This window comes from Ovis canadensis, chromosome 3, assembly GCF_042477335.2.
Source record: "Ovis canadensis isolate MfBH-ARS-UI-01 breed Bighorn chromosome 3, ARS-UI_OviCan_v2, whole genome shotgun sequence".
Taxonomy (NCBI): domain Eukaryota; kingdom Metazoa; phylum Chordata; class Mammalia; order Artiodactyla; family Bovidae; genus Ovis; species Ovis canadensis.
Window position 1 is genome coordinate 175,752,421 of NC_091247.1, and position 72,089 is coordinate 175,824,509.

General features: G+C 40.0%; 1 protein-coding gene across 2 annotated transcripts; it reads left to right on the forward strand.

Moving 5' to 3' along the window:
* The first annotated feature begins 319 nt into the window (after positions 1 to 319).
* GAS2L3 (growth arrest specific 2 like 3) lies at positions 320 to 35,015 on the forward strand. 2 transcript variants are annotated; one of them, XM_069581059.1, is made up of 9 exons: positions 320 to 922; positions 12,778 to 12,825; positions 18,581 to 18,749; positions 20,586 to 20,701; positions 24,991 to 25,132; positions 25,930 to 25,993; positions 26,655 to 26,793; positions 29,292 to 29,399; positions 31,064 to 35,015. In XM_069581059.1, exons 2-9 carry the CDS (start codon positions 12,802 to 12,804, stop codon positions 32,378 to 32,380), a joined length of 2,079 nt encoding a protein of 692 aa, XP_069437160.1. In that variant the 5' UTR covers positions 320 to 922; positions 12,778 to 12,801; the 3' UTR covers positions 32,381 to 35,015. The 2 variants fall into 2 exon arrangements, with proteins under 2 accessions (XP_069437160.1, XP_069437161.1); XM_069581060.1 differs by having other exon boundaries at positions 794 to 922; positions 12,783 to 12,825.
* The last annotated feature ends 37,074 nt before the right edge of the window (positions 35,016 to 72,089 follow it).

Genomic DNA, 72,089 nt, shown 5'->3' on the forward strand with positions numbered 1-72,089 from the left:
GGGGGTTGCCATTTCCTTCTCCAGCTAAAGAGCATCATTCCTGGTCAATTCCACTCTTTACAGATGGGAAACTGAGACCCAGAAAGGCGACATAAGCTGAGAGAAAGGGCCTGGCCTTCCAGGCTTTCGGCTCTGACTTTATCCCCATATTAACAAGCCACGTTTAGTGATCAGAGACCTATCTTTTATTATATTCAAGACCAGTCTCCACTTTACCTCAACCCTCCTATCTCTCATTGTGTTGCGGTCAAATCCTTCTCCCACCCCTCCCCCACGCCCTACTCCGGTGTTTCCCGAAGGAACAGCCAACATCCTCTTTCTGCTTTCAGTTGTGGTCTGGAACTGCAGGGTTTCTCTCCCTCTCCCCAAGCCCTTCAAAAGGATGACAGTTTGTATCCGGAAACGACATCGCCCTCAATACAGTGAAATCTCGGTTGGATTTAGGATTGGGAGGGGCTCTTAACAGATCAGGATAAAACTCAGGGCAACTCTGAGCAACACTCCAGGATGCTTCGAGAAGAGACTGATTCACCTCTCCTGCTAATCTGGACAAATAGGGTTTATTGTTGTCGCTGAGGGGCCAGATGAAAGGACGTGCCCTGTGACCAAGCCATTTTCTGTGAGAAGAGCGACTTTGCCGCCAGAGTTGTGTGACGGCAGAGGAAGGAGACTAGCTCCCTGACCAGGACGCACGCAGGTCTCGTGCTCCCTAGAGGCCTGGAGGCGGGGCGGGGCCTCCAGCCACGCCCCCTCTCCGCCTCCTTCGAAACAGGCCGCGGCGATTGGTTCCTTCGAAACAGGCCGCGGCGAACCCTGAGCCTGAGGCAGCCGCGGCGGCGGTTGGGTAGGGGCGTGCCGGCCAGGCACAGATTGAGCGAGATGTTGCCCAGCAGGGAGAAGTGACCCTCCTGCGCCTGTGCGGGTGAGTACTTTGTATGCCGTTCTCTTTTCCTCGCGAACTCTTACTCGCCTTCTTGGGGCTGCGGTGCCTCAACTGGCACTGGAAGAGGCCTCGCGCTCAGCCCACTCAAAGGGTTGGTTCGGTAGGGGCTGGGAGCTGCGGGATTCAAGTTGATGTGCGATTGGTCCGCTGCGGGAGTCGCCTGCGCTGATTGGTCCTTGGGGCCGTCAAGATGAAGCAAGTCCCTGCCTTCTCCTGTCCATCCAGGTTTGGTGCAGGGGCCACAGGTGTGCTCGGGCGGCAGGTGTGCTAGGCGGGGGATGAGGTGATCACTCCCTGCCGCCCTGCTTTAGAATCCAGGAAGAGATCAGAGTCTGAAATTTAGCCTCTCCAGAGGCACCTTTGTTTCCAAGCACCTAGCTCATATAGGGTCACTAAATTCCTCGGTGTCGCCCCTGGGAAGAACTTCCAAGTCACTGACCTTGGAAGGGAAATTGCAGATAGTTATATTGCCATCTGGCAGAGGGAAAAGTTTGTTCTCTGTTCCCTCCGGCCCACCCAAGGGTCATGTCGCCGAGATGAACGGAAAGAGGGGACGTACCTCAAGGCTGTGAGCGCTGCTTTTCCCACCCGCACGTTTCGGTTTGAAGGGCTGCGTTGCGGGGAGGTTTGTAGATTGCCTTGGAAGTCGAGGGAAAATTTTGGAGCCTGTGCTTGCCATTCAGTCGTTCCTGGTTCCTAACTAATCTCTTCGAACCGCAGGATTGAGTCTTACTGATTTAGAGTGCTTCGTGGAACGTCTGTTAGAGAAGCTGGTCAGTTCTTATTAAGTGAAGAGATGTTTCTTTGCCGGCCCAGTCTAGGTCAGAGTTTGGGTTTAGCTTCGTTTGTGTGAAGAGTTTTAATACCTACTCTCTCAGAAGATAAGCATGTTGTGAACTGCTGTCTGATCTCAGTTGGCACTTAAATAATTAGGAATTGGCATTCTTGCCACCTCAGATTCCATTTAGGAGGAGATTGGAATAGATTTGAATGAAGAAGTGGAAACTGGTGCTAGTCGTCTGGTGTAGATCCTGATACGTGTCTGTGTGACTCATCTGTTTCAAAACCTCATTAAAAACCAACGGACTTTGCGTGTAGGTTTGTCTGCTATTTCCACATTAATGAATTATAAGTAATGTTTCTTTTTATGTGTTTCTTAGTGTGGGGGCTCTGAAGTCACACTTTACTATGTGGCCTTAGGCAAGTTTCTAAGTCTGTATTTCCTACTGTGTAAACAAAGGTTAACATTAAATAGTTGCTGCCTTATTGCTCTGACATTGTGAAGTTCAAATGAAATAATCCATGTAACTAGTTTAGTACATTGCTTGACACATAACTAGCATTATTTCTGTGCTGCTGGGCAGAGAGGAGCAAAAGGTGAAGGCAGTACCAGAGGTAGTGGTATTAATATTCATCATTTATTAATTAAGTTTATACATGTAAAGTACTCATTACTGTTTATCAGTATGATATGGTCGGATGGCATCATTGACTCACTGGACATGAGTCTGAGCAAACTTAGGGAGACAGTGAAGGACAGGGAAGCCTGGCTGGCTCAGTCCATGGGGTCGCAAAGAGAGGGACATGACTGAGAGACGGAACAATAACGACAACAACTGTTTATCAAATGCATTATTACCTAGCATGTATCAGGTCCAGTTCTAGATGCTTTACTTATATATTGTTAAACCTGTTAGTAATCCTGCAGTGTCATTGGTATTTTCTCCATTTTATAGATGAGGAAACTGAAGCTCAGAGAAAGAAATTAAGCTACTGGGTTCACCCAGAATTCAGTCTAGACTGTCTCACTCCAATGTCCAGCCTCTTTTTTTAATCACACTACTCTTGCATTTATATACCCAGAATTAAGCTTCTTTGCACAAAGTTGTTTGTATGGCCCAGGTTCATTTTTTCCATGGGTTTCGGTTTATTTTGACTACTGCATTAAAAAATAGTGGTAAGTAATTTGTGATGGTAAATCAAAGTGTGTGATAAAGGAATAATGTCAACAGTGTACTGCTATTACTAAAAAACTAAATGAGTGCATTGATGTTTGGGGACTTGGTCAGTTCAAAAGTAATGTTTCCTAATTTATATTTTCCCATTCAGTTTTTGCGTATTTACTGTACTTTTTACTAAGCAGCACTCTTTTTTTTTTTTTGCCTGTCAATTTCAATTTAAGTTTGGAGATCATGAAAGTTCAGTTATTTCAGTAATTGTTTTTCAAGCTGACTGTTGTGAGGAAAGTAAGGGGTTAAGGTTAATGCATACATACTGTAAACTGGCTGTGTATGTTTCTGTGTGTGTGTGTGTGTGTGTTACTTTCTTCCTATTATTTGTTTCTCCCTCTACTTTGTTATTTTAAAATCCTTAATGAAGCTTGCAGTGTACATAGTACTTGAGAGAATAGGAAAATTGAGTCTGTCAGTCAGTTGTCTCACTTTGAATTTCCCTATTTTAATTGAAATGTAACTACCATAGAGAAATGCCTCAGAGGTAATGTTTACAAGATGCAGGCAATAATTATAATTGTTATCTCTTCAGTGTTTCTCCTTCTAAAAACTCAAAAATTTTTCTCATATTATTACATTGTTACAAAATAGGGGTTTTAACAGAAAGTTGCTATGTATGTCGTCAATGAATTGCCAATTTTCAAAGAACTAGAATGTGATGAATTAAGTCCATAGGGTCGCAACTTAGTCAAGCACTGTACAGAAATAATGAAGAAATAGTATAAAGCAGTGAATAAATAAGGAATTGGGAGAAATGCTAGGTGAATTCAAGAGCTACAGATACAAGCAGAATTAATTTAGGCCAGTCAGGAAGGGCTCCTGGGAGAAGGTAAATCAGAAGAGTTGTAAACCTGGAATAATCTAGATGAAGACTGTCCCTCTCGATGACTCTTTTTCTCCGTCTAGATGTTGGATTTTCTCAGGACTTGTTCTAGGCCCTAATCACTGCTTTCTCCAGAAAGGTCTCATTCTTTCTAGCGGCTTTATCTCCCAAGGATTGCTGACAATTTCTGTCTGCTTCCAGACTTTCTTCTTAGCTCTAGATGTCCAACTGCCAAAATGACATTTTGGCTTGAATGTCTTTAAAGGCTTCTCAAATTAAACATGACCAAATCACAGCACTTTTGCCATCTCTGCTGGGTTCCCTGCTTCAGTCTGTTCAGATGCCCATCATCCTCATCTCACTAAACACTGCCATCATCTATTTGCTTAGTTGCTTAAACCAGAAAACCTGGAGTCATTCCTGACAATTCACTCTGCGCTGACATCCTTTGCCTTCACCCTCCATCTCTAACCATTATCAAGTCTTGATTCTTAACTTTAAAATAGATGTCAGATCCATCCACTTCTCTCTGGTTGAGACATTATCAGCATCCCTGCTCAGTCACCATCATTTGTCGCTGAACTGTTGCAGTGGGTCCACTCCTCTTGCCCTTCCAGACTGCTCTCCATCTCATCTATGTGCTCAATTTCCTTTGCTCTCCCTGTTTCCACTCCTCTCTGCTTCTCCTTCTCTCACTGAAGCCACTGATTCTTTTCCCCACGTCTCTACCCACCTGTCCTTCTGTTTCCTTCCCCCTTTTCTCTGTTAAACCCATCACTATCTTGCTCCCATGTCTCCTGCCCCGCTGCAGGAGATCTGTTAAAACTATGAATTACATTATGTCTTTCCTTTGGTTAAAACTCTTCCATGGCTTCCTACTGCACTTAGAATAAAATCTAATTTCCTCAACTTGGCTTTGTGTGGTGGGGCTACTGCCTAACTTTGCAGCCCTATCCTAAGGCACACATGCTTCACGCTTCAGTCATACTGGCTTCTTTCAGTCCTCAGAATGCACCAAATGCTCTCTGTTCAGAGTCTTTGTAAAAAGTATTCTCTATGGATAGAACTTTTCCTCTTCTCTCTCCCTGGCTGATTCCCACCATTCTTCAAGTTCATGTTTTTCCTCTGGCAAAACCATTCCTATATCACTCAGTCTGAGTCTTTAAAGTAGGCCCTTGCTGTTCTCTCTCTGTTCTTTCCTCCAAAGCAATTATCATGATTTAACATTGTATATTCATCTGTGTATTCACTAATGTACACAAACAAATGTAGTGGCTCCATGAGAGCATCACGTCTGTTATGCTCATCACTGCGTCTCTTGCCTGGGGTGCCTAGTTTAATAAAGGGTGTAAGTAAATACTTGGATAAATGAAGGAATGGCCATGTTTGAATGAACATGTCGTCTGAACAGTGATAGAGCCACAGAAATGAGCAAAACTGGTAGAGAGGATGCTGAGGGGACAGCTTGAGTGGAGCAAAGAGCCTCTTTGTGACACACCTGAAGACTTATTCTAGCAATAGACTTGTAGGTCACAAATCCATATTTGAGTATACTCCCAATTAGGCTGTTGGTATTTTAGAGTTTTTAGTATTCATTTATGGGCTTCCCTTGTGGCTCAGCTGGGAAAGAATCTGCCTGCAATGCGAGAGACCTGGGTTCGATCCCTGGGTTGGAATGATCCCCTGGAGAAGGGAAAGACTACCCACTCCAGTATTCTGGCCTGGAGAGTTCCACAGACTGTATATAGTCCATGGGCTCACAAAGAGTTGTTCATTTCTAACTGTATTACAATATGTTGTCAATTTTTTATGTTAGAAAAAAGAAGCTTTCCAAATTACATTTAATGATTTCTCAGTATTAGTTTTGTTATCTCTTTTTAATTTGATGAATTATGTTAAGTACACTATAATTATGTTTCATCATGGTATCATCACAATTCACTTGTTAAGTGCTAAGTATGTGTCAGGTACTTTATTTGTATCACCTCATTTAATCTTTACATGAAGCAGACAAGGGAGGTGGTGGTATCCCATTTACAAATGAGAACATGGATTTAGAGAAGTTAACTACCCCAAAGTGAAAAAGGAAGTGAAGTTACTTGGTCGTGTCTGACTCTTTGCGACCCCATGGACAGTAGCCTACCTGGCGCCTCCATCCATGGGATTTTGCGGACAAGAGTACTGGAGTGTATTACCATTTTCTTCTCCAGGGGATCTGCCCAACCCAGGGACTGAACCCAGGTCTCCTGCATTGCAGGCAGACCCTTTACTGTCTGAGCCACCAGGGAAGCTTACTATCCCAAGATCATCTGAAATTCAAACCAGATGGGTCTGCTACTTTCTACTACCCCAATGGTGCCTTTATGGTGACTTATTTTATACATTAAAAAACATGAACTGTGTTCTGTACAGATTTGTTGTTCAGTCGCTAAGTCCTGTCTGACTCATTGCGACCCCATGGACTGCAGAACACAAGGCTCTGCTGTCCTCTACTGTCTTGGACTTTGCTCAGATTGATGTCCATTCAGTTAGTGGTGCTATCTAACCATCTCATCCTCTACCTTCTCCAAAAGGATCCCTTTTCCTTTTGCCTTCAGTCTTCCACAGCATCAGGGTCTTTTCCAATGTGTTGGCTCTCCTCATCAGATGGTCAAAGTATTGGAGCTTCAGCTTCAGCATTAGTCCTTCCAATGAATATTCAGGGTTGATTTCCTTTAGGATTGACTGGTTTGATCTCCTTGCTGTCCAAGGGACTCAAAATCTTCTCCAGCGCTACAATTCGAAAGCATCAGTTCTTTGGCGCTCAGCCTTCTTTTTGGTCCAGCTCTCACATCCATACATGACTACTGGAAAAACTGTGTAGCTTTGACTGTATGGACCTTTGTCGGCAAAGTGATGTCTCTGCTTTTTAATACACTGTCTAGGTTTGTCATAGTTTTCCTTCCAAGGAGCAAGAGTCTTTTAATTTCATGGCTGCAGTCTCCATCTACTTTTCCCCCTATTTGCCATGAAGCAATGCGACCAGATGCCATGACCTTAGTTTTTTAGTGTTGTGTTTCAAGTCAACTTTTTCACCCTCTTCCTTTACCCTCATCAAGAGGTTCTTTAGTTCCTCCTCACTTTCTGCTTTTAGAGTAGTATTATCTGTATATCTGAGGTTGTTGTTATTCCACCCAGCAATCTTGATTCCAGCTTGTGGTTTATCCAGCCTGGCATTTCACATGATGTACTCTGCATATAGATTAAATAAGCAGGGTGACAATATGCAGCTTTGTTGTACTCCTTTTCCAGTTTTGAGCTAGTCAGCTGTTCCATGTCCAATTCTAACTGTTGCTTCTTGACCCACATACAGATTTCTCAGGAGACAGGTAAGGTAGTCTGGTACTCCCATCTCTTGTTGTGCATGGTCAAAGTCAAAGGCTTTAGTGTAGTTAAAGAAGCAGAAGTAGATGTTTTTCTGGAATTCCTTTGCTTTTCCCATGATTAAAAAAAAATATTGGCAATGTGATCTCTGGTTCCTCTGCCTTTTTGGAACCTAGCTTGTACATCTCCAAGTTCTCAGTTCACATACTGCTGAAGCCTCTAGCATGAGGGATTTTGAGCATAACCTTGCTAGCATGTGAAATGAGCACAATTGTAGTTGGAACATTCTGTGGCATTGCCCTTCTTTGGGATTGGAATGAAAATTGACCTTTTCCAATCCTGTGACCACTGCTGAGTTTTCAAAATTTGGTGGCATACTGAGTATAGCACTTTAACAGCATTATCTTTTAGGATTTGAAATAGCTCAGCTGGAATTGTCACCTCCACTAACTTTGTTCATAGTAATGCTTCCTAAGGCCCACTTGACTTCACATCCAGGATATCTGGCTCTAGGTGAGTGACCCACCATCGTGGTTATTTGGGCATTAAGACCTTTTTTGTATAGTTCTACTGTGTATTCTTGCCACCTCTTCTTAATCTCTTTTGCTTCTGTTAGGTCCTTACTGTTTCTGCCCTTTATGGTGGCCATCAAATGTTCCCTTGATATCTCCAGTTTTCTTGAAGAAATTTCTAGTCTTTCCCATTCTATTGTTTTCCTCTGTTTCTTTGCATTGTTGATTTATGTAGGTGCTTTTTTTTTTTTTTTTTAATGTTTCCTTGTTGTTCTCTGGAACTTTGCATTCAGCTGGATTTATCTTTCCCCTTTTCCCTTGCCTTTAGTTTCTTTTCTTTCCTCATCTATTTGTAAAGCCGCCTCAGACAACCACTTTGCTTCCTTGCATTTCTTTTTTCTTGGGGATAGTTTTGGTCACTGCCTTCTGTACAATGTAATGAACCTCTGTCCATAGTTCTTTAGGCACTCTGTCTACCAGATCTAATCCCTTGAATCTATTTGTCACTTTCCCTGTATAATCATAAGGGATTTAATTTAAGTCATACTTGAATGGTCTAGTGGTTTTCCCTACTTTGTTCAGTTTAAGCCTGAATTTTGCAATAAGAAGCTCATGTTCTGAGCCACAGTCCACTCCAGGTCTTTTTTTTTTTTTTTTCTGACTGTATAGAACTTCTCCATCTTCAGCTGCAAAAAATACAATCAATGTGATTTTGGTATTGACCATCTGGTGATGTCCATGTATAGAGTCTTCTCTTGTGCTGTTGGAAAAGGGTGTTTGCAGTGACCAGTGTGTTCTCTTGACAAAACTGTTATCCTTTGTCTTGCTTCATTTTGTACTCCAGAAAACCAAAATTTGCCTATTATTCTCTGTATCTCTTGACTTCCTACTTTTGCATTCCAATCCCCTATGATGAAAAGGACATCTTTTTTTTTGGTGTTAGCTCTAGAAGGTTTTATAGTCTTCATGCTGCTGCTGCTGCTGCTAAGTCGCTTCAGTCGTGTCCGACTCTGTGCAACCCCATAGACGGCAGCCCACCAGGCTCCCCTGTCCCTGGAATTCTCCAGGCAAGAACACTGGAGTGGGTTGCCATTTCCTTCTCCAATGCATGAAAGTGAAAAGGGAAAGTGAAGTCGCTCAGTCGTGTCCGACTCTTTGCAACCCCATGGACTGCAGCCTACCAGGCTCCTCCGTCCATGGGATTCTCCAGGCAAGAGTCCTGGAGTGGGGTGCCATCGCCTTCTCCAATAGTCTTCATAGAACCAATCACCTTTAGCTTCTTCAGCATCAGTGGCTGAAGCATAGATTTGGATTACTATGATGTTGAATGATTTGCCTTGGAAATGAACTGAGATCATTCTGTTATTTTTGAGGTTGCACCCAAGTACTGCATTTTGGACTCTTATTGACTATGAGGGCTAATCCATTTCTTCTAAGGGATTCTTGCCTACAATAGTAGATATAATGGTCATCTGAATTAAATTTGCCCATTCCTATTTTAGTTCACTCATTCCTGAGATATAAATCTTTAGTCTTGCCATCTCGCATTTAACCACATCCAATTTACCTTGATTCATGGACCTAATTTACCATGTTCCTGTGCAGTATTGTTCTTTACCATATCAGACTTTACTTTTACCACCAGGTATATCCACTGAGCATATAATGAGCATATAATGCATATAAACTGAGCATTGCTTCCACGTTGGCCCAACCACTTCATTCTTTCTGGAGCTATTAGTAATTGCCCCCTGGTCTTTCCCAGTAGTATATTGGACACCGTCCAAGCTGGGGGGCCTCATCTTCTGGTGTCATATCCTTTTGTCCTTTTATACTGTTTGTGAGGTTCTCACGGCAAGAATACTGAAGTGGGTTACCATTTCCTCCTTCAGAGAACCACAGTTTGTCAGAACTCTGCACTATGACCCGTCTGTCTTGGGTGGCCTTGCATGGCATGGCTCATAGTTTCGTTGAGTTACACAAGCCCCTTCACCACGACAAGGCTGTGATCCATGAAGGGGATGGTATGAATACAGCATTTCTATTTTCTCTTCTAGGCAACTAAGAAATATTTGACTCAGAATTTTAAAACTGAGAAGATAGTTTTTTTTATTCCCCTGAACAAATCAGGATATTTTCTTCCAACTGTTTTTCTAAATGAAGCATTAAAAATGATGAAATGTTTTTTGACACACAGAAAGGAGTATGCAGTAATGTAAGAACACTTGTGTTCTCACCACTTCTCTTGGATGAGAATCTTGTTGGTACAGATGCCTCTGTGGGTTTCCATCCTAATCTCACCTTCGTTCCCTGCTCAGCAGTGACCACTGTGCCAACCTGGGCATTTATCGTATCCCTGCAGCTTATGTGTCTTGGCAGTTATCTGTCAGCTGGGTGCTATCGGTGTGTTGCAGTGGCAATTAATGTTATTTTTCTGAGGAGTCTTACTTTATTTCTTTGCTTTTTGGCCATTATTTTACAAATCAGCCCTTGATTTGTTCCAGGACTGAGCCCTGCCGCTTGTGCTCTCCCCACCATATTTTATTAATATAATGTGAGTGAGGAATTAAAATGTACTTGGTTTCAGAGCCTACAGCTGTGGAACAAAGGAGCAGCTCCACAGGCTGGCATTTTTTTTTTTTTTAATTCCCATCATGATCTGAAGTCAAATTGGTATAAAGAGCCTTACGATAAATAATCTTAAGGATTTCATGGCTGAAACTATTTCTGAATGTTGTTGTTCAGTCAGTAAGTCATGTCCAACTCTTTTGTGACCCCATGGGCAAAGTGGACTAGGCCCAAATTCAGTTCAAGTTTCAGGTAGATGAGCTTATTATGTGCTTCTAACATTTTCTCCAGATTTAAAAAATTGAGCGTGGTATTCCTCACTTGTGGTTTGTCTTGTTGAAGACTCCCATTAGCAAGTAGTCTGGCCTTGGTCACATGAGAGCTTCCCCCTGCCACCCCCCTGACCCCCTCTAGATCTAAAGGAAAAGACTTCCTCAAGATGGCACAGAATTAAAGTAGTCTTCTCCAAAAAGACAGACAAAAAACAGAAACCAAAAAGGCCAGTAAGTTGCTAATTAAGATGCAGCTTCAAAGTGAAGAGTTGCTGATTCAGTGTAATTAGTTTATGTGGGAAAAAAAATGTAGAGACTGAGACTTTTAGGGAAAGATAGATAAGAGGAAAGTAGGTAATAAGCTGAGTAAGAGGCAAGAATTGCAGTTGTGATGCGGGTTAGGGACTGGGCTAGCAGTAGACAAGAAACTGCTTTTGGGATTATATGCTTGAGACAGAAATGGCTTAGAAAGAGAATGGCTCGAAAATATCAAATCACTGGCTCTTAGTATCTGGAACACAGTGAATACTCTGGAGTTAATTGATGATTCACTGATAGAGTCTCATCAACTAATAAAAGCTTTCCAGTAAGAGCATATATTTGTGTACATGATAGTTTTCCACATATGAAGATATGTTATAACTTATCTGAGTAACATTTATTAAATAACTACTTTTAAAAGGTAATCAAGATGGTTGTCCTTTTGTCATCTTTAAAATAGTTCTATGAGATAAGAATGATGTGGGAAAATATATATATGTATGTGTATATTATATTTAAATAGACTGCTAAAGTTCAGTGACTGAAGGTTGTGCACAAATTCTTCATTTCTTTCATAAAACTAATTTTGTTGAATTTTCCATAATAAATGCAACTGCTAAACATTCTTGTGATAGCTGCTTTGTGACTGTGTCACTGTTCTTGATTTGCACACGCCTTATAATTTAAGCCTTCTTTTGTTTGGGGTTGGCAGTTCCAACTGTTCAAGCTCTTGTCTGATTATGTGGGACTCCTTATTTTAATGGGAGCAGCTTCTCTGCTGCATTTTTAAAAAATGGTCTCGGAAGCTTCTTACTGTGGATCTCTGTTAGGGACAAAGGATTATTTATGCTAAAGGAAAATGTATTCCCTACTGAATTAGCTCGTGGGAAGCATAACAAGCTCATTTGTAATGCTCAATTGTACTTTGGCCTTTTGCTAGGGTAGAGAGAAGGAAAAATGATATCAGCAACATTCTGCTGTTCTTTGACTTCTTAACAAAACCAACGTGATGTGTAACATCAGACTTTTCAGATAGGTTTAGCTCCATTTCAGCTTCGGTACCAGAAGTGTTCCTGAGAGGAAAGTGGGATGTGTAGTGGTCACTGTGCCTGAGGTATGTTTGGTATGACTTAGGGGAAGAAAGTCACTTTTCCTGGGAAATGGAGAACATTATAGCCTTATAAGCCATTTCCTATTTTTTCTTAGAATGTTTTAATGGTGGTTTACAATTAAAAAATAGACCAGCATATTACACTGCTCTCAGCAATCTAAAAATTCTAGGTTTTATATAGTCTGTATTATTCTGAATGTTTTCAAACTCTTTTTTTTCTCTGAAAATATATTAAAGAGTTGTATTAATCTAAATTAAAGTTGTATTTTTTTTCTTGAAGGTTTCAAGAGTAGTACTTTAGAGTTTGAATTCCTATTTCTTTTGGGTTTTTGGCTTTAACACGTCATGGAGAAAATAACTTATGAAAAATTATTATAGAAAGGCATTGAGGATTGTTTCATAGTTAAAATTGATATTTTTTCTTTTTCACCTTATTGTCTGGTAGAAGAGGTTTATGGTTTAGCTTGTGAATTTATATGGAGTTAAGATAAACTTATATGATCTCTTTGTAAAGATCAGATGAAAGATACTTTCAGTATCAGTCATTGTGATGTTTGTATTACATTATACTTACAGTGTCTTCACAGGGAGAAATTCTGGGGCATTTTTCATTTAAAACTAAGTTTTATTGTTAATTTTATTTTACTAGTCAGATGCTTCAAGAGTTTCTTTGATATTAGTGCCGGAAACTACATATTAAAGTGTTTCAGGTTTTCCTTTTTCAAATGAGGAGTACTTTTATGAATAAGCTAGGAGTATGATTGAATTCTCCTATCATCAAATAACTCCAAATAGAAGAAAAAGTATTAGGTTTTCCGTCAAATAGAATAAAGCAGATTTCCTATAAGTTGAAGGTTTGGGGAATGGAAAAGCTACCATTGTGTGAATATTAATGTTTTGTTTTATTTTCAGAACAGAAGTGTCATTTCAGTATAGATGACCATGCTGCCTGCAATTCAAGTAAGTGGTTTTCTTGGGAAAATATATATTTAAATTAATGAGATCAATGTAACAAGATTGCAATAGTTAGTAGAGTTATCACAAATTTTTTTTATTGTACTAGTTTTTTAAACATCAAATTTAATAACAGAAATACTCTATTTTTACTTTCTAGTTCTAAAAAGACTTTAATTTTAAGCATTCATTTATACTGCATATTTGTAAGAATCAAAAATACCTTAGGATTGGTGAGTTCATCTTAATTACACTACCCCAGGAAAAAGAATATTTTGTGATTTTCTTCTCATTAGAATTTAGGATGTGTTTGTAGTTAAAAGAGCTTTCAATGAAAACAAATGAAAAACTTTAATTTTAGATAATTGTACATGTGTCCTTTAATGCCTGTAAATAACATGGTATTAAAACTTAAAATTTAAAGTGTGGATTTTTTTGGTTAGTTTTTTGGTGAGGAGAAGCAAGATGGAAATAATGAGACAAACCAGAATAATCCTACCTTTGAATTTGAATGATTTCCAGAGTTAGTACTTATATCCTTTAAAGTTTTCTTTGTTTCGATGTACATAGAACATGACTGAATTTTAACTTAAAAACTGCCTGGAAGGTCTACTTAGAAAGATGCAAGCAACTGATAATAAAGTTTGCCTTGGAAAGGGAGAACTGTAGAGTCAATCAGATTTCATGTCTGATTTTAGTTCTGCCACTGCGTGAGGTCCTGACAAGTTATTTTACCTCTCTGAGTTCCCACTTCCTTGCCTCTAAGGTAAGGATAATAGCACTTATTTTTTAGGGAATATTTAGGAATGTTAGGAATATTCCTATTATTAGGAATATTAGGAATTTAGGAATCAGTGAGATAACATGAGCAAGATGTGTCCTGGAATGTGTTACATAGTAGGCACTTAGGAAGTTTGGTTGTATCATTGGTACAACAAAATTACCCAACTGTAAAACTGGAGATTATACCTGGGTCATGAGAGCCTTTTATTTTTTTTTTAATTAAGAAAGAAGACATCAAGATAACAGTGGGTGATAGCCTAGAGAAGATAATTTATCAAATGGTTAAGAACAACTCAGGCTGTGATGTTGCTTTCTCTCCTCCTGTGCTGTGCAGCTCTGTCTTCCAACTCTGCTAGTAAATGCTTTCATAGTGTTTTCCTTTTGGACTTCCCTGATAACTCAGTTGGTAAAGAATCCACCTGCAATGCAGGAGACCCTAGTTCGATTCCTGGGTCAGGAAGATACCCTGGTGAAGGGAAAGGCTACCCACCGCAGTATTCTTGGGCTTCCCTTGTGGCTCAGGGAGATGTGTGCAATGTGGGAGATTCTTGGGTTGGGAAGATCCCCTGGAGAAGGGAAAGGCTACCTTCTCCAGTATTCTGGCCTGGAGAATTCCATGGAATGTATAGTCCATAGGGTCACAGAGTCAGACACGAATGAGTGACTTTCATTTCACTTTGGGACTTGACATTTCATGGCAGCCTCCCAAAAGGTCTTATTTTTCCTATTTGGGTCCTCTCTAATCCACATTGAGTATGCTCAGAACTTATTTCTAAAATCCATTTTTATCTGAGTATTTACATGTCTCTTTTTATCCAGGTCTCTGCATGTCATCAATTTCATGTTGATTATGTTTTCTTCCTTATTGAGTGCTTTTTATCATTGCATATTGACCATATTTTTCTCATTTCCAGCCTACTGGCCATTAATACTTTCTTGATGAATTTTTTTTTTCACAGTGTTTTCTTGTAGTTCCATGAACCTTTCTCTCATCTAGATTACACAGATCCACCTCTAGTGATTCTTTTTCAAGAGTACTCTTGGCATCCCTCGTGGAAGTTTTTGCTTCTTTCCCTGGTGAATGTGAGAACTTCCTAGGATTTTCATTCACCTCTTTGCTAATTAGATTTCATTATTCCTAAATGCCTTGCAGAGAGGAGGCACCCAGTAGACAGCTGTTTTCAATTTGTTTCTTATTCACTTAATTCATGAAGGCCTTCCTTGCCCCTTTTTATGTCCATGGTTCTGATTAGTAAATAAACTTACAGTCTAAAAATCAGTGAACTATAGCTCCTAATCTCTTTTGGGTCCTAGTCCCTTTTAAAAACCTGACAAAAACTATGAACTCTCTCTCTCTCAGAAAAGGACTGTTTGTACATAGGCCTAAATTTTTGCCTAAATGTCAGTTAGATCAGTAAGTTGTGTACTGATTCAAGTTCTTCTGTAGACTGCCTATGGTTAGGAATCTTTGCAATATGACAGTTTTCAGTATGTTTGAGAACAGTCTTTATACATGCAGACTTTGTTGTTAACATCTAACTTTTAACAACATTGATATGCTAATTGCTTTACAATGTTGTGTTGGTTTTTGCTGTACAACAATGTGAATCAGTCATAATTATATATGTCCCCTCCCCACCAATCCCGCCGCTCTCGGTCCTCACAGAGCGCCAGGCTGGGCTCCCTGCCTTATACAGCAGCTCCCACCGTCTGCTTTACACGCGATAGTGCAGACATCAGTGCTGCTGTCTCAGCTTAGCCCACCCTCACCTTCCCTGCTGTGTCCACAGGTCTGCTCTCTACTAGGCCCATCAGCACTATCTTTTCCCCCTAGATTCCGTATATATCCATTAACATATGACACTTGTTTTTCTCTGACTTACTTCGTCTGTGTAAGAGGCTCTAGGTTTACCCACCTCACTGCAACTGACTCAAGTTCCTTCCTTTTTATCAACCCAGGTTTTTATGGTTTTCTGTTTGCAATAATAGGAATATCCAAGTACTTGTCTCCCTAACATGGCAAGAAATTTAGAATGACTTTTGTTAATTTTACCTCTCCATTTTCACACACAGTTTTTTCAAGACCACCTTCCTAGCTAATACCCATTTTTCTTTGGCAAACATTCACATCTTCTCTGACTTGTCAGCTCAAATAAAAGACAAATAACATTGTATTGACTATAAAATACCATTGATTGTAAGGTGCATCTTGATTTTGATGGTGCAAAAAGTCATTTACTAGTATCTATTCCTCAATTTTTCAGCTAATATTTTTGGTTGCATATCATGTGCTAGGTCTTATACAGAGTCCTGGGATTACAAACAGAAACAAGATGTGCTTATGAAGGGAAGATTTAGATATTAAATTGCTGCTATACTCCCTTTGAAATAATTCTAAGAGAATTTGGGGAAATAAACAAAATCTTTTTCCTAAAACTTTATAGGATCCTCATGTATTTTCCTGAACCACTGCCCCTCAAATAGTTTTGTTTCTCTTTGTCTTTGGGTACTTTTAAGTTTTGCTACTCCTGCTTGCGTCTGGTGGTACATATTCCTTGTCTTTCTTTGCCTTTGGGATTTTTAAAAAATGTGTTTATTTCTTACCACAGGAGATTGAAATGGGCTCTTTTTTTCCCTCCAAGTTTGTCTAGACTAACAATGGTGTTGATATGGCTTTTAATTTGATATAGTTAAGACTTGCCTCAAATAAACTTCAGTGAATTTAATATATTTTAGGGAGGAAATTATCCACTTTTAAAAATCAAGAAAGAACTAGATTCACTTGATATTGCCTATATTTATGCCTTTTTTTTTTTAGAAAACTTAAAAATTTTTTTACTTAAAAGCAATCACAAACCTACAACTAATTGTTAAGTGTAGAACAGAAGTTATTTGTTTGCTGAACCATTTGAAAATAGGTTGCAGATCTTGTGCCCCCTTACTTCCAAACTTCAGTAGTGTATTTCTCATGTGCAAGGACTTCCTGCTATAAAACTACCATGAAATCATCAGAGTCAGGATATTGACTCTGCAGTACTGCCAGCTAATATTCAGACCACTTTCAAATATTGCCAGTTGTCCCAATAGTGTCCATTTCAGAATCACATGTTGCATTTAGTTGTCGTGTCCCTTATTCTCTATCAGTCCAGAGCAGTCTCTCAGTCTTTGCTTTCTTTAATGACCTTCACACTTTTGAATATTATAGACCAATTATTTTGTAGAATGTCCCTCAATTTAGATTTACCTGATATTTCTCGTGATTAGATTGAGGTTATGCATCTTGGCAGGAATATCACAGAGGGATGCTGTTTCATCTCACTACATCCCATCAAGTGGCATATGATTTTGATTTGTCCTATTATTGATCATATTCACTTGTGTCACTCAGTTAAGTTGCTGCCTGATAAGTTTCTCAACTGTGAAATTACTCTTTCTTTCTAATAAGTATTTCTGTGGAAGTTCTTTGAAACTGTATGAAAATCTCATCCCTCATCAGAATTCCAGTGTATTCATTTATTTGTATCTGCGTGAACTCAGAGTTGTCCATTTTATTGTGTGTTATAATTCCCTTACATCATTATTTTGATGCTCAAATTGTTCTTAATGTAGCCGGCAGAAGTCCCTTCAAGTTGACTTCTGGATCCTTTTGCATGTCTCCATCATTCTTTAAGTACTTCTTTGCTTTCTGGTAAAAGATACTGCATTCCTACACCATAGAGTTCATTCTAATTTTCTCTCAGTCCATAGTTACACGTCTCTTCTTTGGCAGGAAGAAACCTGGCTTCAACTTGATAAATCCTCATGTCTCCCATTGTTACTGCCACCTCCCCCTAAGTTGATGCCCTTCTCAGCTCAGCTGGGTTCTGACACCCTGCACTGGGACGTCCCCCCATTGTCCCCAGTGGACACCCTCCTTGCCTTGCCTAGGGTCTGCCACTGTGCTTGGGGCTGTACCCATGTGTAGTAGATACCTTGTCACCTCACTCAAGCTCTGGTCCTCTGTTTCTCCCCTCCTGTGAGAACCCCTTCACCACTTGGGCTTGGGTACTCTTTCCTCAATTGAAATTTAGCACAGTCTTTTCTCAATAAGTCTATATTAAAAGTACATCTAATTGTATTTCAAAATTTGCAAGTGTTGGTTTGATAGCGTGTTTATGTCAGTTTTTGTTTTAAACCAGGGGTTGACCAGTTAGTAAATAGTTTTGACTTTGTGAGTTGGTAGGCAAAATTGAAGCTATTATGTAGGTGCTTATATAACTACCATTTTTAAATGTAAAAATCATTTTTAGCTTGTGGGCCTTGCAATAGCAGGTGATGGACCAGATTATATAGGTTTTTATTATTAGATAACACTGTTGTTAGGATTTAAAGTTTATAAAATGCCATCTGTGCACTCATTCATTTATTTGTCCATTATTCAACAAATATTAGGCCCAGTGCTATATTCTACAAGGGTATTAGTCACTCAGTCATGTCTAGTTCTTTACAACCCCATGGACTATAGCCTGCCAGGTTCCTCTGTCCATAGAATTCTCCAGGCAAGACTACTGGAATGGGTAGCCCTTCCCTTCTCCAGGGGATCTTCCCAAACCAGGGATCAAACTGAGGTCTTCTACATTCTACAAAGATGTATTATTAACTGATTTTACAACCAAGATGCTGAGACTCTGGTCAGGTAACTTGTTAAACTTACTCAGCTAACAAGTGAAAGAAAAATAATTATGTGTTAACTTTTATCCCCTTGATTTGACAGTAGAATCCATTAGTTAGAGATTCACTTACATTTGTCACAGAATTAAATCTGGAAAGTAAGTCAAGTATCTAGACTTAATAGTTTGCTTCTAGTTTGTTAACTTTCTGTGAGCTGCTGCAGCTCTATATACGTGTATATTAAATATAGCCTATGATTCATTATTTAAATAAACATTGGAATCCTGACTCTGAACAAGTTGCTCCCATTGGTTGATGTTTTCTCTAGGTGTGGTTTGGAGAAGACCTGCCTCTAAGTCCACGGAGTCCTCTGACCCCCAGACATGGGCCAGGTTTGGCTGATGTTTGTCAGTATGATGAGTGGATAGCTGTGAGGCATGAGGCCACCCTGTTGCCCATGCAAGAAGACCTGTCAATCTGGTTAAATGGTTTATTAGGTAAGGCTCGCAAAAATACTCAAAATTATGTTCTCTTACCCAGTAATGTTTACTGAGAATCTTACTCTTTGTCAAGGAATCATTGTTCCAGAGGTTGGGGATCCTCTAGAGAAGGAAATATTTGATATCCTTATTGTCACCAAACTTACATTCTATCTTACAGAAGATATTCTGGTTCACTCTGACCCCCAGGGTTTGAATAGTAAGCAAGTTTGAGGCTTAATGGTAGAGGTCAAGTAGTGGTCAAGTAGTTAAAAGCTGTGAATAATCAATGTTTTCATTGTTAACATTAAAAAAAAAATTAAGTGTATTGGTCTAATTTGGGAGTCTATATTTCATTGATTTTTTCCCCCCACTTCGGTTCAGTTCAGTTCAGTCACTCAGTCGTGTCCGACTCTTTGCGACCGCATGAATTGCAGCACGCCAGGCCTCCCTGCCCATCACCAACTCCCGGAGTCCACTCAAACTCATGTCCATCGAGTCGGTGATGCCATCCAGCCATCTCATCCTCTGTCGTCCCCTTCTCCTCCTGCCCCCAATCCCTCCCAGCATCAGAGTCTTTTCCAATGAGTCAACTCTTCACATGAGGTGGCCAAAGTACTGGAGTTTCAGCTTTAGCATCATTCCTTCCAAAGAACACCCAGGACTGATCTCCTCTAGAATGGACTGGTTGGATCTCCTTGTAGTCCAAGGGACTCTCAAGAGTCTTCTGCAACACCACAGTTCAAAAGCATCAATTCTTCTGTGCTCAGCTTTCTTCACAGTCCAACTCTCACATCCCCCCCTCCTTAAACCTGTGTAAAGCATGAGATTCTGGGTGGAATATATGCTGTAATTAAAATGATTTCTGTTTCCCTGGTGGCTCAGCTGGTGAAGAATCCAGCTGCAATGTGGGAGACCTGAGTTTGATCCCTGGGTTGGGAAGATCTCCTGAAGAAGGGAATGGCTACCCACTCTAGTATTCTGGCCTGGAGAATTCCGTGGACTGTACCATCCATGGGGTTGCAAAGAGTTGGACACAACTGAGCAACTTTCACTTCACTTCTGTTTCTGAAGCTCTGAGGGGCACAGGCATATGAAACCTAGGAGGAAGTGTTGGGATGGGTAATACATGGCATCTTACTTCTTTACTCAGAGGGTGTGAGTGCTCTGAACTTTACCCCTGGGGGCAGGGGGTGGGGGAAATCTCTTTTAAATAACAGAATTTTGTGTAGTCTTCCAAAGTTTTCATGAAAAAGTATACATACATCTCATCTATGGTCTTTCAAGATAATTAAACACACACTAAACACTCACTCTAAAGATCTCATATCAGTTTGAAGATTTGGATAATTTTTTGAATATTATTATGAATAATTATTATGAATTATTATTATTTTGAATATTATGTAATAATGCTTCCAAAAAGAGGATTTTAGAGGTGAAAAGCTGATATTTCCTGAATGCTTGTTATATTGTTCTTTCATTTTTAAATTGCAACAAAATCCATCTTACAGAGAATCTTTCTTGTGCATGCAGCTGTAATGTGCAGTGAATCAAAACTGAATAGTGAATATTGAAATATAAAACACTTCGGTGTTTTTAAATGAAATAAAGTAAATGTCATTTTATTTTTTCTGTGCTTCTATACCACAGATGTTTTTGTTTCATTTGACTTTCACTTAATTTGACATTATCTGCTGTTTTAACTATAATATCTAAGAGTGAATACCTGGGATCTGATCTAGTGTTTGTCTTGTGTTTCAGCTATAATCTGATTACATTTAATTAAATTTTAGCCATATTGTTTGGATTTACCATTTCTGGAAGAATCTTAGCTTTGAAATATGTTCTTAGGTATTGAAGTTAAGGCCGAAAGGCTATTGGAAGAACTTGATAATGGAGTGCTCTTATGCCAACTGATTGATGTTCTTCAAAACATGGTGAAAACATGCAACTCTGAAGAACCTGTGGTAAGAAAATGTTTGACAGTAGTGATATTGTACTTCGGTACATATTGATTTGTTTATGGACACTTTTCTACAAGGTTATAAACTTTTACCTCAACTATATGTAAATCTTGGATAATTTACTTAATCTTTTTGAGCATCTTAAAAAAAATTCTCACTTGTAAAATGGAGATATTAACATTTACCTTATAGAATATAGTTTCGAACAGTCAACAAAATTAAATGAGATAATATAGAGATAGTGGTTAGCTTAGTGCCTGGTGTATAATAAATATGTAATAGCTAGCTCTGCCTGAGAATAATAGTACCTTCCTTATAGGATTACTGTAAGAGTTAAATGAAAAAAGAGGTTATGATGGTTCCTGGCACACAGTTAAGAGCTATCTTCATCATCATCTTATTATTCCTTATATACTATGTTGATGGTAAATTCTATAAGTATTGGTTGAATGAATAATACTTTTCTTAGACAGTTTTCCTCAATTGGCTGTGAGGTTGCGATTTGAAGTAGATAAGGTTTTCTCTCTTTTTATCAAATATGGATGTTTTCATTCATGGGATCTGAGGTTTGCGAGTGGGTTCTAAGCATGAGCCTAGTGCTGGTAGAAATATAAACTAGTATCATCTTTCTGGGAGAAAATAAGTAATACATATCACATTGAAAATAAAGCATATTGTTTGATGTATAACATAATTCTAATTCCAGGAATTTATTCTAAAAAACCACAAATTCACAAGAACTATTGTGCAAAAAAAATTTAAGAACCTAAATGCTCGTCAGTAAAGAAGTTGTTTAAAATTAATTATGGTACCTAAATAGTAGAATATTATCTGTTCATTAGAAATGACTATTTTATTTACCCTAAAGGATGCCTGCAACCTGTCATTAAGTATGCATATGCACTTACGCAAATCAGACTACAGAATAGTGTGTTTATGCAGCAGTATGTAGGGACACATATGCTTGTGTATGTCTTACTGAAATGTGAATGAGATTTCAGTTGCTACTAACCATCATTGCATTTGGCAGTGTTGTTTGATTTTATATATATATATATATATATATATATACACACACACACACATACATACAATTAAAAAACTCAGAAACCTATTTTAACTCTGGAAAATAATAGCAACAGGAAGGAAATATAAGGAACTGGTAATAGTGGTTATCTCCAGGGAGTGGAAGGAACGGAGGGGTAGAGGTGGCAGAAAGACATACCCTACTATGCCTGCTGCATTTTAAAAAACCTTATACATGAGTTTCTTATTTCAAGTAAAAATTTAAGACAAAACTGAAAAACTGTGCAGCCTCAGCAGGATTATTTGGTCCAGATAGTAAAAATAAAAACATAGGATTCTGTAAAACTTAGATCATCGATTTTTGAAGATCTTGAATTAAGAATGGGCTACTATTTCATTGGTGAAGTTCTCCTCAAGAAACTCAGAACCGTGTTTGTAAATCTGCAAATAAGGAAGTAAGCAAAAATTAGTCTGTCTATAAACTTTTAACAGCAATAATTTTGTGTTTGTATTTATGTTTGGAGAGATGTACTGTAAAGATGTGCTTTGGAATTCTGTTATTCTTAAAACCTTCTAGAATTAACACCCCAAAAGATATCCTTTTCATTATAAGAGACTGGAATGAAAAGGAGGAAATAAAAAAACACCTGGAGTAACAGGCAAATTTGGCCTTGGAGCTCAGAATGAAGCAGGGCAAAGGCTCATAGAGTTTTGCCAAGAGAATGCACTGATCATGGCAAACACCCTCTTCCAACAACACAAGAGAAGACTCTACACATGGACATCACCAGATGGTCAACACCAAAATCAGATTGATTATGTTCTTTGCAGCCAAAGATGGAGAAGCTCTATAGTCAGAAAAAATAAGACTGGTAGCTGACTGTGGCTCATATCATGAACTCCTTATTGCCAAATTCAAACTTAAATTGAAGACAGTAGGGAAAACCACTAGACCCATTCAGGTATGACCTGAATCAAATCCCTTACGATTATACAGTGGAAGTGACAAATAGATTCAGCTGATTAGATCTGATAGATAGAGTGCCTGAAGAACTATGGACGGAGGTTCATGGCATTGTTCAAGAGGCAGTGATCAAGACCATCCCTAAGAAAAAGAAATGCAGAAAGGCAAAATGGTTGTCTGAGGAGGCCTTACAAACAGCTATGAAAAGAAGAGAAGCGAAAGACGAGAGAAAAGGAAAGATATACCCATTTGAATGCAGAGCTCCAAAAAATAGTATGGAGAGATAAGAAAGTCTTCCTCAGTGATCAATGCAAAGAAATAGAGGAAAACAATAGAATGGGAAAGACTAGAGATCACTTCAAGAAAGTTAGTGATACTGAGGGAACTTTTCATGCAAAGATGGGTACAATAAAGGACAGAAATGGTATGGACCTAACAGAAGCAGAAGAGATTAAGAAGAGGTGGCAAGAATACACAGAAGAACTATACAAAAGAGATCTTCATGACCCAGATAATCACCATGGATGATCACTCACCTAGAGCCAGACATCCTGAAATGTGAAGTCAAGTGGTCCTTAGGAAGCATCACAATGAACAAAGCTAGTGGAGGTGATGGAATTCCAGTTGAGCTCTTTCAAATCCTAGATGATAATGCTGTGAAAGTGCTGCACTCAATATGCCAGCAAATTTGGAAATTTCAGCAGTGGCCACAGGACAGAAAGGGTCAGTTTTCATTCCAATTCCAAAGAAAGGAAATGCCAAAGAATGCTCAAACTACTGCACAATTGCACTCATCTCACACACTAGCAAAGTAGTGCTGAAAATTCTGCAAGCCAGGCTTCAACAGTATGTGAACTGTGAACTTCCAGATGTTCAAGCTGGATTTAGAAAAGGCAGAGGAACCAGAGATCAAATTGCCAAAATCCACTGGATCATTGAAAAAGCAAGAGAGTTCCAGAAAAACATCTATGTCTGCTTTATTGACTATGCCAAAGCCATTGACTGTGTGGAACACAACAAACTGTGGAAAATTCTGAAAGAGATGGGAATACCAGACCACCTAACCTGCCTCCTGAGAAATCTGTATGCAGGCCAGGAAGCAACAGTTAGAACTAGACATGGAACAACAGACTGGTTCCAAATCGGGAAAGGAGTACATCTAGGCTGTTACTGTCACCCCGCTTATTTAACTTATATGCAGAGTACATCATGAGAAATGCTGGACTGGGATGAAGCACAAGCTGGAATGAAGATTGCTGGGAGAAATATCAATAATCTCAGATATGCAGATGACACAATGCTTATGGTAGAAACTGAAGAACAACTAAAGAGCCTCTTGATGAAAGAGGAGAGTGAAAAATTGGCTTAAAACTCAACATTCCAAAAACTACGATCATGGCATCTGGTCCCATCACTTCATGGCAAATAGATGGGGAAACAGTGGCAGACTATTTTAGGGGGCTCCAAAATCACTGTAGATGGTGACTGCAGTCATGAAATTAAAAAGCAGAGACATTACTTTACCAACAAAGGTCCATCTAGTCAAAGCTATGATTCTTCTAGTAGTCATGTATGGATGTGAGAGTTGGAATATAAAGAAAGCTGAGTGCCGAAGCATTGATACTTTTGAACTGTGGTGCTGGAGAAGACTCTTGAGAGTCCCTTGGACTGCCAGGAGGTCCAACCAGTCCATCCTAAAGGAAATCAGTTCTGAATATTCATTGGAAGGACTGCTGCTGAAGCTGAAACTCCAATACTTTGGCCACCTGATTTGAAGAACTGACTCATTGGAAAAGACCCTGATGCTGGGAAAGATTGAAGCAGGAGGAGAAGGGGACGACAGAGGATGAGATGGTTGGATGGCATCACCAACTCAATGGAGATGAGTTTGAGTAAACTCTGGGAGTTGGTGATGGATAGGGGTGCCTGGTGTGCTACAGTCCATGGGGTCACAATGAGTCAGACATGACTGAGTAACTGAACTGAACTGAACTGCTAATTTTGACCAGATTGTTTTCCTAAAAATGACTTTATGGAATATATTGGGTTGGCCAAAAAGTTCATTCGAGTTTTTCTGTACAATCTTATGGAAAAACCCAAACAAACCTTTAGGCCAACCCAATACTTATTAAATAAAGCAAAATAATTTTTGAAGATGCATTTCTCCCTAGTGCTGTAAATCTTTAGCTACCTTCAAGGGACTAAACATTTATTAATGCCCATTTTAATGCCCATATTAAAATGAATATCTAATGAAAATATTCTTGATACCTGTTTGAAATTATTCTTTTGTCTTTTCCAGAATTTTCCAATGAGAAAAGTGCCCTGTAAGAAAGATGCTGCATCTGGTTCATTCTTTGCTAGAGACAATACTGCGAACTTCCTTCACTGGTGCAGGCATATTGGGGTTGATGAGACTTACCTCTTTGAATCTGAAGGTTTAGGTAAATGTTGTAGTCATATTTAATGTTTATTAGGATAGTTTTGGAGAAGGAAATGGCAACCCACTCCAGTGTTCTTGCCTGGAGAATCCCAGGGACGGCAGAGCCTGGTGGGCTGCCGTCTATGGGGTCGCACAGAGTCGGACACGACTGAAGCGACTTAGCAGCAGCAGGATATTTTTGTACGCCTCACTTCTAGTTCTTCTTTCCAAATAAGAACTCAAATGCCACATCTCATTTTCCTAGAAAAATTTATGTTCTAAATAGATGTGAAACAATTGGAAAATCAGATTCCAAATCAAATACATGATTAAACTTTTCATTTATAGTTATAAATCCTATATATCTAGAATGGCCTAGACAGACGTTGCTTCCTAAATGAATTGGCTATGGGAAAGTTCTGGACTAATGCTTATTAACTAACTAATGTTTTAATCAAGAATTACTCAATAAAGTCTAAAGGTAATCTCTCTTTGACCATATAATTACAGAAATAGCAGAAGGTCAAATGATGTATATTCATGGTGTTTAGATTTACCTCATAAACAGACGCTGCCAACTTGGTTATCTAAATGGATTAATGTTTTTGACAATTCATTTAAAAAAATCATGCTCTACTGGAGAATTATTGATATATTTTCTCATTTCATTTAATTCAACAGAAGCGTCTGTGCAGTGACCAAACTGAAAGCTATCTAAGTTTTTTTACTTGACTGTCTGTAATTCCCTCAAAGTATTTATATATGTATAATTGCCTGTTTAATTTGCCCCTTAAAATATGTGGTCTTATTTTTTCACAGTTTTGCACAAAGATCCAAGACAGGTGTATCTTTGTCTTCTTGAAATTGGTCGAATTGTCTCAAGGTATGTATTCCACAATATTTCAGGCTTGTGCAAAGTCATAAAGATGTTTTAGGCTACTTTATTTTATCTAGAATACTATTTTCTATAAATGAAAATATTTTTTAATTGGAATAAAGTAACTTAATTTACTATTTTTTCTTTCTTTTTGTTCCTTTAGTAACTTTGTTCATGTGAGCTGTGTCAACATTTGCTTGTTCCTATAGCTTGCCTTTATTTAATATTAAACTATAAAAATGGGCACTTAGATTTTTTAGGTTAAGAGTAGAATAAGAACATGCAACCTTTAAGCAGTTCAAAGAGAGGCAAGTCCTTTGAACACAAAGAGGGTTTGATAAGAAAGCCAAGGTTTGGTATTCTCCATACCTACTTCAGTTCTATCTTCACTCATGAGTTGATTTTTAAAGGTACCTTTAGGATCCCAGGTTGAATATTGGGAGCATTCAATAACCCAAATACATATGCTGTGGTGTAAAGGTGATAATCTGAATTTTTGGCAGTCTAAGAGACATTAAAAAGCATTTCCAGATGTTCCGATGAAACTACTGGTAGAAGAGAGTCATACAGACTTTATTTAAAATTAAAAAATAACCTATTGTGATATACATGTAAGTACTTGCCTCAGACTTCACTTGATTGATGAGACCTCATAATTGATTTTCAGATACGGGGTTGAGCCACCAGTATTAGTAAAACTTGAGAAAGAAATTGAACTAGAAGAGACTTTACTTAATACTTCTGGGCCTGAAGATTCCATCAGCATTCCAAAATCGTGTTGTCAGCATGAAGAGCTGCACGAAGCTGTAAGTAACTGTCACACTTTCTTTCAACTGTGATGCGTCAGTCTCATAATTTTCCAGAAGTGTTCCTCTTTCATTTTTATTGTAATTGAAAAGGGGAAAAAACATAGCACGAATGTAAGTGTTTATTGCACTGTTATTTGTAAGTGTGCAAAATTGGAAGCGATATAAATACTCTCAAATTGGACATTGATTAGGTAAATTAGGATTCATTATCTTTACAGAGTAATCATTTTATGTGATCATTATGAAGACCGTATAGCAATAAGAAAAATGTTTATTTTGTATAAAGTATATATCAGAACAAGGAGAATGAAAATAATGGATGTTAGGGTAGAGACTTCAAAGATGATTTTAATTTCTCTAGCTATTTCTTTAATGTTAAAATGTTAATTATCCAATAGATAAAACCAGAGGAGAACATTTTTTTTAGTCACAGTATTTAGTACTTCATTTAGATTCACCACCTTATTTATATTGTGGGTTAGTGCTAATTTGTACTGCTGAATATAAGTGGTGTTTGATATTTTGAACAAAGAAAATAAGTTACCTTTAGTCTTGTTATGAAAACTAAAAGAAAACACATTTCTTGAAACCTGTATGTGCTGTATGAATATATTCAATGTCCACCTATACATACCTGATCTGCCAAGATCTTAGGATCGTGTCTAAAATAGGGAGCAATTGCTATCTGATTCAGTTTTTTGAGTGCTGTGAAGAGTATAGAATTGCAGTTCTGTGTACCTAAGAAACTTTAATGGATAGAAAATAATGACTGAAATAATTACCTCCTTTCAAATTACTTTTTTATCTGATTTATAAATGGTTTAAATAATTATAAATTCTTTCCTCAAGTTCAGATTATTTTTAGCCATCCTTTGCGTGTGGTATGTATGTGTGTGTGTGAATGTGTGTACATATACATGCACATATACCCAGGCTATGAACAAGATAAACTTGATTGAATGGCATATGAAAATCAGTTCTATTTGTAATCATGCTATTTTGTTAAATGAATGATGTTGAGAGATAAATCCAGACACTTCTGATTGGGCCCCAGATGAATCCATAAGTGTCGTCTTGGGTAGATAATTAAGACAGTCATAAATTTCTGTTAGTGTTCAGCTACACTAAGTATATCTGAAGAGACTTTCTTTAATATCATGTCTGTATTCAGTTAACTGAATTTGTTTAGATATACTCTGTATGACAAATAGTTGAGAAAAATAAAGATGGTCTTGATTTTTCAAAAATGTCATTTTAGGAGAACAAAATATTTTCCATAGTGGCTGATATGTGACTTTTTTTCAAGTCACACATATCTCAGGAAATATTTTCATTGAGTCAATTTGTTTTAATTTCCATGTTTTGAATATAGAATTCCTAAATTTTTATTTCAGTTTTTACCATTTGTAAGATATTTACTATAGTTAAAAATTTTGTAAATCCCTTGAGGAGTAGAGGTAGTTCAACTCTCATCTCCGTAGCAGACTATTTGAAATAAAGCAAGTATTTTTAGAAAAATGTCTCTTGAGTTGAGATTTTTAGAATTTACCCTATCTTAGGTGAATAGATACAACTATGTCTATGTCTATTTTAACAGTAACTTTGGAACATAATCTGAATATTCCCCCATAGTATTACTGTAGCATAGCATTAGGAGACAAGTGAAAATTCTAGGTTAAACTTTATCTGACATATATCTGACATATATATATATATATATATATATATATATATATATATATATATAAAAGCATACTTTTAATTCTTTATTCTGTTGGCTTTCTTGGCTTTAAATTTTGTTGTTCTCGTTTAGTCACTCAGCTGTGTCTGGCTCTTTGCGACTCCATGGACTGTAGCCCACCAGTCTCCTCTGTCCATGGGATTTCCCAGGCAGGAATACTGAAGTGGGTTGCCATTTCCTTCTCCCTGACTTGACATATATTAATCCAGGTCTTAAAACAATTCAAGCTTAGTAATGAACTCATACATTTCTTATGAGCTAATGAATGTGTTTTTAATTGACTTCAGTGTGTGCACATTCACAGACCTTTTCTGGTGATCAGTGAGTACACAGTGAGTCTGACTGCACTTGGGCAGAGAGCGAGAGAGAGACTCAATACTTCATCACTGCTAACTTTTATTAGATTAGTAAATGCCTAAGTCTCAGATGGTGAAGAATCTGCCTGCAATGCGGGAGGCCCAGGTTTGATCCCTGGGTTGGGAAAATCCCCTGGAGAAGGAAATGGCAACCCACTCCAGTATTCATGCCTGGAGAGTTCCATGGACAGAGGAGCCTGGAAGGCCACAGCCCATGGGGTAGCAAAGAGTCAGACATGTCTGAGCTACTAACACAGAAGATTAGAGATAATAGTTGAGCTGTCTTTAAATTTTTGTCTTTGAGTTTGATTTTTCCCAGCTATCAAATAACCTTACATTTTAATGTTAAAGTAGTTTTGGCATAAGTCCTAAATTTTTTTATTTATTTTTAATCTTAGGTTAAACACATTGCTGAAGACCCTCCTTGTAGTTGTTCTCATCGGTTTTCTATTGAGTACTTATCTGAAGGACGATATCGACTAGGAGATAAAATACTTTTTATAAGAGTAAGTCCACCATTTACATCCTGTTACACTCAGATCTTTTTTTAAAAGTTAATTTTCATTAAAGTATAGTTGATTTACAATGTTGTGTTAGTTTCTGCCATACAGCAAAGTGAATCAGTTATACGCATACATATATCCACTCTTTTTGTAGATTCTGTTCCCATATAGGACATTATAGAGCATTGAGTAGAGTTCCCTGTGCTATGTAGTAGGTTCTTATTAATATATTTTTATATATAGTAGCCTATATATATGTCAGTTCCAATATCCCAATTTATACCCCCACCCCTCCCCATGTTCAGATCTTATTTTGAGCAACTAACCATAGGGATAGCTAAGACTATTTAGACTTTAGATATAATTGGGGCAAAAAATATCTTTGAATACCTCAGGTAACTTATTTCACTTTCAGACTTCCTAAGAAGGAATAGTTTTCTATCATAAGAAGAAAGAAGCAAAATTAGAACATCTAATAAGATTAAATGTCAGTAAGAAGAAAAATAAATAGAAATATTATAGTTGATAATAACATAAGACTTTGGGTTTTACGTATGAAGCCTTTTTTTTTTGCTGACACAGTATCAGCATCGATACTAATAGCTAATACACATGCTCATTTTCTTCCTTTATCCCTTCTGCAATCTGTTATTGATTAATTGTCCCTGTTGCTGATAAGGAAATTCAAATTTTACCTGTTCAGCATTCTGTCCACTTCTGATACAAGAGCTGTTTCATTCCCAAGTTAGGAATGTAATATAAAAGTATGTAAAAAAATCCAATTTCATTACCCACATTTTCTTTGATTTCATATATTATCATTAGATCCCCATACCCCACTCAGCTCACCCAGAAACAGGTACATGCACTTTCTGTCTTTTAATTAACTTTTTTTTCTTAAGCAATATGATATAGTGACAGTGTACAGAGCGTGGGATTTGGAGTTAAAATTTGCAGAGCAGTCTCATACAGTTGTGCTGATTTGCCTGTTGAATGAATAGGGGCCTGAGGTCCAGCTTAGGCTGTGCTGGCAGACCCAAGATGTACCATTTCTGCATGAAGGCACCATTTGGGGTTGGCAGCCTGGTGAATGTGAGGCCAGGCCAAGTTGGTGATTTGGGACAGTTTTCTTAATCTCTCAGAGCCGTTAGTTCCTCATCTGCAGAGAAGAACTAGAAATAGATTATATCAAAGTTTTGGAAAGATTAAATTGATATAATTCATATGAATCTAATTTATTAAATTCTAGAGTATAAGATTTGGTCATTTTTATTGTTCTTCTGCAGTTATCAGTATTTTTTCTCTATTATGAGGCATTTTTTTTCTCTTCTGCCTCTCCTTTACTATCTCTACTCCTTTCTTCCTTCAGTAGTGAATTCTCTACTGAGCAGTGTTCTCCTTGTAGTTTTGCACTTAGTAATTTGGATTTTTAGGATGTAAGCTGTGTGTTTATATCTTCTTACAAACTGGAAGACTATTGTTAGTGTCATGATTCAGTATGAATTAAATTTTAATAATACAAGAAAGAGACTGTCAATTTATAGTGAAGCTGTTGGCAAATACACTGCATTTCATAATCACAGACACCACAGACTGTGACTGCTAATAAATTATGGCTGCACCTTACAGTTTTACAGCTTTATTTTTTGCTTTCTTTTGGGGAAAAGATGCTTCATGGAAAACATGTCATGGTCCGTGTTGGTGGAGGCTGGGATACTCTTCAAGGATTTTTACTTAAATATGACCCCTGTCGAATATTACAGTTTGCTACGCTAGAACAGAAAATTCTAGCATTTCAAAAAGGAGTTTCCAATGAAAGTGTGGCTGATTCGCCCGCCAGAACACCTCAGCCTCCTGAAATGAATCCTTTGTCAGCAGTTAGCATGTTTCAGAAACAAAACTCAAAACCTGGCGCACCGGTTGGTATTCCAAGGGGCAAAGAGAAGCAGGTACATCTGCCAGCTGCATTGCCGTCAGCGTCTTCCCTGAAAGGAGGGAATCTGGCCCCAGGGTCAGTCCGTTCTAAATTGGCAAATTCTCCAGCAGTGTCTTCTCATCTCAAACTCGCATCTTCAAAGGGCATAACAAAGAAACCACAGACTCCTTCTAACAATGAGTCATCTTCACATGCTTCTTTAAATCCAGTGGGTAAAAGCACTTTTTCACCAGCTTTATCAAGAGCAGCACCTTGTGTATCTGAGTCGTTGAGAAAATGTATCTCATCACCCAGTACTCCTAAGACCAAGCGTGTTCCGGCCCAGAAGTCAAGAGATATGCCTGAGTCTACACTTCTGCCAAATAAGTGTTCTGGAAAAACTGAACCAAAGCATTTGAAACACAATCATGTACCTTCCAGGGATCACGTGGTCTCTCCCTCAGCTGCACATTTAAATTCATCATCAAAGTGTCCAAAGCCACCTAAGGCACATCTGCGTGTGAGGCCTAACCCTTCTTCCTTCCAGTCCCCTGCAAAAGTGACAACAACCAGTTCCAAAACTGTCATCAAGAGTCTGGAAACACGGGCTCAGCCCCGTGGTAGAGCTCCACAAGCCCAGAAACCTAAGTCGGCCCTGAATTTAAACCAGCCACTTTCTGTATCCTCAGTTGCCCCTGTAAAAGCTGCACAGAAATTGAAAGATAAGAATATGGTTTCAGTTGCCAAAAAGCAGCCTCAGAATAAAAGCACATCCCAGAAGACAGGAACCAGCTCCTCCAGGTCCCCGGGCCGTACCCCACTGTCCATCGTGAGTCTTCCCCAGTCTTCTGCCAAAACACAACCTGAACCAAAGTCAGTACAGACTGCCACCAAGAGCCAGTGCTCAGCTACTGGGCCTCCCAAAAGTGGCAAAGCCCCAGCTTCAACCAGGAAACCACCCTCATCTGGCAAGGAGACGGTTAGTGCAGATAAAAAACCTTCGGCTAAAAAGAAGGAAGACGACGACCATTATTTCGTTATGACGGGAAGTAAGAAACCTAGAAAATAAATATGTGTCATTCTAAGAAAACAAGAGAAGAGAAAGAGAGTGAATGTGTTAACTTCACATCCTAAAAGATTTCTCCTGTTTGTGTTTATCCAAATAGGTTCAGACATTAAGTACAATGAGAGGGGGTAGAGGCTGGGCCCAAGAGAAGTCTCATCAGAACTCATATACCTGAATTCACCAGAAGGTACCTTTTTGAGGCAGACAGTGGTAAAATCACTAGGAGGTTCTTATTAGTTATAGACATTTATATCATTTGCCATCCGTGACATTTTTGTTAGTCTCCCCACTAAGGGAAGCATAGTCAAATAACACTACTAGAACTGTAACCATAGTTGCTATATTTTGAGTATATGTTAAAATATGGCAGTTATTACCTGCTGATAGCAATAGAGGTGCTCTTATTATGTTCTTGCGTTATAATTTAAAAGCAACGGTTTGGCACTTGTCTTGGCACCTAATTTAGGTTCCTGATCAGGATTGTTGGAAGAAACAATACCTAGTACTGATGGCTGGTGCACATTTGCTTGCTGTTACACTGGGTGTGGGAGAATTGTTACTACTAAAAAATTCTTTAAGCTTTCCAAATCAGAAAGAACTGATTTTTTTAACTGACTTATGTTAACATCAATAATATTTTGTTACCAGTATTTCTGGTAAAAAAACAAATTAAGATATAAAAATATAAATTGAAATTTGGAAAAAAGTTCATGTATTATTTATAAGAACTTATATTTTTGATGGACATTGTGCAATGTGAAAGAAACAACTTAGTCGTTTCAGCATATTAGAAATATTTTTTAATAATGCAACTTTCTATGCATGCAGATGACAGTTTTTACATTAAAATAATGTTAACATCAAAATTATATTTTTACAGTCTCAAAATTAAGGTGATCGTGAAGAAAAAATGGTGCTGCGTAAAAATTCTATGATGTGATTGTTATTTTCTTTATAGTAATACCCATTTTAATTAGTTTTCCAGTTACATTTTCTTCAATCAAGTCATGCTGGCTTCAGTTTTCCAATGTCAAATGGACAGTCAATAAGTACCTTTTTTTGTTCTGTAGGCAGATTCTCGAAAGAACTTACTCAGATAATGTAATGACTACATAGACTCCATCAATCTAATGTATTTGTAAATAATATGTTTTTAAAGAAATTGTGCCTATTTAAAAAATTGTTAATGTACTTTCAGAAGTTTTAGGGATGTGTTTAATAACTTTACAGTATTATCAGTTATTCCATATTGAGGTTTATGTTTCCCTGTTTTAAACTAAAATGTGTTTCTAAAGAAAAATAATGGTTCACACAAATATGCAATCATAGAATAGCCATCTTAAACTACTAATGTTTATAGATTATAAAGCATGAAACTTTTGTATAAAACTAAGTGATCTTTTGTCTGAGGAATAAAGACAAAAGTTATATGCAAGCTAGTTTTTGAAATAAGTGATGCTTCTCATAAAAGAGATAGTCACCAGAATGGTTTAGTTTCACTGTTGGTCTGGGCATTGAGGGAGATAATATATACATCTTTGGAAAGTGAAGTCAGGAATCAAGAAGTACTAGAAGCTTTACATCTCTAGTGATAAGAAATATTTACTGTATCTTTCAAAAAGGAAGAATTTTACCTTCAGGAAGGTGTTTATTCCTTTGTAAGACCAAACAGTGCTTCTGTATCAGTAACATCAGGAATAAAATTGTCATGTGGTACAAATTCCAAGAAATAGTTTTTATTTTTTTCAATTGGAAGTTAATTCATAAATAGTCCTATTTTCATCAGGCCACTGATGGTAGGAATTTCTAATTCCTATAATTCTGTTTTAATTTCACACTTTGATGCAGTGAGAACATTCTTGAAATACTCATTTTATCCAATATTCATGGTCAGAAAATTTCTCCAATTGTATCCACATTGGATGAATTTTTACTTATAGATGGCTTACTCTTCCAAAGTAAAGCTATTTTTTTTTAAAGTAAGCAATGGCTGAAAGATAATTCTTTCAAATATATTTTGATATGCTCTTAAAAGACCTAGTGTTTCTAACTGTTTTCACAGTTTTAAAAGTACATTGTTGAAGTTGGGAAGAAATTTTCATTTCTTAATAATAGTGCATGATTTTTAAAGTTCCTTTTTATTTAATGAAGTGAATATTAAGCTTAAAGTACTGAAGTACCTGGAAGAAGAAATAATGTGTACTTCCAAGAAAGAATGGAATGTTTTTCTGTTGCTTTAATTTGTTATTATGAATAACATATCAAATTAACCTTCAGGGGAAAATGAAATGCTGACTATTTTTGCATTGTTTGAGCCTTAAAACTTAAATCTTCAAAATGTTTTGATAAATTAGATGATCTCTAACTTTCTTCTTCACACTGAATTTACAGTGCTTAAAGGATAAGGGAAATTTTTTGAGAAGAAGATTGCCATAACCTCTGTGATGTATAGCTGATATAAAAATCTATAACTTTTTAAAAAGCCATCATTAACAATTGTCAAGATACAGTCTTGTATCCAGGTTTGCATACTGACTCCATTTGAATCCAAATTTATGTATATTTTCTTGGAAATGTTTGTATCAGATTTTAACTTAAATATATTTTCTCAAGTATTAAAATTTAACATATATACCAAGTCCTCAATTTACTTTTTTGTGTGTTCTGAGTATATTCTGATCACTTGGTTCATGTGAGAAATTACATATATGATGCAACTAAGACCCAATGCAGCCAAATGAATAGATAAATAGTAAAAAAAAAAAAAAGTTGGTGTTGATTTATCTTATAAGGAGTGTGTATGGTGATGAAGTGATTTAAGAGATTACAATGATAAAACATTAATATATAATACTTCTTAATTGTCTTCATTCTGCCAGGCACAGTATTTATTGCATGGTGTTGGCATGTAGTGTGTTATCTCTTATAATTAACCTCTTGTGGCTAGTCTTTTATGGTTTCATATAATACATTTTATCTAATTTGGCCAACTTTCTTAAATTACTTTTGATAAATTATTTCACAAATTATAATGAATGAATTTAGTAGAATGGATTAATGTTGGGTGTGATTGTTGAGGACCTCTAGTGGTCAAATGTGGCATTGTTGAAACACTTTTATCAACTTAAATCACTGTTTTTTACAACCTCTGTCGAGTTATGGGAGATAGAGGAATAGGATAGTCATCACAGTCAAGAACCTTGGGTTTACATAGCACTGTGAAACTCATGCAGCACTTTTAATTACATTAACATCCAGTCTTCTGAACAGTTCCGTGAGACAGTATTATCTTCTTTAGAATATAAACTCCATAAAGACAGGAATTGCATCTGTTTTGTTTACCGATGTTTTCCAAAGCCTAAGCCAATGCTTGGCACATAGTAGACATTCAGTAAATATTTGTTAATAAAAAAATGAATGAACTCTTTTTTTGTAGGTGAGGAAACTAAGGCTCAAGATGATTGACAGTAGTAAATATAAAAGTTTCCTAGTAGGATTGCTTAACTGAATTTTATTTAAAGCATAATTTTACTTTTACCTATTTATAATTTTACACAAACTTGGTTTGTTCTTTGTGTAATTTGATAAAATAGGAATTCAGTGGCATCTTTTAAAAACTGTTGGAATATCACATCCTCTGTTTCCTTTCTTTCTTTCATTATTTAATTGGTTTTGATTTACTCTTTTTTATTTGTATCATTTCGTTTTAGATTCTGCATATAAGGGATGTCACAGTATATTTCTCTGTCTGACTTTACTCAGTGTGACTGTCTCTTAAGGAATTGCCCTTTATTTTAAATATTCTAAACTTGAATAAATTTATAGAGATTAGTGTATTCTTGCATTTTTAATTTAATGTTTATAAAACACTTACCTGTATTCAAAGTAAGTTCTAGGAATGATGAATGTTTGTACTCAAGTCTCAGGACAATGTCGTGAAGTCAAGGTGCTCTGTAAATATTTGCTGGATAAATGGATGAAAAAAATAAGTTAAAGCTAGCACAAAATACTTATATTGGCAATTAAAATAAATTTCCTGCTAGTGCAGTGGAAATAGATTTTGGTGAAAGGTACTACTTGCAGGTGGCCCCAGAATCTCCAGGTTTAAAAACATTAAAAAAAAAAAATTGCCCTTTGAGTGAACAGAAAAAATAAATTTTCTTCTTCTTCCAGAAAGAATAAATAAATTTAAATTTCTCTCACACAGCCCTGACAAGGTAATACAAAGTTGGGTCATGTAATTTCAGTAATTACTTCAGTAATTCACTGCACCATGCTAGGTGCTCAGTTCAGTTCAGTTCAGTGGCCGACTCTTTGCGACCCCATGAATCACAGCACGCCAGGCCTCCCTGTCCATCACCAACTCCTGGAGTTCACTCAGACTCATGTCCATCGTCAGTGATGCCATCCAGCCATCTCATCCTCTGTCGTCCCCTTCTCCTCCTGCCCCCAATCCCTCCCAGCATCAGAGTCTTTTCCGATGAGTCAACTCTTCGCATGAGGTAGCCAAAGTACTGGAGTTTCAGCTTTAGCATCATTCCTTCCAAAGAACACCCAGGGCTGATTTCCTTTAGGATGGACTGGTTGGATCTCCTTGCAGTCCAAGGGACTCTCAAGAGTCTTCTCCAACACCACAGTTCAAAAGCATCAATTCTTGAAGAAGGCGCTCAGCCTTCTTCACAGTCCAACTCTCACATCCATACATGACCACAGGAACCCAATAATCAGCTGTGGAAGAAGATGCCAGACTGTGGTGTATGTATACTGGAAGAGGAGTGGAACATGACATTTCTTATTTTATTCCCAAGCCCCCAGGTAACATGAAACAAGTGCCTTTAAACAACAATTTGTGATAGTTTCCATTTATGTTAAGCATCAGTGAAAATAATTTTTGAAGTTCAAGAAGTCCCAGGTGTCCTTAAAGATTGGGGGGAAAAGAAATCACCACTAAGAATGACAGCCCTTGAAATCAATGAAGCCCAAAGGGGAAGTGAAGAGGCCAGGATGGTCTTCAGAGGCTACTCTAGCAGGAACTGAGAGTTCTGACTTGACCCACTGCTTCCCCCACCAGCCCTTCACCTGCCTCACTGTTACCCTCCACATCACTGCTTAAACATCACTTACTCAGAGGCTTCCAGATCTTCCGAGCCTTGGTTGGATGCTTCTGTGTACCTTCTTCACACCTTACACTTGTCACTGCATTGCCATCTAATAGTACTTTCCCACTGACTTACCTCAGTTGCTCACCAATTCCTCACTTGTTGACAGTTGCAGCTCCTGCATTTAATGTCTGCGTTTAATGCCTAAATGTTTGTAGAGGGAAGGAAGTAGTCTTTTACTGATGGAAATAAGCATCTGTATGTATAAAATGACCCTCTAATTTAATATTGTTGGCCCACCTACTGTTAAAATGATTTTTTTTTTCCCCCTGGGGAAATGTCATGGCAGAGTTTGGAAAAAGCTCCATAGATGACCTCCTTATTTCTGGAGGGGAGTGGAGAGGAGAAGGGGGGAGGGTAGCAATCAGAGAGGCCTTGAAGTTATGGATTTCTTCTGTTACATTCAGTTCAGTTCAGTTGCTCAGTCGTGTCCAACTCTTCGCGACCCCATGGACCACAGCCCGCCAGGCCTCCCTGTCCATCACCAACTCCCAGAGTTTGCTCAAACTCATGTCCATCGAGTCAGTGATGCCATCCAACCATCTCATCCTCTGTCATCCCCTTCTCCTCCTGCCTTCAATCTTTCCCAGCATCAGGGTCTTTTCAAATGAGTCAGTTCTTAGCATCATGTGGCCAAAGTATTGGAGTTTCAGCTTCAACATCAGTCCTTCCAATGAACACTCAGGACTGATCTCCTTTAGAATGGACTGGTTGGATCTCCTTGCAGTCCAAGGGACTCTCAGGAGTCTTCTCCAACACCACAGTTCAAAAGCATGTATTCTTTGGCTCTCAGCTTTCGTGCAACTCTCACATCCATACATGACCACTGGAAAAACCATAGCCTTAATGAGACAGACCTTTGTTGGCAAAGTAATGTCTCTGCTTTTTAATATGCTCTCTAGGTTGGTCATAACTGTCCTTCCAAGGAGTAAGCGTTTTTTAAATTTCATGGCTGCAGTCACCATCTGCAGTGATTTGGGAGCCCAGAAAAATAAAGTCAGCCACTGTTTCCACTGTTTCCCCATCTATTTGCCATAAGTGATGGGACTAGATGCCATGATCTTAGTTTTCTGAATGTTGAGCTTTAAGCCAACTTTTTCACTCACCTCTTTCACTTTCATCAAGAGGCTCTTTAGTAGTAGTTCTTCACTTTCTGCCATAAGGGTGGTATCATCTGCATATCTGAGGTTATTGGTATTTCTCCCAGCAATCTTGATTCCAGCTTGTGCTTCCTCCAGCCCAGTGTTTCTCATGATGTACTCTCCATATAAGTTACATTAGTTCTAGAGAATGCTGCATTTTTATAGAAGAAAAATGTTAGAAAATTTTCAGCTGTCTATACTGGTTTTTGTTTTAAAACATTTATTTTCCAGGGTTGTCAGAATTTACTCAGAGCATCATATATAGGCTGAGGTTGGCAAGAGTCCTGCTACTACCTAATTCTGTCCTCACACTGAACAGATGAGGAAACTCAGGCCCCAGGGAGTTTGTTAGGAGAGCCCATTAGTTACCGAATCCATACTGCCTGGGAGCAACAGAGTGAATGCGAAGCAGTGGACCCAGGGGGCTATGTGAGTCACCCTGATCGCTGGTTCCTTCAATGTATCGCAAATGCCCTGAGCCCAGCCCAGCAGACTCCTTGTATTACCTGTACGGATGATTGGTTCCAGAGCAATCTACTGGACCACAAGGCAGTAAAACTTCATTAATTTGCTCATTTAGCAAACAGTTCTGAGTGCCTCCGTGACAGTCACCAAGCTTAGTGCTAGAGATACCATGGTAAGACCAGTCCCTGCTCTCCAGGATGTGACAGTGTTCAGGTGATTAACAACAACAAAGTATGATCTTTTTGACTGTAGCCCACTTGGTTCTTTCTGGGGTAAGATACTTTGGTAAGAATAGCCTGCCTTTTCTCCTATTGCTTCAGATCAGGAGCCCATAGAAAACAAACAAACAAAAACCCCTGTTATTTGTATCTGAGCCTCAAGAACAAGAGTCATTCATCACCAATTGTTACTCAGAAAATGGAGCAGGGAGGATCATATCTTAAATCAGTCATGGGAAACAGAAATTTGAGCTTTCTCTGCATAAGCCATTACTTAGAAATCAAGAGGTACACATCTCTTAATGGTCAGAGATGCTCTTCTAACTCCATAGGACGTTTCCTGTGGCAGTGGGGATTGATTCCCACCATTCCCCCTCCAGAGACTCCACCTTGACCTTAATAAGTCGCCCTGCCACGGACAGAGGCAGGATCTTGAACTAGCTGCCTATAGGAAGGCTGGTCTCTCTCCAGCCACCTCAGTTAGGTTGGAGGAACACATCTTCGAGCAGATGTTTTCAGTAATTTGACATCTCAGTACCACCTCCCGCTGCCCCAGCAGATAACAGGAAACTTGTCCTGTAAAGTGGATGGCTATGACTCAAAGAACAGCACCTTCTGGGCCTCTGCGGCATCTTCTTGGCTGTTCCGCAGCCCAAAGGGACCCATAGGTGTCCCAAGGAGACCTGCTGTGTTAGGTCAGCACTTCTGTCTGCAAGAAACAGATTCACCTGGGTCTTCTTCAGTACTGGGCTTTATGGATACACAGAATCTAGAGGACAGTAGGAGTCTGGCAGCAACCCAGAAGTGTCTGTGCAGTGAGCCTCACAGAAGTTGGAGCTGGAGTCGCCCAGAAGCGCAAGGAGCTCTAGAGTCAGGCGACCTCATCTCCCTTCTGCAGCCTGAGTTTCCCCTCTTCACTCTGGTGCTCTGCCAGGAACATACTCCAGCTAGCCTCCAGGTTTCAGCATCTCGTTTCTTGCATCTTCTCCAAAATTATCCAGCCAACCAACCAACCAACCAACTGCCTGATACCATTTACCAGTTCAGAGTCCCAGTGAGACTCTGATTGGCTTAGTTAATTACCATCGTTTCTGTGCAGATTTTTTGCTCCAGGCCACTGCACAGGTTAACCAATGAACTTAGTGCCTTCCATACAGCCATCCCCCGTGATCACCAACCTGGTGAACAGATAGGTCACGTTGTCTAGAGCCTGGCTACCTTGATGTGAGGACAGCTTGGTTCACTTGTCTTAGAACCAGTTTTCCTTAAAAGGCCGGGCATGACTTATTTGTCCAATCCTCTTGGTAAACAACCCCAGAGTTAGGTTGGATTTGGTCTGAGGTCCCAAGGGAGGTCTCTTTGCATCAGGGAGCCTTTACTTTGTAGCATTGACCTTTTCTTTCAAGATCATTGAGTCCAGTAGATGTAGTCCTCCCAAAACTAAATCCATACTTGATGGCTAGAAATGTACAGATATATGTATGTTACTGAGGATGAGTGTAAGTAATGTTCAAATCAGCAAGTTTTATTTATCCCTGATTTGAACAGTGGGCCAATTTGGGAAAACTGATGTGTGTCCAGCCCACTGTGGGGTCTTCCAAAGCCCTTTTCTGAGAGGGAGAGAGAATGTTCTAGACCCTTACTTCCCAATTTCTAGAGAAGACATTCCAACTCTTACACTACAGCATCAAAACAAGCAATTGATTTAATCAGTTTGTTAAAAAAAATAAATAGGCAAACCAGTGCTTGGGAATCATGTTAAAAACAACCAGGATTGGTTGACTTTTTCTTTTGGTGGTTTTGGTGTTTTATAGACACCGTCTGAGATGCCCAGAATGCATTTTATCACCCAGAATCATTTCTGTCCCTGAAATTCTGTCCCCAAATGACTTTCAGTGACTCCTTGAAAGTGTTCAAGGGCTTTTACCTGCACCGAGTCTTCGATTGTTTTCCCTAAGAAGTTCCTGTTAGATGAAATGGCACAGCTGTATAAGATAAATTAAGATTGATTTTTATTTAATGACACTAGCTTTGAAGCTAGTAGAGATGCCAAATATATTCACGGCTGTCTATTTGCCTCCTTGGAGAGCAGAACTTTGCTGTTCCTTACAATTCTTCCTTGTTGTTTAAGTGATTATAGGAGGAAAGAAAAGAAGCTATTAGTAGATTTCACCACCATATTTAGAGCTTTATCCTAAAACCTGAAGAGGTTCTGAAATCACACTTGTATAGAACTCACTTTGTGGCAGATACTGTTCTAAATGCTTTCCATGTAGTAACTTATTTAATGTTTACAACTCTATGAGATAGCTTCTATGACTGTCCTTACTTTATAGATGAGAAAACTGAGGTACTGAGATATTTCTTCCATTCCTCTGTGTTGAAGTCTGACACTTCATCATCTCAGACAAATACTTGGTTTCCAGCTCTTTAGCTTTCTCCAGAAGTGGTTCACTGGGCAGAAAAGCATGGGCTGGTCACAAACTGTCATAGATGTCTCTTAATTAGGGCTCTTGGCCACGTGTTCATGTGTCAGACCTGTGGTGTGCTGGCGTGCACAGGAGTCACACAGCCCTTGGCCTCCCTCAGAGCCACGGCTAGCCAAGCGTGCCCTTTCTTACATCCAGTTTCTCTGGTTTCCCCAGCATTTCCCCGCTAATCCTACAGACAGGCTCAAGTCTGACCATACTTTCTTCTTTTTCTCCCTCATCCCCAAGTGGCCACCACATGCTGGACAGAATGGGCTAGCCTTTGCTGTGGAAAAGCACTCTTCATGGCTTGTAGCAACAAAAGGTTACTTCTCAGTCATGCTGGATGTCCGTCAGGGCCATCGAGGGCTCTGCTCACCTTAGATGCTTGGGGACCCAGGCTGATGGAAGCTCCATCCTTACAACACTTCCACACTTACTGTGTCAGGGGAAAGGGGTGTGCGAGTGGCCGGCCCCTGCTGTTTGAAACTCCTTCTTTGATCTTCCTGATGCGACTGATTTTTCTCACGGTTCTCTGATCCTTCACTCTTGTGTTCTGACTTGTGCTCCCGGGCTGCCCTTTCCATTTAGCTGCTCCCTAAGGACCATTCCTTGGCCCTTTTCTAGCAAAAGATATTTCCTTCCTTCCTTCCACTTCTGTGTGAATGACTTCAGATCTTTATTTTTCAGCCCAGTTTCCCCGAGTCCTACTTGCACTCTCAGTAGTCATCAGCCTTCTCCCATTACTACCTCAAGATCTCTTACCTCCAAAGACACTTTCCATCTCTACCAAATCTGCTCCTCCCCCAACTCCCACGTTTCATTGACATCCCTTCCTCTTCTCATACTGAAACTTTCAAACAATTTTAGAATGTGCCTCAAATCCATCCCCTTGCCTGTGCTGCTGCCCAAGTTCACAGTCTTCTCACCTCTCCTGGCGGGCAATAGCCTCCCAATAACTCTTTGATCACACGTTCAGCCTCTCTGCCTGGCTCAAGGCTGCACATTGTACAGCTCTAGGAGCACCATTCATGATGTGCTCTAGGTCAATGGCACCCCCTGGAGTTGTGTGGAGGTCTTGCAGGCCTGCACCGAGCCTATAGTCATCTGCCTATAGCTCCACTTGAATCCTGACACACAATTGCTCAAACACCTTCCTAGGCTTCCGTTCCAATCTGAGTAAAGGCCAGATATCCTGGCTGTACCCCCCACAGTCCTGATGGGAGTCACCCTCTCTTCTGTCTTCTACATCAAATGGCATTATAGTGATTTAAGAATAGTGTTTCCTTTACCTGCTCTATGAGTGAGAAACTAAATTAATTGAGAGATTAAATTAATAAGGACTATTTGTTGCTAAAATAGTGGAAAACGTCAAGCCAAAATGGCTTAAGTTTTAAAAAAGAGTGTATTGGCTCACATAAATGAGAACAGCAGAGGGCATGTCTTACTGCTTTAGGAATAACGGGATATGGGGCTCAGCAAAGACCCTCTGGACTCCTTGCCTCTGTTTCCACCTCAGGAAGCCAAAACCGCAGGAGGCCTGTCTGGCAGGAGCTAAAGCCAAGGAGGAGAGGCAGCTGCCACCAGAGATGCTGCCCGAGAGGAGGAGGAATGTTCTGACTCCCGCTCCCCCTGTCTTCTGGTGGCCCACCACTGCTGCCTTCCGTTGGCTCACCCCAGAATCTGGGGAACGCAGCCAGAAGGAGAAAGGGAAGAGGCAGGTCTGAGAGCAAACAGGTGAACCACCAGCACAAGCACCTTATTCAGAGTCACACAGCAGTAAGTGGTGGAGCCTGTTTTATGCCAGAGCTGAAGCTCTGAATCCTGCCACCCGTGCTGCAGCCAGCAAAAAAGAGTGTTCCAGCTGGAGGCATCTGTGTGAGTGGAAGTAGCAAATCCTGGAACATGTGTGGAAATAGCAGAGGGTCCCCTTGGACTGCAGTGTAAGGTGCTTGCAGAGGAACAGCAGAAAAAGGGTCCACACTACACAGAGTCTGAAGGCCTGGCTCAGAAATTTGGTCTTCGTTCAGGAAGCACAAGGAAAATTACCGAAGGAAAAGTAAGAGATAAGGTAATTAATTTATAGCTATAAAGATGTCAGAGAGAGGAAGGAAATGCTTGGACTTTCTTCAAACAAAATCAAAATACAAAGTGAAATAATTCTCAAGAATGAAAGTTACAAACATAATAGAGAGTTGCTTTTTTTCCTACTAATTTTTGTATAGTTGCCATCTTTGATACTGATAACAGAAATTAGGAAATCAAAAGCAACAAAAACAAAAATAAGCAAGTGAGACAACATCAGACTGAAAACTGCATAGGAAAGGAAGCCATTAAAATGAAAAGGCAGTCTATTGAATAGAAGGAAATATTTGCAAATCATGTATTTGATAAAGGGTTATCAGTCAAAATATACAAAGAATATACAAAATATACAAAGAATATACTCATACAACTCAGCAGCAAAAAACCAAACGATCCAACATGCAGATAGCCAGCGACACATGAGAAGATGCTCAACATCACTAATCATCAGCAAAATGCAAATCAAGATCATGAGATATCACCTCACACCTGTTAGAATGGCTTTTATAAAAAAGAAATAAGTGTCAGCCAGAAAGTGGAGAAAAGGGAACCCTGTACATGGTTTGTGGGAATGTAAACTGGTGTAGCCACTATGGAAAACAGTTTGGAAGTTGCTCAAAAAATTGAAAATAGAGTTACCACCGGATCCAACAATTCTGTTTCTGGGTATATAACTGAAGAAAATGAAAGCACTGATTTGAAACTATATATGCACCCCAATTCTCATGGCAGATTATCTATAATAGCCAATATATGGAAGCAACATAAGTGCCCATCAATGGACGAATGTATAAAGAAAGTGCCATGTGTGTGTATGTGTGTATATATATATAATTATATATATCTAATATGTATAACGAATTATTAAGACATAAAATGGATGGAAATCTTGCCTTTTGCAACAACATGGATAGACCTTGAGGACATTGTGACAAGTGAAAGAAGGCAGGCAAGTGCCATCCGATTTCATATATGGAATCTAAAAAAAGAAGAAAAAAATGTCTTCACTCTTTGCAGTACCTAACAAAGTATTTAGTACCTAACAGATGCTCAATAAGTATTTGTGGAAAATATGAATTTTAAAAAGTGTAATGGTAGATCAATGAAATGGAACAGAGAATTTAGAAATAGATCCACACAAATACACTCCATAAATTTTTGACAAAAGTTGTAAGAAATTCAATGGAGGAGAGACGGATAACTTTTTAACAAGTGGATTAATAAACTGTGGTGTTTTCTTAAAATCACATAGCACAACAGGAATAACTACTGCTACATACGACAACATCATGAATCTTACAATGATTGTCCAAAGCAGCCATATATGAGAGCATAGCAACAAAAAATAGGAGCGAACATTCATTCATTCCTTCAGGTGAGGACCTACCATGAGCGGGGCTCTGAGTCAGGGCTTTACAGCAGGTCAACATGAATCGTTTGCTGGGCTCTTCTAACATTCCCATTCCCTTTTGAAGTTGCAGGAGAACACCCCACGTAACGACCTGTAATCTGAAAGATCTGTGGTTTCCAGGAAGTACACTGAATGAGTGTTCACTTTGTGCTCGTTGTGTGGTTTTACATCTCTGGGTTATATGCTCGAGCTGGCTTTATTTGAAGTTAAATGGCTTGACCTCGCTTGCAAATGATATTGATGGAATGTACACAAAAGAGATATGTCCACTAAGAAGGAAAATGTCTCTGGGTGAGGGCAGTAAACTAGATTTTGCATCTTTTGTGGGGAGAGACTGAGTTAGTGATTAAGCCCCTTGATACCTTCATTTCTTTAATCACAAACTGAAGATACTTGTTAAATAACAAGTATATAATCTTCAACAACAGAGATGCCCCAACTAAAGGTCTGACTGTGAGCCATACAATGTTAGGCACATCACATAGAGGACACTAAATATTATATAAACTGGGTTCCTACAGGTGGTTAGCTTTACAAATTTTAATCAACAGGCAGTGAGTCAAAAAAATATGAATCCCCAGGTGGTTAGAAAATTTAGTTCAACCTCAACACCCCTGCCATGACCTTACGCTTAAAACCGTTCGTTCACTCATTCAACGTTTATTAAGTACTTTCTAGCTTCCATGGTTTCAGCAGGATTTATTAATTGCCCATATGTGCGCAGCTTTGAGTAATGGTGAATATAATAGGTACGGCTTAATCCTAAGGGAAGTACTGTTTACGCCCATGGTTTAATACAGATTGTGCTGTCAAAAAGCTCTTTCTTTAGCAGGAAGACAAATTGGTGGGCAGACCTGCAGACAGGATGTGATGTGCGCAGGAAGGTGTTCATTGGGAATGAGTGGTGAGCTCTCCAAGTGTCCGGAGAAGGCTTCTCTAAGAGCTAACGCAGTGGCTGGACCTTGAGAGAAGCACAGGAGTTCCCAGACTTTCAGGGAAACACGTGTTGAGCAGAAGTGGCAGGATGCTGAGGTATGGAAATGTGAAACATCATTCACAGTTTGGAATTTGGGCTCTGAAGGTGTGGGAACAGGTGGGCAAAGCCAAGCCACAGGAAAGCTGTGAACCATGTTTCGGAATTCGGGTTTCATCGTGAGGCGCGTGGAGGCAGTTGATGGATGTGAAACAGAGAAGAGACATGATCAGGTTTGCCTTTTAGGAAAACCATCCACCAACATTGTGTCTTCTAGAGCCACTACAGAGAAAAGGTGGATGCAACTTGGCCACTCACTGGAACCGTGGATGCAGGCATGTGGGTATGTGTTGTGGAAGAGGAAGGGGGCATCCAGGAGAATCCAGGCTTCTGGGTTTTTGCAGCAGCCCCTGTACAACCCGCAGGCTCCAGACTTTTCACACTGAAAAAGCTTTGCAGACGACACCCCGATCTCTCTTCCTTGAATAGATCTTTTGTCATGTTGCTTCCTTGTTACAAAACTTTTAGTGTGTTTTACTCTGAAAATGTGAATTTCTGAGCTTCCTTCCAAGGTCCTTTGTTGGGGCTACTCTCTGGTTCCAACGTTAAATCCTTCTACTCACCTGAACACTCCTTATTCACTGCCACACACGCATCCCTTTCGCGTCCATCTCAGTGCCCTCACACCTTCCGTCTGAATACCTGGGGGCACCATCCTCAGGTATTAGGCTAGCCTGGCCTGATCTCCCTCACACGGCCTTCTCGGAGTGCTTCGTGCCTCACTGATCTGCTGTGTCTTCGTCTCCTGTAGTCTGGGGCGAGGACATAAGACAAGAATGTGAGCCTCACTAGGGCAGGGATTTTGTCTATTTCACTGCTATATCCGCACCCTTGGAAGAGTGCCTGAAACATGACAGGTACCTGATAATGAATGAATGAATGAATGACTATTTGGTGCTCCATAAATATTTAAGAAAGGAAACATTTTCAAGAAATAGAACACTTGATGGATTTGATCATTCATTAAGTCAAGAAGCATATACTAAGTGATTGCTCTGTGACAAGTAGCATGATGGTTTCTGTGTATTCAAAAAGTCGTTACACTTGGAGTCCACAATGAGAACAAAATCATTATCAGAATCAAAATCCGATGAATATTTACATTTTAACAATACAAACAGTTAGGGAACAGTACAAACAGACTTTTATTTTAAAAAGAAACCAGAATTTCATATCCCTTAGGTTTCAGCATTTTCAAAGTCTAATAATACCAAGCTTCGGTAAAGACGAGAGACTATTTCACTTTCTTCAAAGGAGCAAAAGCCATCCTCAAACACAGCTTAATTGAGGGGGAAATTAGTCCAGTCATGTTGGAGGACACTTTTCCCGTTATCTAGTAACAGTCCATGGGGTCACTAAGAGTTGGACACGACTGAGCGACTTCACTTTCACTTTTCACTTTCATGCATTGGAGAAGGAAATGGCAACCCACTCCAGTGTTCTTGCCTGGAGAATCCCAGGGACAGAGGAGACTGGTGGGTTGCTGTCTATGGGGTCGCACAGAGTTGGACACGACTGAAGCGACTTAGCAGCAGCAGCAGCAGTAAAAGTGAAGACGAGTGTGCAAGATAGTCCAGTAAGTCTACACCTACACAGAAAACTCTCAGACATGTGAGAGTTTGCCCGGGGACAAAATCAGCAGTGCTAATGGCAGTACAGTTTGAAACGAACAGTTGGAAACAACCAAAATGCCTCATCAGCAGCAGAATGAGTAAATTACTTGTGGTTGTATCCCAGTGGTGGAATCTTCTGGAGCTGTGACATGAGTGAACTTGATATTATTATAATATTTATTATATTAATATATAATATTAATTATATTATATTAATATAATTACTTATATGACTCAATCTCACAAATGTTATATCAAGTGAAAAAAGCAAGGTGTAGAATAATAACACATAAGGATCATCTTTGCATGAAGTTTAAACATAGACTATAATATAATAGATTATTTGTGAATCGATATAAATGTAGTAAAAGTATAAAGTATACCTGACAGGGTGACCAACCATCTCTGTTTGCCTAGAACTGTTTTACCACTAAAATTTCTTTATCCTGAAAATCCTCCATGTCCAGGCACAACAAAACACTTGGTTGTTTCACCTGAAGAAGAGAAACATCAGGCTCAGGGTGAGGGTTATAGGCACGTTCCTGGCGGTCCAGTGGCTAAGACTGTACCCCCAGTGCAGGGGGCCCGGTTCGATGCCTGGTCCAGGAGCTAGATCTCTCATGCCACAACAAAAAACCCAACTAAGACTTGGAACAGCCAAATAAATAAATATTAAAAAAAAGATTGGGGGTTACTTCAGGAAGGTAAGGAAATGAAATTTGGCAAAGGTGCACTGGGTATAATTTAGCTGAATTTGTAATGTTCTGTTTTGTAAACTGGAGTATGGGCATGTATGTGGTTATTTGTTATTTTATTCTGCATTCATAGATCTGAAATATTTCATAATTAAGAAGCAAAACAAGAAAGCTCCTATAATGAATGCTGTGACGAGTCAGCCGGTGCATCTCCAGCTTTTGGGACCAAAGCACTCACTCCTGCAATGATCTGGAGCGCTGGCAGGCTCATCACCTTCCTCTCACCTGAGTCTTGAACCTCCTTGATCCCTAACTGCCTTTGTTTGAATGGATCCACTTCATTTCTAGGGGCAGCCTGCAATCAGTGACTGCTTGATACATGGAGGTAAAGGCTCGTTTCCTCGTTCCTCAGAGCTCCCCGTAGGGTCAGCTGAGGTGTCTGTTGTGATAGCATCACAGGCCACCTTCTTGTGCCCAGTCCTCCCTCCTTCCCTTCCCTTTCCTTCCCTTCCCTTCCAGGTGGTGTTGACCTGAGGATACTCCCTGGTAGATGGATGCAAGCACATCTCCATGTCAGTCTTTCTCCAGGGGATCTTGACCTGTGACCCTGTCCTTCCAAGAAAAAGAGAGAGAGGCAGAGAGACTGAGATCACAAATTATAAAAATAGTTCCCCTGCCTCTATCTTTTTCTTTAGGCCCTGCCCACCCCTCCTTGTATCCCAGTTGATTTTTAAGTCTCAAGTCTATATACTACACAAAATTCTAGGTCTGGATGTGAAAAAGAAACACTCATTATATTTTAATGAACAATAACAAAATGATAACTTTTTTTTCTCCCACAGAAGGGTTTTGTGGGTCAGAGAATATTCTCGCTCCTGATTTTGTTTTTCCCGCCGAAAGAGTTATTGAGAGGAATCAGGTGATTCTATCTGAGCCAAGTTGTATGATTCCGGAAAAACAGAAACAGAATCTAAAACAGTACCTAACAAACCACTGACTTGTGTGATGCGGAAAATAAATACTTGTGGAACAGGGAGAAAGGGACAGTCAGCGAGGTACAGCAATGGGATCAGGCTCAGAACACAGACACAGAACAAAAATAAATGTGAGCAAGAAGGAGCATCTCAAAGCAGTCATCTCTCCACAAGCCTAACAGATCTTGGAGAAAGGTCAGTCATTTGATCTTGGACCACAACCTAAAAACTGCCAAGACCACTCTCGGTATGATCCCCTCCCTGTCCTGATCCCCATAACCTTGCACCCTTGACCTTGCACCAGGATAACTTGCAATCTCCAAGACTGCAGGGCTCCTTCCCCTAGAAAGACATACACACACACACCCCGCCAACATTCCTACTGTGGTTCCTAAGCGTTAGTTGCTCAGTCATGTCTGACTCTTTGTGACCCCATGGACTGTAGCCCGCCAGTCTCCTCTGTCCATGGAATTCTCTAGGCAAGAATAATGGAGTGGGTGGCCATTTCCTTCTCCAGGGAGTCTTCTCAACCCAGGGATAGAACCCAGGTATCCTGCATTGCAGGCAGATTCTTTACCAGCTGAGCCACCAGGGAAGCCCCTCATAACGTCTCCTGTCTCCCTCGCCGAGTTCACTGATGGGAGCTACTCTGTTTAGCACTGTTTTCGAAATTCTGCTACAGCAAAGCGCTCTTGAAATTGGCTAGATTTAAATCCCAGGTCCACTGCTCACTGGCTGTGTGACCTTGGTCAAGTCACACCTCAGTGTCCTCAACTATAAATTGAGAATAACACTCCTAACGTAGATAGGAGGTCTAAGCAAGAAAATGTTTCCAAAGCATGAAGTAAAATGCTTGAAAAATCTGTGTAGGATTTAATAAATGATTGATTAGTTGAATATTTTTAAATGTAAAAATGATGATTCTAAGAAGATGTAGGAAAATAACACATTAATATTTCAATACTATGCAAATTTTAAAAAACTTGACTGTGATGTAGGATTAAAATAAATCTAGTGAGGAAAGAAGGGAGGACTAAACTTCACGTTCCTACCAAACCATCTGTAGAAATGATAAAATTAGAACATTCTTGTGACAGAGAACTGTCTTGTTTGTTGAACTGAATTGCCAGGAGAAAAAAAATGGTCAGGTTCTGTTTAATGTTATAATTCCTATGAGAGTAATTAAAATCTGAAGTTTCTGCTGCTTTTTTAAGAAATAATGTCTGCTTGAAATGAGCTCTAATTGTCCCTATTTACGCACTGGCTGCGAGAGCCCATCCCAGGCAGGCAGACAACTCTGTAATTAGCTCCCTTCAAGAACAAAGCAATGACCATCTTTCAGCTGCTTTCTGGCTTTTGAGCTTAGGAGGCAAAGGAGAGTTTCTGGCTCGCTTGCAAAATGGAATTTAAATCCGCCGCAAGCAGCCAGTTTGCAAGAATGATAATTGCATAGTTCGTTACAATTGATTCATACAGGCCCCAGGAAAGAAGGAAGAGCTTCTGGCTAAAATTGTCAAAAGAATAATCAGTGATGTGTGAAATTTTCTCTCTCTGAGATTTTAATGGCTGCATTTAGAATAAAATGGTGAAGTTGACCTATTTCTCATACAGTGAATAAACCAGCTGATATTTTGGGTTGTCTCTTAATCATTCTCATTGATACCACCCTTTTCAATATCTACTATGATCTGCTTTCTATTAGTATTTTGCACATTTCAGGTGAAGAACTTTTAATGAAAAAACTTTAGTATTTCTTTATTTATATGGCCGTGTTGGGTCTTAGTTATGACATGTGGGACCTAGTTCCCCAATCAGGAGTGAATCTGGGCCCCATGCACTGGGAGTCTTAGCCATTGGACTACCATGGAATTCCCCCCAACATTTTTAATTCATTGAACTATACCTTGTAAAAGTATGTATGCAAAAATAAAAATTGTGCTACTGAGCCCAACAAAAACTTGTGTGTGCCACCAAAATCTTTTGCAAAGCGCATATAAACTGAGTTACCCCCTTCCCCACCACCACCACTTTGCAAAACACATATGCAATACAGAGGCACACGTATACACACTTAGCTCAGAAGAAATGGGATGATCCCACTTTGGTGTGTCACATGAAGATGCCTCATTTTGCTTGTTTCATTCAACCTAGAAGTCTCTTTATTATGTGAATTTAATCTGGCTACATTTACTGTGATTACTGATATAATTTGGACTATCTCTGCTTCTTTACATTGAGTTTCTACCTTCAGACTTTCTCTTTTTTCCCCCTTCTTTACTGACTTCTGTTCTGTTCTCCAATGCTACCTTCTTTTCACCAATTTTCAATATTCTACTTCTATTCTTTTAAGGATTACATTAAATAAAACTTTTAATACACATGTAAAATACATATCTCAAAGAAAACAAGGAACTTAGCATGTTTATCTTCCCTCTTAATCTCACTCATCACCATCTTTTATGTTATTACCTAGAATTTTAGGTCTATGTTGTCTCTAAATAAGAAAAGATAATTATTTCTATTTTTGTAGACCATCATTATTTCTCTTTCATAGTCAATAATTGAACCCTTCAGCTTCCCATAGATTTCTTTTTCTTTTTCCTGTAGTAGTTTTTTCAGGAAAGATTTCTGGATAACACACTATTTTAGTCTTTGCCTGAAAATATCTATTTCATTTTCTCTCTTGCTTTCGTTTAAAATTATACTCAATTGGAGGAATAAGGAATACTTTCACATGATCAAAATTCAATTAAGTTATATATTATTTTAGTTGGGTATAGAATTCCAGATTCAGTTTTGCTTTTCCTTGCCACGTGAAGATATAACTCCATTTATTCTGGTGTCATTTTGCAAATTAGAAATTTTGCATCTGTCTGATTGTCATTCTTTTTAGTTTCTCTCTGCTGGCTTTCAAGAAATTTCTCTTGCTGTTCTGCAGTTTTGCTTCTACAAGTTAAAGAGTGTATTGTTAAAAAAGTTGTCCTACTTGATATACCTTTTAATATACCTTTGATATACTTTTTTATTCTGAAAAATTACATCAGAGCATTATAATCTGTCTTTCATATCTCAGTCTCATTTTCACATTTTTTTCTCATTTCATCTCTGTGTTTTATTTTGGATCAAGTCCTCCCTTTCAATTACTGATTCTTTAACTAAATCTAGTCAACAGTTAATATCTCTCTCATGTCAATGATTGCTTTCTTATTTTCCATAATTTTTAATTGGTAGTTTTTCACAATTCTTTGTTCTTGATTATAACTTCCATCCTTTATCTCTTTTAAGATTTTAAATGTAAATAAAAGTCCTTTGGGGATTGCTATATTTCTATTTCTTTGACTGTAAAATTTCCTATTTGTTTGGAAGGCTTTTAAGAAACAAGTATAACATCAGCCACCTTTGGCTTAAGAGCTGAAAGAAAAAACCAAAAACCATCCACTAAGAGATCAAGCTCTTGATCCTATCATTTTCTATTAGGACTTTGTGTAGCTTGTTATCTGCCAAGGTCATATCCTGACGCTTAAGAGTTTTTTAGGTTATATTAATTTGTACCATCTTGTAAAAACTTTGGAGGGTAAGAAGAACAGATACTATCTCCATTTTACAGATGAGAAGGATGAGACTCAGGGAGATGCTATTATTGAAGTTTTTATGGCTTGAAAATATGGCAAAATCAAGATGAATGCCAAATATTTTTATTTCAACTTCCTTGCTCTTCTCATTTTTTATTATTGCCTCTCAATATGCATTCTCATTAATGGGGAACCCTTTTTCTCATCTCCTGATGTTTCCTTTCCATGAAGGACACTCCATCAGTTTAACTCCTGACCTCTTTCCCTTCCCTCTCTCCAGCCCTGGGAGGTAGTAATTTACTTGATTGGTAGATTGAGGAAAAATTCTTCCCTAATTCTCTTTGTGAAGGAGCTTGCTTTCCCAGAGAAAAGATCTACTCTGCTCTGCAATTCTAGGAGGTAAGTGGGAGGTAGGTGGGTAGGTGGAAGTTAGGAAGGTTTTCTGGTTCATTTCTGCCTGAAATTTAGTACTTAAATTTGCCTAATGCAGTCAACAGGCCCATTTGGTTAATACTCTAAACTGGACCCTCCAATCTAGCTCCTATTATGAATCACATTGCTATTCTGGCTTCTATCTTTACTCATTATTTTATTTCTCAACTTGCTCAGAGCCTGGTCAAAGAATAGAGGTTACCACTTATTGAGCATTTCCCTGGAAATGTCCCATTTAATCTGCAATACTCTAAGGAGTTTAGTAATAATAATGAGGTATGGGAGCAAACTATCATGACCAAATCATGCAATAACCACAGGAATATTGCATGACTCAGAAAATATATTAGGGACTTCCCTAGAGATCCAGCGGTTAGGACTCCCTACTTCTGCTGCGGAGGGCACAGGTTCGATCCCTGCTGGGGAACTAAGATTCCCCCTCATGTTGTGTGGTGTGGCCAAAAAATTGTATTATAAGAAAGAAAGTATATTAGACGCAAAAAGAAGTTACCTGGGAGGATCCATTTAAGTATTAGCAGCAATTGATAGTCAGAAATGATGAAAATGAAACTCATTCTCTTAGGAGAAAAGTCAATGGACCAGATAACAAATTAACCTCTATTCACTGCTTAAATCTCTAGGAGCAAAAATAAAATAAATATATACCAAGTATGCAGTGGTTCAAAGAAACAGCATCAGAAATGAACACTAAGTTGAAGCATTAAGCTTATGGCAAAAATCTAGTTTATAAAATAGCCTTATACATGAGCTTCTTTCCTTAAAGAACATCTTGATAGTCACCTCTTTCAATGCAGCCTGCCCAGATTAACATGCAACCAACTTTGTTTTTAAGGGCTCACTATATAGTAGAGAAAGAAATGACAACTCACTCTAGTATTCTTGCCTGGAAAATTCCATGGACATAGAAGCCTGTGGGCTACAGTCCATTGAGTCACAAAGAATCAGACACACTGAGTGACTAAACAGGAGCCCACAGTGTACACTAGACGCCTTTGTATACATGAAGTGCACACAAATGCATGGGTAAACGCTCCTTACTAAAGAAGGAAGTTTAGCAAGCTTCCAAGTAGGGAATGAAGAAAAATGTACCACAAGAAGCCCTTTCACTCTAGGCCAGACCTGGCAAGGCTGTGAATGTGTATTTGTAGATCCTGGTTCTCATGGATGGCGGATTCATGTGTCAGAACACCAAACACATCCCTGCTCAGGTCAGAATAGATGCCACACAGCGAATCCAAGAGGGATAGGAGTAGTTCGTATCTCTGCGTCATCCCTAGTAACTCCTGGAGCTGTCAGTGTGTGTGGTGGCCTTTTGTTCACCACTTCTGAGCATCTAACTAGAGAGTCACCTCAGGATGCTTATTGCTACTGAGTTTGTTGCTTTTTCATTTACCAGTGAAGTAACATGAGACCAGTACTGTATATCATTTTGGAAATCTATGCTGAAGATGGTGTGATGTGTGTGCAATAGATAGCTCAAAATAGAAGTGTTGTAAAGCCTTTGGTGGCTTCTCATAGTGATTTTTCTTTTCTATTTTGGAATTTTTTTCCTGGATGCTTCTAAAATGACATACACTCATCTGCCAGCCTCCAAACTTCCTGAGTGGGCACAAATTGAGTCTTACGAATAGAATGGGAAAGACTAAAGATCTTTTCAAGAAAATTAGAGATACCAACGCAATATTTCATGCAAAGATGAGTGCAATAAAGGACAGAAATGGTATGGACCTAACAGAAGCAGAAGACATTAAGAAGAGGTGGCAACAATACACAGAAGAACCATACAAAAAAGATATTCATGACCCAGATAACCATGATGGTGTGATCACTCACCTAGAGCCAGACATTCTGGAATGCAAAGTCAAGTGGGACTTAGGAAGTATCACTATGAACAAAGCTAGTGGAGGTGATAGAATTCCAGTTGAGCTATTTCAAATCCTAAATGATGATGCTGTGAAAGTGCTGCACTCAATATACCAGCAAATTTGGGAAACTCCACAGTGGCCACAGGACTGGAAAAGTCAATTTTCATTCCAATCCCTAAGAAAGGCAATGCCAAGAAATGCTCAAACTACCACGCAGTTGCACTCATCTCACATACTAGCAAATTAATGCTCAAAATTCTCCAAGCCAGGCTTCAACAGTACGTGAACCTTGAACCTCCAGATGTTCAAACTGGATTTAGAAAAGACAGAGGAACCAGAGGTCAAACTGCCAACATCCATTGGATCATTGAAAAAGCAAGAGAGTTCCAGAAAAACATCTACGTTTGCTTTATTGACTATGCCAAACCCTTTGATTGTGTGGATCACAACAAACTGGAAAATTCTGAAAGAGATGGGAATACCAGACCACCTGACCTGCCTCCTAAGAAATCTGTAAGCAGGTCAGGAAGCAACAGCTAGAACTAGACATGGAACAACAGACTGGTTCCAAATCGGGAAAGGAGTATGTCAAGGCTGTATATTGTCACCCTGCTTATTTAACTTCTATGCAGAGTACATCATGCTAAATGCTGGGCTGGATGAAGCACAGGCTGGAATCAAGATTGCCGGGAAAAATATCAATAACCTTAGATACACAGACGATACCACTCTTATGGCAGAAAGCAAAGAACTAAAGAGCCTCTTGATGAAAGTGAAAGAGGAGAGTGAAAAAGTTGGCTTAAAGCTCAACATTCAGAAAACGAAGATCATGGCATCTGGTCCCATCAGTTCATGGGAAATAGATGGGGAAACAGTGGAAACAGTGTCAGACTTTATTTTGGGGGGCTCCAAAAACACTGCAGATGGTGACTGCAGCCATGAAATTAAAAGACATTCGCTCCTGGGAAGAAAAGCTATGACCAACCTAGCAGCATGTTAAAAAGCAGAGACATTACTTTGCCAACAAAGGTCCATCTAGTCAAAGCTCTGGTTTTACCAGTAGTCATGTATGGATGTGAGGGTTGGACTATAAAGAAAGCTGAGTGTTGAAGAACAGATGCTTTTGAACTGTGGTGTTGGAGAAGACTCTTGAGAGTGCCTTGGGCTGCAAGGAGATCCAACCAGTCCATCCTAAAGGAAATCAGTCCTGAATATTCATTGGAAGGACTGATACTGAAGCTGAAACTCCAATACTTTGGCCACCTGATACGAAGAACTGACTTCTTGGAAAAGACCCTAACACTGGGGAAGATTGAAGACAGGAGGAGAAGGGGATGACAGAGGATGAGATGGTTTGGATGGCATCACCAATGTGATGGACTTGAGTTTGAGTAAACTTTGGAAGTTGGTGATGGACAGGGAAGCCTGGAGAGCTGCTGTCCATGGGGTCATGAAGAGTCACACACAAGTGAGCAACTTAACTGAACTTAACTGAACTGAATTTATGTCCCCCCAGTGTGTGGATACAGATTTTGCTCAGAAAATACTTGCTAGATGAAAGACTGGTGAGTATAATGGAGAGCAGAGATGTCAAGCTATAGGGAAGAATAGTTCCAGCAGTAGGAATTTTTTTCTTGAAATCTAAAATGTTTGTACATCAACTTTAATTATGTGCTAGTGGCTTCAAACAAAAGAGCTCTTTAGTGCAAGTAATCTATAGTATTTTGATCTGTCCAAAATAAAGTTAATTTTATTAGGATTACTGGTCAATGTTTACACATGTTTTCATAGTTCTTGATAAATATCACCAACTGCTTTTCCAACAAGTTTTTTTGGTTTCCAACACCACCAGATGGATCAGAGCATACCTTCCATACCACTACTCTCCCTTCACCAACTCTGGGTAGTAATCATTTTTTGGGTTTTTTTTTCCTCCTAAAATTTTACTTACTTAATGAAAAACAATGTGTATGCTCAGTTGTGTCTGACTCTTTGTGGCCCCATAAACTGTAGCCCTCCAGGCTCCTCTTTCCATGGAATTCTCCAGGCAAGAATGCTGGAGTGCGTTGCCATTTCCTTCTCCAGGGGATCTTCCCAAACCAGGGATAGAACCTGAGTCTCCAGCATTGCAGGCAGATTCATTACTGTTTGAGCTACCAAGGTAGTCCTTAAAATATTTTCCTTTTCTTCCCATGAAAATAATCTGTTGGAATTTTGTTTGGGTGTCTTTCACCTAAAAATGAAATCTACAAGGAACTGACATTCTATTTCATTTTCCAATATGGTATACCTTTCTATTAACCAAGTATTTGAGCTCTTTAAATAAGTTTCTGATTTTCTTTAGAGAGGTCATACACATTTCTCATAGAAATTAATCCCAAGTATGCCTTTTTTTTTTAAACTTGCAACTGGAACTGAAATCTTTCTCATTATATTTCTTAACTTCTCAGTTGTTTGCAGGCATGCTATTGATTTCCACCGATTCATTTAATTCTTATTCGGCCTTTTTAAAACCATGGGTCCTGTCTTCTGCAAAGGAGTATTAGGAGAAGGATTCATGAGAAGAACATTTCTGTGCCACTTAAAATACAGAGTTACCGTGTGATTCAAATGTCTTTTATATAAAAGATGAACATAGGTTTCTTTTATGGGGTGAAGAGAGATATCTATCTCCTCTGTATCCCTGGTCTTCAAATCACTGCTTACTCTGCCAGCCCAGGAGGGCATTCCCAGGAATGCTGCTCTTTCCTTGTCTCACTGGCGTTCCAGCCCCTGCTCTGGGCCTCCTGGCTTGGGCAGCCCATTCAGAGTGCTCTGGCAGCTCACAGAGTATGGACTCTCATCAGGCCCTCACAATGCTGCTCCTCTAGTTTTGGTGTCATCAGCTGCTACCATGGAGTGACTCTGTCTCCATGTGTCCTGTTTACCTGGAAGTCCTTCCAGCCAGACTAGACCCTGGTGTGAGACCAGAAGCAACAGCGCATCTTATTTCCTTTTTGTTCCCCAAGAAATCCAGAGCTAGACTTGGACAATTTAACTTATCCCAAGCTCTTTTCTTCTTTTGATGGTTTTTCAAGCTTCTGAATATTCTTTTCACTGACTTGTTTTATATGTGATTTAGCTAAACACACTACATCAAGTCTTCTCTAAAAATAGGCAAGATATAAATCTTAGCAAAATGTGTTCTATGGTTAGGATTTTGATTAAATAAACCATACCATGTGTGCTTTTCAGACTAACAGCATTAAAAAAAAAACAGAATGAAGCAGTGGGGAAAGAGCACATGTAAGTGTTACCTCCTGGGTGTCTATATATGTATATATGTGTGTGTATGGCTCCTGTGTCCATGAAATTTCACAGGTAAGAATACTGGAGTGGGTTGCCGTTCCCTTCTCCAGAGGATCTTCCCTATCCAGGAATCAAACCTGGGTCTCCCACATTGCAAGCAGATTCTTTACCATCTGAGCCACCAAGGAAGTCCCAAAATATACATGCATAAGTTTTTCAATTGCACTCATCTCACTCGCTAGTAAAGTAATGCTCAAAATTCTCCAAGCCAGGCTTCAGCAATATGTGAACTGTGAACTTCCAGATGTTCAAGCTGGTTTTAGAAAAGACACAGGAACCAGAGATCAAATTGCCAACATCCGCTGTATCATCAAAAAGGCAAGAGAGTTCCAGAAAAACATCTATTTCTGCTTTATTGACTATGCCAAAGCCTTTGACTGTGTGGATCACAATAAGCTGTGGAAAATTCTGAGAGAGATGGGAATACCAGACCACCTGACCTGCCTCTTGAGAAACCTATATGCAGGTCAGGAAGCAACAGTTAGAACTGGACATGGAACAACAGACTGCTTCCAAATAGGAAAAGGAGTACGTCAAGGCTGTATATCGTCACCTTGCTTATTTAACTTATATGCAGAGTACATCATGAGAAACGCTGGGCTGGAGGAAGCACAAGCTGGAATCAAGGTTGCCAGGAGAAATATCAATCACCTCAGATATGCAGATGACACCACCCTTATGGCAGAAAGTGAAGAGGAACTAAAAAGCCTCTTGATGAAAGTGAAAGAGGAGAGTGAAAAAGTTGGCTTAAAGCTCAACATTCAGAAAACGAAGATCATGGCATCTGGTCCCATCACTTCATGGCAAATAGATGGGGAAACACTGTCAGACATTATTTTTGGGGGCTCCAAAAACACTGCAGGTGGTGACTTCAGCCGTGAAATGAAAAGACGCTTACTCCTTGGAAGAAAAGTTATGACCAAACTAGATAGCATATTCAAAAGCAAAGACATTACTTTTCTGACTAAGGTCCGTCTAGTTAAGGCTATGGTTTTTCCTGTGGTCATGTATGGATGTGAGAGTTGGAGTGTGAAGAAAGCTGAGTGCCGAAGAATTGATGCTTTTGAGCTGTGGTGTTGGAGAAGACTCTTGAGAGTCCCTTGGACTGCAAGGAGATCCAAGCAGTCCATTCTGAAGGAGATCAGCCCTGGGATTTCTTTGGAAGGAATGATGCTAAAGCTGAAACTCCAGTACTTTGGCCACCTCATGTGAAGAGTTGACTCATTGGAAAAGACTGATGCTGGGAGGGATTGGGGGCAGGAGGAGAAGGGGACGACAGAGGATGAGATGGCTGGATGGCATCACTTACTCGATGGATGTGTCTGAATGAACTCCAGGAGTTGTTGATGGACAGGGAGGCCTGGCGTGCTGCGATTCATGGGGTCGCAAAGAGTCGGACACGACTGAGCGACTGAACTGAAGTTTTTCAAAACATACATTGCACATATGTGATATTAAACATAGTTTAAAACAATGGTCACCTAAATTCACATGTAAATAAAAATGTAAAAATGCATGCCCTTTTATTCTGTAATAAAACTGCTTTAAATGATATAAATCATAGTGAAATGAGGCATCAAACCATTTCTAAATTGTTTGTTGATTTTTAGAAATTGCTGGTATGACCTTGCTGTCACTGGCTAAATGATTCCTGCTCTGAGCCAGGAGCTGTGTGAAACTCTTCCAGCCACTTCCCTACTGCATGGATAGGCATTAGGTTCCTGGAAGCAGGGACTTGGTTGCAGGCAGACAGCAACTAAGCCTGTTCACTGTCATAGCCAGGCAGCCTCACAGATCACCTTTCCCTCAACCCCTGCCCACAATGTAGTCTCCTTGTTTCCAGAATTCTCCTGGCCACTCCCGAATCAAGTCAAAGAAATGGATGCCACCTGGAAATTGTTACTTTCGAACTGTGGTGTTTGAGAAAGCTCTTGAGAGTCCCTTGGTCTGCAAGGAGATCAAACTAGTAAATTCTAAAGGAAATCAGTCCTGAATATTCATTGGAAGGACTGATGCTGAAGCTGAAACTCCAATACTTTGGCCACCTGACTCCTTGGAAAACTGACTCCTTGGAACTGACTCCTTGGAAAAGACCCTCATGCTGGGAAAGATCGAAGGCAGGAGGAGAAGTGGAAGACAGAGGATGAGATAGCTAGATGGTATCACTGACTCGATGGACATGAGTTTGAGCAAGCTCCGGGATTTGGTGATGGACGGGGAAGCCGGGTCGCAGAGTCAGACACGACTGAGCGACTGAACTGAACTGAAAGACAACTGCCACCAGGTGGCGCCAAGCTCTGCAGCAAGGGCGTGAACCGGTTTGGGTCTTGCAGCGCTGACTGTTAAAACAGTGGTTTCACTAATCTGGCAGTAAAGGCCTGGTACTTACATGGTGAGTTTTTTGGACTCCACTTTCTGCATTACGAGTATGGGAGTTAGATTTTAGATCGCTATGAAGATGTACCTCAGTTTTCCTCCCTTCCCAACAATATTTGATTTGGAAAATTTTGAAACTTGGAGAAAAATTGTAAGAATAATGTAATATATATAATGACACCCATATACCTTTCACCTAGATTCACCAGTTCTTACCATTTGGCCACATGCTCAAGCTCTCACACTCTCTCATGTCTCTCTAATCTCTCCCTGTCTAGGTGTACATTTTTCTTCCTGAATCATTTGAAAATTAGCTGCATAAACCTGACTCTTCATCCCTAAATGCATCACCATATTCTCCTAAGAACAAGGACATTCTTCTACACAATCACAATTACTTTGGGAAAATGCACTATTGATAATAATATCTAATATATAGATTTTAATATTGAGTTTTCTAAATTGTCCTAATTATGCCTAATTATGTCCTAATTATAATTTTTAAAAAATTCAGGATCTAATAAAAAAATCTCACACTGTATTTGTCATAACCTTGAGTCACCTTAACCCAAGATGATTCCTCACCTTTTTGAGCACGCACACGCAAACACACGTGTGTCCGTGTGTGGCCGGTCTTTTATGAAACGAGTGTTTTGGAGAGTCCAAGCCAGTTTTTTTTCATTTGTCTGATTCTTCTTTCATGATTAAATTTGGGTTAAAACATTTTTGGCAAGAACACCACAAGGTGATGCTGCATTTTCTTAAAACAGTTTTTAAAAGATTCCAGTGATTCTATTTTCACAACATACTTTTTGTTCTAGAAAGAAAATCACTAATCACTGACTCAAATTAATTTTAACACACACACACACACACAAACCTTCTTAGACTGTGTGCCTTTGTCATTCTGATCCCATTTTCATGATTATACCACAGATAATGGACAAAAGGAAATTACACAATGAAAACCAGCAGGTTCAAGTTCACAAGGCATTATATCTAAGTAAAGTCCCTAGTAGTACTGTTGACACCTGGGTTGTTTGCACAGCAACCTTTCTTTCAAAGAGTCGGCAAACTTCCCTCTGTGTGACCTTAGCTGTCAATCATGGGACTCAACCTCTTGACCCGTGGTGATAGTTCAGGGGTAAGCAGGATGTGACCTGAACAGAGCCCACTTCTCTAAGAGATTACACATGGATTCTGAAGAAAAGTCTCTCTCTTCCTCTGGGATTGTAAGATAAATTATTATGTTTCCTGGAAGCATTTACGGTCCTCTTCCTTATTTTATGGAGGAATATTCTGTAGAAGAAAGTCCACACACACAAAATGAAGCACTGGCAAGTGGAGATAGAAAAATCAATAGAAAGAGACAGAGTTAGTCCACGTGATATATGTTAGTCCCTGGATCTAACCATGCCTGAAGTCGAGTCAGCTATAAATTTCTGTTTATCCCCTGAAGCTAGTTTGAGTTGAGTTTCTGCTTCTTGCAGCTGAGTTTTGAGTAATGCAATCATGATCTTGGTCAGAATCACAAGAATCTTTTTCTTGCATTGGCAAAGCCTTGGCAATCACCAAAGAGCCCCAGGTACCTGGGCTATAATAGGAATGATATTAATAATACACATTTCAGGGTACCTGTTGTGCAGATTAAGAGGGGACCTGGGTAAGCACTTGACAGTGTCTGGCTCATATTAGGAAATCCATGTACCATGCCCAGAAGTCTTGGGCATCTCTCTAGGCTTCTGCCGTTTGCTCTGTGCCCTTGAATTTTCCCCTCACTGGGCTTCTCTAGTGGCTCAGATGTTAAAGAATCTGCCTGCAATGCGGGAGACCTAGGTTTGATCCCTGGGTTGGGACGATCCCCTGGAGAAGGGAATGGCAACCCACTCCAGTATTCTTGCCTGGAGAATCCCATGGACAGAGAAGCCTGGCGGGCTATAGTCCATGAGGTTGCAGAGTCGGACACAATTGAGCTACTAACACTTTCACTTCGCTGCCCAGACTAAAGCCAGACTTGGCTGAGAACAGTGCTTGCTTGGGTAATGTTCATTGCTCACTGTCAATGTCTTGGTTGCATTCTCTCCATTTGTCCTATAAGCTCAGCAGCATGAACAGAGTGTTGAATATGTCTTGAGGGTATTCTGCGTTGGTCAGGTTATTATTTTTCCAGGCGAGAAAGAAGCCAAGGGTGAGGCTAACAGAACGGAACTGCACTGACAGTTTTAGCAGCAGGCGCTCTCTGCATGAGCTGGAGCTGAAGCTCAGGGGTCAGGAAATTAGGGACACTGGAACTGGTAAGTTTTTGGGCTACTGTGTATATTTGTTTTGGCCTTCTTTATCCTCTTTCTGCAACCTTTTCCAGGAGGAAGTTTGTCCTTTCAGAGGCCACTGTATTTGTTGCTGTCGAAGGGGCCAGTCAGTTGCAAAGAGTCTTTCAGAAAAGCAAAACTCCCAGGGAAGGACTCATGAGGTTTATGTAAGTACCTGTACAATGCAGGCATACCTCAGGGGTTATGGAATTGCAAAGACTCTCACAATTGCTACATTTTTCTGGACTCCTCCTCTAAGTACCTTAGCATCTACTAAGAAGGGGTACCTAAGGCAGGTGCTAACAAATGTCCTGGTTGACTTCAGGTCTGGAAGATCACTGGAGGTGAGAGCATGGCTGTCTCTGGTAGGAGTCTGTGGCCAGCATGGACTTTCCACCCAGTCCACGGTGTGTTTGGAGTGGGGAAAAGGGCACAGTGGTGACTTCTCATGCCTGAAAATTCGGCCTCAAGTGGGAAGAATATGCTGGGTTTTGTGGAAGTCAGCCAGCCCAGTTTCCCAGGTTCTTGTATGTTTTGGAGTTGAGTGCTGGTAACCCCAGGGCTGGAAGCAGGTGATCTGAGCACTCTTTTCACTGCTTGGAAGAGCCTGGTGGGTGGGCCTAGCAGGATCCTCTTTATTTGGGGAGCCACTAGATCCTCCTGAGGAAGAACTGGTGCTAAGGACAGAGATCAGTTCAGTCCAGTTAAAACTGGACATGTAACAAACGACTGGTTAAAAACTGGGAAAGGAGAAGGACATATTGTATATTGTCACCATACTTATTTAACTTCTATCAGAACTCTGGGCTGGAAGAGCCACAAGCTGCAATCAAGATGGCTGGGGGAAGTATCAATAACCTCAGATGTGCAGATGACACCACGCTAATGGCAGAAAGTGAAGAGGAGCTAAAGAACCTCTTGATGAAGGTGAAAGAGGAGAGTGAAAAAGCTGGCTTAAAACTCAACATTCAAAAAGCAAAGATCATGACATCCAGTCCCATGACTTCATGGCAGATAGAAGGGGGAAAAGAAGAAGTAGTCAAAGATTTTATTTTCTTGTGTTTCAAAATCACTGTGGACAGTGACTGAAGCCATGAAATTAAAAAATGCTTGGTCCTTGAAAGAAAAGCTATGACAAACCTAGACAGCATATTAAAAAGCAGAGATATCACTTTTCAGACAAAGGTCTGTATAGTCAAAGCTGTGGTTTTTCTAGTAGTCATGTATGGATGTGAGAGTTGGAAGAAGAAGGCTGAGCACTGAAGAATTGATGCTTTTGAACTGTGGTGCTTGAGAAGACTCTTGAGAGTCTCTTGGACTGCAAGATCAAACCAGTCAATCCTAAAGGGAATCAGTCCTGAATACTCATTGGAAGGACTGATGCTGAAGCTGAAGCTCTTACACTTTGGCCACCTGATGTGCAGAGCTGACTTACTGGAAAAGACCAGGACAGAGAGTTCAACAATGGGGCTGAAATGGTGGCTGGCAGGAAGATGCCCAGGGTCCTGTACTGGTGAGCCTATCAACCATCACCCCAGACTTTTCAGAACTAACTGGGGCAAGCAAAATTAGTCAGGGACATGGAAAAGATGTAGAGAAATATGATTTTCTACTGTAAATGATACCCCATTGTTACCTTTTTACTCCAGGACGTGTGGTCTGGGAGGTAGAGAGGGGAACATGGGCTCCACCTGTCATTTCAAGCCCCTTTATTCTGATTATGAGCAGCTCGTGCCACACAAGACACAAGAGTGACTTGGGGTTGTTTCTCTTGATTGGCAGAGGAGCAGAATTTGGAGGAAACCTGGTGCCCCAGGCAGCATCAAGGACTCACAGAGGGACTTTTGATTATCAGCTCATTGCTTCCCTTTAAACTCCTCTGAGCCCAGGAGTCTTGGGTTAGCTCTAGAAATGTCTAGGGATTTATAAGCAAAGATTCTCAGGAGAAGGTTTGAGCTGAAGTATTAACAAAAGAGATGATCACATCAAAATCAACATAAGGTTTCAGGGCGTCGTCTATTCACCAGTTTCAACAGAGGGGTAATTCCATTATTATAATAAAGCAAAGTAAATGAAACAGAGTAGTACTTAGATCTTGCCTGGAGAATCCCAGGGATGGCGGAGCCTGGTGGGCTGCTTTCTATGGGGTCGCACAGAGTCGGACACAACTGAAGCGACTTAGCAGCAGCAGCAGCAGTACTTAGATAGCTCGAATACAGTTCCTTTGGAAATACCATTTGCAGAAATATCGACTGTTTTGGATCACCCATGTCAATCTGTCATTCTCTAGTGTAACTAATCTGCCTGCAGAAGTGTAAATCTGTAGTAGGATTGCTGAAGCTGTGAAGTCTAGTTTTATGATTTGGTATTTGGGAGATTCAGTATGGACAAAAGACATTTACACTGCAATCATAGCTTGGTTTCCTCTGCTTTTTACTAGCTTGTGTGACCTTAAGGAGATCAGTTCACACCTCTCAGACTCAGTTTCCATACTGGTAAAATGTAGATAATAACATTCACAGAGTTCCTGTTATTGTATGTAGGAAACAAATATCTCTAAGTTTCAGCATGGGTTATTAACACAGTATAATATCACAATGTAATATTTATTGTGATCTGATTTTTATCAGTATAAGCAGAAGTAGCTCTGATAAGCACAGCCTGGGCAGATCAGACTGACTGCTGACATGATGTGACAGGTGTTGGCACTTAGGGCCTCAGGTGCGGTCAGGACTTTTGCTCTCACATTTCTATTGGCTGCAACTGTGGGGATGCTGAATCTAAGACTCAGGAACTTGAATCTGAATCACAATTATAATTTTAAATCTTTTGAACTTTGGTCTACTTAGAGCTGAGAGGGTTCAGCACCTTAGAAAAATAAAATTCCAGCACTTGGATTAAAGGACACTTGGAACTTAACACTTGGATTAAGCTCTAAAGAACTGTGATTATGCTAGAATGAGTATTCAGAAAAACAAACACCTGAAGAGGAAGTGAAGTTAAGGTCTAGTTGCCCTCTTTAATTCAAGCTTCTACCCTTGATCACACCGTAAGTCATCCTCCTTGACTGTACCTTGTGGCTCAGACCCCTCAGAATGTGAACCAACCCCTGAGTAGGAGACACAGAGCACCATGAGAGCACGGAGATGGGACAGTCAGGCTAGGAAGACTTCCAGGAGGAGGCGAAACTTAAAAAGGAGACTTAAGGGATGAGAAGGAGGTTTGCTCCACAATTGCAGGGAGATCAGAGAAACACTCCAGGCAAAGGGGACAATCTATGTGAGTGAGGGAATGGATGGATTGATGGATAAATAGATGGGTGGATACACAGATGGATACCCTAAGCTTAGAAATATAGATATCTCCTAAATGTGGCTACAGTTTATGCTAGTTAATGGCGTACACTGATTCTTCTCCCACTCGAGGTATCCCTGTGGCTCGAGGCATCCATCATGTGATTGGTGATATTCCAGTCTGAATCCTGGTTGTGCTGGTTACTTATTCCCTGTGTGATTCGGAACTGATAATTTATTGCAACATCTTGGATCTCAAGCATCTCAGATGAGGACATTATTAAAAAATGAGGTCATTAACATCCACCTCAAAGGTTTTTTTCTTAGAGCTAAATGACATTTTGTAAAGTTGTTAGCACAGTCCTTGGGATGAAGCAAATGCTGGGTTAATCATGGCATTAACCATCATCAGCATCAACAACAGGTGATTTCCATCCAAAAAGCAGTGTGTGACTGTAACAGCCACCTGAATAACATTTAGCAAACACCAGCGTGAGCCAGGTCATCTCAAAAGCAGAGATTTTGAAAAGAAATGGACAGGGCAGTCATCTGATGATCTTCGTTGGTCCAAACACACGATTCAGCCTCGAAAACCACAGGCTGCTTTGGGATCCTGGCTACTGACCCGGGGATGGGCGTCAGACGTGATGCATGGTGTAATAAGTACTTGGTTCCATCCCGGCAGTACAGAGAAACAGAACAGCTTCTCTGGGAAGAAATCGCAGTAATTGTTGTCCTTTATAAGAGCTGACGCTTACAAAGTGGACTGTAATTCTTGCCCTGTACAGAGAGTTAGAAAGAGAACCATTAGAATACTGTCTCCCAGACTTACTCACTCTGTAAAGGTACTTAACGCCTCTTGAGTTTCTTCATCTTCAAAAAGGAGACACCCTCCCTGACTCCCAAGGTTGCATCAGACAAATGTGAGCATCAGACAAATGATGGAAAACAACAGGCACACAGTCTCCATGATTAGTGGAGGTGCTGATACCCAATGGCATCCGATTCTTGGACGACTTGCTTTTCTCAGAGAGCAGAATGCTACCTGCCTATGATAAATATTTCAGAGATGCTGAATTATTTATTTATTATATACCTGGGTTTACAAGGAAGGAAATTGGTTCCTTTAAAACAATAACATTGATTGGGTTAAATAGCAGAGACAGCACTCTCCCATCCTTATTTACAGACCCTGGACTGAGTTCCAAGAGCACAATGGCAGATTATGGATGTACCTGCTGACCTGCAGACAAATAGGAGGGTTAAAAGATCAATTAAATAATCTTAACTCGTGAGCAGCAGGGAAAATATTTCAGCTGAAACATTGATCGTCGTCCTGAAATGTGCTACAGTGGAGCTAAACAGATTCATGTCTTCACAGGCAGTGGGTTTCCTGGCTTGTATCCCAGCCCTGGGGGCCTGTGGCTGATGTAGGGTGGACAGAACTTAAGGATAGGAAAAGAGAAATGGATATGTATTGAGCATCTATTCTTGCCAGGCAGTCTACCTAGCCACTTCACCCAGGTAGGTCACTGAACGTCTTTTAATATCTGGGAGGTTAAGTTCCTTGTTCCTTGTCTCCAGGTGATATAGCTAGTCAGAGGCAGGTGTCTCCAAAACCAGGATTTACGTAGAGAATGGTCTCATGGACCCAGGGCGGGGGAAGGAGATGGTGGGATGAGCTGGGAGAGTATCACTGACATGCATACACCACCATCCGTAAGATAGGTGGCTACTGGGACGTCACTAGATAGCAGAGGGAGCTCATCTTGGTGCTCTGCAGAGACCTGGAGGGGTGGGATGGGAGTGGGTGGGAGGGAGGCTCAAGATGGAGGGGATATATGTATACCTATGGCTGACTCATGTTGTACAGCAGGTACTAACACAACATTGTAAAGCAGTTATGCCCCAATGTAATAAGTAAATAATACAATCAGAATTTGACTCTCAGATCGGTGTTCTTTGTCACCACCAGCCTGACCATTCATTTCATCAGTCAGCAAACATCCGCGGAGCTGCCTCCACATGCCAGGCACATGGGATGCCAAGGCACAGCAGATAAGTTTTCTGCCTCCAAGGGTCTCACAGTCTGAAGAGGGAGACAGACAAGGGGCCTTCCAGTCTCCATGTGGGGTGGAGATGGTGGGACCAGAGGGCAATTTACTGTGATGCTTCAGGAGTCCTTATTTGTATGTGTCCCTTCTAAATAAATATTCACTCTTACACCTGTCTTTGTAATTTGTATTATTTTTCTTAAAGAGCATGCTCAAAGTATATAAGCTGTGGGACCCAGTCCACCTGGATTCAGCCCTTAGCACGACACAGCAAACCCCATAGACATGCACATACAATATCTATATCCTCCCAGAAGGCTTCTAGGAGGTTGCCCTTGAAATGAGACTTATGTACAAGAAGTACACAGAGAAGTGGAGGGAGGGGGATGGGAGGGGCCTAGGGAACAAGACCTAGGAAAGTGGTGGTGAGGGAGTCAAAATAGCTCAGTTTATCCAGGATGATGCCACCATACTGCAGGGTTGTGGGGAAAGGTGTGTTGGCTGTGGGGGCAGCTGACAGACAGCGCGGTGTTGGTGAGGGAGGGCAGGAGAGACTGGAGGGCCAGTGTGGGAGGGACTTCTATCTTGGGTTTTTCAGAACTTTAACTCTGATCTTTCATGCTAGAAGGAACAACTGAAGGATTTTTTGGATCCATTTTTTTAGCATTAGGCTGTAGAAGCATCCATCTGATATCAAGACGAAGGATGACCTGGAGGCAGAGTGAGCAGCTGTTACCTAGGACTGTCCTGGTTTTAGCACTGAAGGTTCTCTGTCCTGGATCACCCCCCAGACCCAGGGAAACCAGGACAGTGAGTCAGCTGACCTGGAAGAGAGTGGGCCCAAAGCCAGGAGAAACACTGAGGTCTGCTCAGCAAATATGCATCCCATTACCCACCTGACAGCTCCACTTTGATGTCTAAATGGCATCATTAAATCAATGTGCTCAAAACCTCAGAGCGTTTGCACTTGCTGTTCCCCAGGATAACCACGCGGTTCACTCCTTCGCCTCCTTCTGATGTTTATTCTGATCTTACCTTCTCAGCAAGGCCTCCCCCCAGATCCTCTTTTATTATTGCAATCCCTATGCTTAACATTCCCTATCCTTGTTTTGGTTTTGTTCATAGCGCTCCACCACCACCCAACATGCCCAACATATTGAATATTTACATTTTTTATGGTCAGTTTTTTCCCCACTATCAAAATCTTTCATGAAGGTGTAAATTTTGATGTTTTATTCATTGTCCAGGATGGTGTCTGGCACGTAGGACAGGTTCTTTGACTGAGTAAATTGAGTCTTCCTTGATTCATCCCTACTCTCTCAGGCCCCACCTCCAGTTCATTTCAAGTTCCGGTGACTGTCTGTTCATGGTAGATCCAGAATATGAGCTCTTAGCGCCTCCACCATACCTACCCAGGTCCAGGCCACGTCATCGCTTACCTGGATTGTTGCGAGAGCCTCCTTCCACAGGCTTCCTGTATCCATCCTTGCTTCTGAACAGCCTGTTCTCTGTTCTCAAATCAGCAGCCAGGGGATCCTGCTGAAATGTGAGTCTGATTACATTGCTCCATCATCTGCTCAGTTCCCCCTTTCCCCTTGCCCCCCTCATCTCCTCTCCTTCGCTTCCTCTTTTTCCCTCCCTGCCATTGCCTCCTCTCAAGCCCACCTCTGCTTCTGGGAAGGCATCTTCTGATGTGTCCAGGTTCTGGCCCTTCCAGCCACACAGGCTCTCTTTGTGCGCCTGAAGCACACTAGGCCCTTCCTTTCCCGACCCAGGGTCTTCCTACTTGCCATTTAATGCCCTTCTCCAGGCATTCCCGTGGCTGACCCATTTCCTTCAGGTCTCAGCTCAAAAGTTTCCTTACCCTTCTCTCCCACACCGAAAGGAAATAGCAAACCCACCTCCACCCAGCTGAAGACCCTTTGTTTTCTCTTCAGGACTTGGTACCTCGCAAGTCAGATGGTGAACTGTCTGTTGTTTCTCTTCTCCCCCTATTCAGCCCTCCCCCTGCCTGAGAACATGGAGCTGCAAGACTTGCTGCTGCTGCTGCTGCTGCTGCTAAGTCGCTTCAGTGGTGTCCGACTCTGTGCGACCCCATAGATGGCAGCCCGCCAGGCTCCCCCATCCCTGGGATTCTCCAGGCAAGAACACTAGAGTGGGTTGCCATTCCCTTCTCCAATGCATGAAAGTGAAAAGTGAAAGTGAAGTCGCTCAGTCGTGTCTGACTCTTCGTGACCCCATGGACTGCAGCCTACTAGGCTCCTCCGTCCATGGGGGTTTCCAGGCAAGACTTGTCGGGAAGGGAAAAAACCCAGAACCCAGGCCCATGGCAAGAAAAAACTAAAAAAAAATTAATTTAAAGTAAGTAAAAGAGCTTTCATTTCATTTTTAAAATGGCTTTACGAACTAATTTTCTTTCCCTCTTGGAAAAGGCAGAAATGTGTGTTCTTGTCATATTGAGAGAACTAATTAACCTCCTTGCTGGTAAAGACAGTAAAGTAGAAACAGAATTTCAGAAAAATTGATTCTTTTCCTTTTTCTCTTTTTTCACTCACTGTATTTACCAACTTTCAGGAAGTAGAGGGTTTTGCTGCTCAAACTTTCTTCCTGTCTCTCAAGAAGAAATCTCTTGGAAATTCTTTTAAGAAGCCGCTAGAATGTGTTGAGAATATTGCTTCCTTCACAAGGTCTGTTTTGTATCTTTAATTCATAAGAGGTTTTTTTAAATTTTTTTTCTGTTTACCCTCTCCCACTTCTCCCTACTATTCCCCTTGGATTTTCCATGTGCTTCCTTCTTTGTCTCTTTCAGATGGTCACATGGTCAAACTTTCTGTGTACTCATTTGCCATGCAGTTACACACGTCTCATCTCATTTAGTCTTCATAAGCACCCTGTGAGGTGTTATTGTTATTATTCTCTTTTACACACGAGGAAGCTGATGCCTCAGGGTTAAGCAGTGTGGTGAGAGCTGTCAGTACCCTGTCCCATGTTGCCAATGCAATGGGCACTGGTTGGCTTCCCACTGCCAAGGTCTATATATGTTTCTTTGGCCCCAGAAGAGGCCAGCTGTGCTGGGGAATATGCCCATTCCCCATTCCAACACACCCCATCCATGGCAGCCTTTAACTGATGACTGATGGAGTTGGTGTATAAATATCACAGCTTCCCTGCTCCTTAGG

Coding starts and splice junctions, on each gene's coding strand:
- GAS2L3 (XM_069581059.1), top strand. CDS start 12,802: ATGACCATGCTGCCTGCAATTCAA. Junction 25,994..26,654: donor ATTGGTCGAATTGTCTCAAG/GTATGTATTCCA, acceptor ATTGATTTTCAG/ATACGGGGTTGAGCCACCAG. Junction 29,400..31,063: donor ATAAAATACTTTTTATAAGA/GTAAGTCCACCA, acceptor TTTGGGGAAAAG/ATGCTTCATGGAAAACATGT.